The sequence below is a fragment of the Pocillopora damicornis genome, chromosome 5 (genome assembly GCF_964200805.1).
Source record: "Pocillopora damicornis chromosome 5, jaPocDami1.2, whole genome shotgun sequence".
In the NCBI taxonomy this organism is placed as follows: domain Eukaryota; kingdom Metazoa; phylum Cnidaria; class Anthozoa; order Scleractinia; family Pocilloporidae; genus Pocillopora; species Pocillopora damicornis.
The window spans coordinates 17,206,514-17,262,300 of NC_142674.1; the positions used below are offsets into that span (position 1 = coordinate 17,206,514).

A 55,787-nucleotide genomic window follows, 5' to 3' on the forward strand; every position below is an offset into this window, starting at 1 on the left:
AGTAACGGTAGATCTAATCCGGAGGTCGTGGGTTCGATTCCCACCGAGGTCAAAAGATTTTTTCTCTGCCTCGTGTGGTTCCCTGTTTCCCTTTATTAGGGCTAACGCCCTGTGGGTTATTCATGGGTTTAAATAGCACTTTAATTTACACTTCAGGGTTAATTCTCTGTTTCACCATTTATTTTAGAGTACTTTGCTTCTGTATGCTTTATCTCTGATAAAGTGCTTGTTAAATAAGCGTTGCTTTTATAGTTTTAGATCTAAGTGGTCGTTATAGCTGAATTATATTCGCACATTTACCTGTTTTCCTCTTGACAAAAAAAGGAAAAACTGCTGAAATATTTTGTCTTAAAATAGTACACTAAATAGGAAGAAAACAAGACAACATTGGAGGGAAAAAAAATCCGTGGGAGAGATCATGCAATTTTAAGGTAATCCACTTATTGTTATCAACGGACGGGAAACGAGTAACTATCTATTTTCTCGGGGGGTTTCTCTCTAAGACGCCTTGCATTGAAGGTAATTGCTTATTTGAAACGCGTTGAACTTTTGATGCTTAACAATGCTCTATCAAATTTCATATCAAGAAGTCTCAGTTTATGTCGAATTCAGTTTCTTTTACCTTGTTGGAACCAGTATCTGTAAGGAGCAGATTGGTGATAAAATTCTCGTTTAGCTTACCTATTCAGAGGTCACTTCAAGTGGCTTCAGGAATGCTGTGACGAACAAGTAACAGAGGTAATCAAAATGTATTTATGAATAATGAAATTTCTATTCTTTAGTTTTCTCAGTTTGATACGCACTCCAATTTCTTAATTGATTATGTTTTACTTTTTCAGATTGTACAAGTGTTTTGAGGCAGATCACTGCCAAGTGCAAGAAAGGTAAAGTGTTCCTTTTTTGGCTCCCTTACAAGTTTATTAGAAATGCCACAATATTATTATATAGGTGTAAGTGATCAGAAATTACAAGACAACAAAATAAAATACCAAAAAATAAATAAATAAATAAAAAGAACAGTCATATTTTTATTATAAGACAGACATATTCAACACGATAACTCTCATGGACGTTTCATAATTACTTTGCCCATTTCATGCTAGCAGCAGGCGCTTTTACAGTACCAGCTCTTTTTTTTCTATAACTCAATGCCACTCAAAGCACAGTAGAGCAATTAATAACAAAAGCCCATACGAGAAGGAAATATGCGTATTTATGCGAGTATGTCGACGTATGTCGCTTGATACGTGCGCATGGTACTTCTATACAGTGTCCCCTTATCTTTGAGCTGCACTGTGTATATCAGAACATTTCATTGTTGCTAATGTCAACATAAGATCTTCAATTCAAGTTCTAATGGTGAAATATCAAATTGCACAACAAGTTTTCAAACGCAATTTCGATCGTTTCCCAATAGCTTGTGACCATATTAGCATCATTATCATCATTATAATTATTATAATTACTACTTTATTTTATTTAATTTTTTTTGGTATTTATTTTTTCCTCCATTTCAACAGATTAGGGTCTAATGAATAATTACAAGTAAGATAGGAGGATGGAGAAGGGCACAATATAGCAAGCTAGTTAGATGCCCTTTACCTTGAATTACATTTTTTCATACAGTAAAAAGAAGCGATACAATAATATCAGATATAAGATACAAATATAAGATACAAATGTAATTACTACAACAACAACAACAAGTCTTTATTTCTCACAAAAATGGAATTACAATGAAATAAGAAAAATGATTATAATGAACAGGCAAAATAAACTTAGTTGTATCATTTTAGAGCCTAGAGGCTGGAGGAACCGTTAGGTTTTCGAGCTAGCCCTCTATGAATTATTATTAGTATTGCTATCATTGTTATTATTTATATGATTATTTCTTACCTTTGAATTATTGGTTGAAAGTCAATTGATCACTGTGCTATATTAGTAGCCACATGCAGTCTCAGACTTGACTCATTACATTCGATTTTGATTATTTTTTACCTTTTTTTGTTTCCACAAAGATTGTCATGAATCCCCAGGTTGTTCTACTGCTCATGCTGGTAGCCGTCCCCTGCACATCTGCGAGTATGTTGCTACTGCCATTTTGTAATGTTTATCTTCTAGTCAACCGAGTGACTCCCTATGAAACCTTATAACCAAAAGAAGTTTAGCATGATAGACACATTACAAAATTCCAACTCTATTCTGAACAAGCTTTTCTATATCTGAAGAAAACCTTGGAGGAATTAACCCGTTACACCAAATTTTGACTGAACTGATACGCTAAGTACTTGTAACAAACAGTCTAAACCATTCAACATCTCATGCTGGCGTTAAATTTAAAAAAAAATTATGGGAAAAGATTTAAATCTCAGGTAAGAAGCTCGCCGTGATTGAGGCGTGTTTAACTGGTATTTGCGACATTTCATCAAAAACTCACCATCTTGAAACGTTTCCATGAAAATTTCATCGGACAATAAATGTTTCTTTTTAATGATGGTAACAATAACATTGATTGTTAACGTAAATCTCATCACATACTGGCGAATCATAACGATAAACTTAAAAAATGTAAAGTGGAAGTTGACGGTTAACAAACTTTGTCTTTGATGAAAAGTCACTGCAAAATGTCAGTCACAAAAGGTCAATCACTAAAGGTAAGCTGCTTAAGTCGTGAGGAAGCCCTTAATATTCATTATATATTTTTGGTAAAAAATGTATAAGAAGTGCCAACGTTTTGTCACGGTTCATGTGTTCCTTTTAATTATCTGCTAGTAACCTGTCGAGACGATCAGTTTGCTTGTGCAAATCAACAAGAGTGTACCTACGCGTCTTTCCGCTGCGATGGGGACACTGACTGTAGTGATGGATCAGACGAACAATGCAGTAAGTACTGTGGTTGATAGGTAACTTCTACTTCTGTACATCTCCTTATTCTTTATATGGGCTTAGCGTAAAAATGCTACTCTCAAAAAGTAATATTAAATTGGAAGACTAACTCTCTTTTCAAAAATGTATAAAAAATGCTATATTTTCCAAGAACCCCTCATTTGCAAGAACACCTCTAAGACAGCCAAATAAAGCTGTGACGTAAATCATATGCAGAGGTAGTTTAACAAAACTGAAGTGGCTATTGGTTGAATGTCGTCACATTGCGCCATCTTTAGATTAAGAACTTTAATGGCATGAAGACGGTTCTTCTGATGGTCAAAGTCATTTTAAAATCGAATGAAATAAACTGAAACTAGTTGAATGAGATCGCGGCGATTTTATATACGAGATAACTCCTTTTGTATCCTACCGTTGGACAAAGTCAAATGCATTAATTGGGAGACCAGAAATAATGATTTTTACTTTGCAACGTAAAATGCTCTATATGATAAATTTTTAAAGCAACCATTATTACGCATGCGTGCAGTGAATGAACGCTTCGGGATTTCTTGAGTATATTGAGTTCCCCAAGCGTTTGCATATTAATTTGAAAAAAGCTTTTCTAGAAATATAGTCATGCACCCATCGGCATTGCCTTAATTGACTGTATTAATTGACCGCAAAAAGGCGAAAACGCGAACGGTCGCAACACAAGGGATGTTAAATGGCTAATGTAGAGCTTGTCAATAAATTTTTCTTTTACACGTAAACTTTTGTCGCCAGTGCGCCATAACCAAAATTTCATAGAGCTTAACGGTATTGTAATGATACTAGTATACCAATTGAGTAACTTTTCCTTTTCTTTCATGTTTTACCTGCGCCAATCAGCTGGCCGTAAGTATCATAAATCTAAATCTATCTTTGTGTCGTTTCCTTGTAATATTGCTCGGATAACCGCATTGAAGGAATGGCATATTTTGTACACGTCGCTTGTATTTATTTGATTTACACGTAACTATCAATAGAAAATCTTAGATGGAGGATCTTTGAAGTATTAAAAAATGATTTCAAGAGGCGGATTGAAACGACAAAAACGGAACAAAAACCAAAGTTAACTGGTCACCTCCTGCTTGAGTGATAGGGAGATTGTATGAGATATGGAGGAAAGAAACTAATCAAACATGTTTATCGATTTCCATATATATTTACAAAGCCTCTCTGTCAAGACAACTAAAATTTACGGATATTCATGTTATCAAAAAAAGGATAAAGTCGAGTCCTCGTCTCTTCCTTTTTTCAAAATTAGTCTAAAAGTCAAAAGAAGAAAAAATGACACAGAGAGACCAAGAGTCAGCGGCAACTTTCTACTTTCTGTAGACGACAGGGATGACAATTTAGAAAGGGAATCTGTGTTAGCAAGAGCTTGCGAGTTGCTTATTGGTCTGCTTATCGGTTCAAACATATTTAGCAGGGGAGAATTTTGCGGCAAAGGCATAACCTCGGAGATGAAAACTACTGTCCTATAGTTTTTGACTTCAGAGCTAAGAAGTATGTCTAAATTGTTAGGATTATTTTAGGTTTTTGTTTGTTCTTTTCCTTTTCTTAAATACATAGGCTCAATATTTTGTCTTTGAATTTAAGTTGTTTATATTATCATACAGGAAAGTGTGCAGACTACGAGTTCACTTGTGCTAATGGAAAGTGTCTTAGTAAATGGAGACGTTGCCATTTGGATGATGACTGTGGTGATGGTTCAGATGAACAGCAGTGTCGTAAGTTTGTTATCACTGTCACCGTTGTCCAAATAGTGCAGTCGCCTTTCCTATGGGCTGATGGCTAACTATTCAAGTTGTGCTGTGGTAATCAGGTCGAGATACAAACAAATATTGGGAGCTGTCTCTCCTCCTTCTCTCTTTTTCAGTGAATCGAATAATTAATAACTTTAACTATAATATGGACCGAGTAGGCAAAATTAAGCTTGTTCTTATTGTTGTTACTATCGACAATTTAGTATGTTTTTCTTCAGTTTCCATTTCATTTTTATTGTTTATTTAGTTGTTTGTTGTTCCAAGTTTTTTTCTTTCAACTGCAAATGCAATAAGCAAATCTTGGTCACTACATAATTTGAGATTGTTTTCTTGTCTCTCAATGTACGAAACATTTTCATGGAAATATTAGCTCAAAGTAAGTAATCTGTTTTTGTATAAAATGGATTTGTTTTATTTGCCCTGGCGAGCAGGATAACAATATGCTCACAGGTCACCAAGTTTTTGCGACACGACTTACAATAGCTCTTCCTTTTCAGGAGGAGAATGAAATATAAAACAGCACGCACCTTTGCTGTCAGGGTGTTGATATTGATTTTTAGGGAACTTTTAAAAAGTACAGGGGAGGATTAACTCAGCTGCATCATTCACTATGATAATAAAAAACTGCATGTCCAAAAGAAAATCATTTAAATATTTTGATTAAATTTCTGGCACTGTATAGGATATATTTCATTACTCTTCCCACTTTTCTATGCTTTGTTAACACGGGAATGTGATAGCCGGTCCGGTGATTTTCTTTTCTTTCCTTTCTCTATGTTTTTCATGGACTGCACTTCGGAAACATCAGGAAGTAAGTGCTACTTCAATTTCTTAATGTAGATGTTACTCCTAACCTGTCTCATGACCAAAAAGCTGCTAACCACTCCCATTCTGTACCCTTTCTACCAGCTGAAAACTAATAATAACAAAAGAAAAGATCAGGAGGCGTTGTACTTCATTCAGAAGTCGAGATTTGCGTTTCGGCCCGTAGAATAACCCAGGTTTCAAGGTCACACACTGAATCCTAAACCTTAACGAATAATTTTACTTTAGCCTCCCTTCAGGACTCGCTTAATTTTGCTTTTGCATTGTTTTGAACAACAAATTATTGTTAAAATTTAAAAAATAGCTTTATCTTGTGGCATCATATTTAACTTTGAATGCAAGTTAGCGTGGATTTGAGTCCATTCAATGTTGAAGATTTGGTTTTTTCTTTCCTTCCTATTCTCTGCAAAGGAGATATCAAAGCGTCACCATCTTAAACTCAACGAAACTTGCTTTCGGTAAAGGTCTTGAAGAAAGACTTCTCCTTACTTCTGTTCCACCGAAAGAAAATCAAAATAGTTTAAAAACAATGTACTTCCTTTTTCTTTTTTCAATTACACCACATTGCATGAAAAAAACGTTTCAATACTAACTGGCTTCGCTTTTCTTTCAGTTATTGATTAATGGGCCCATCAATTTAAGGCTTTAACATTCCCCCGTTGGGGAACGGTCGTTCGTGCCCAGGGTTAGGGAATGTGAGCCTCGCTTGGTTGGGGTGGGAATTTGAACCGGAAGTGTCGAATACAAGTGTTTTAACTTGTAATGTGGAGGTGTTTTAAGATAAAGAGTTCACTTTTGGGTACGAATGGCTCCGGAGAAAAGGTCTACCAGGTCTAGCTTATAGGGCTTGGCAATTCATAGAATATTAGGATCGCTCATTTTGCCTTTTCAAAAAAAATTGACCATCAAGTACAGCACTTGGGTAGAGTATTGAAACACAATTTTGGCCCCGGGGGCTGAAATTTGAACGGATCCACGGGTTCCCCATGGGGTATGTCGAGGCTTCAAATTTATTCGATGCATAATTCAGTTATTGGCCAACTCATTTTTCATCTAATCTCCCTAACTTAATTGTCATTCTGTGCTTTCTCCACTCATGTGCGGCCTTTGTGAAATACACCAGCGTGTAAGTGATTTTTGATTAGATTACTGAAGTTTATAATTTAGTTATAACATCTGTTTCTGCTCCACTTTCCATAACATTCCTAAATAATGCAAACGTGCTTGAGTAGCAAAACACAGGATGAGAGGATGAGGATGAGAATTTGATGTTCTTATACCATTCGTTGTAATAGCAAAATAAATGACACATCTCGAAAACAGTTAATGAAGAATAACCGAGGCCAGCTTTCAGTCCCATATGATGATTGATGGGAAGTGTGTTAGTATTGCCTACTTTAACTGTAAATGTTAGTTGAACTGAACAATGTTTTATAATATTTGAATTCTGCTTATCCCTATCGTTTTCTTTGCTCTCGATATCGCCTTCGGTGGATCAAATACATGTAAATACATCAGGCGGTAGGTGAAAGCTTAGAAGTAATTACTTTAAGGATAATGACACGTTGTCATCTCCTTTTGTTCGTTTTTGTTTCTTTGTTTGTTTGTTTGTTTGTTTAAGAATATTCTTATGATTAAAGCATGAATGACCAGCTGCATTGCGGGCACATCTGCGCCGCTGCCTTTCTTGCGTTTAGTGGACAACTAAGAACAACGAGTGCGGAAGATTTTCATAAGAGGGGGGGGGGGTGGGAAGAGAGGGAGAGAGGGGAACAGGGAGAGAGAGAGAGAGAGAGAGAGAGAGAGAGAGAGAGAGAGAGAGAGCATAATGTCAGCAGAAGATTATGCATTAAACACAACTTTCAGGGAACTGTGTTTAAGTAAACAGAGAGGGAAAACTGAGAAAATTGAAATATCGATGTAGAAAGGGATGATCAAAATACAACATCGACAGTACACCAGAATATTTTTTAAATTGGCATTTTTCTCCGCTCATGCTGACATTAAGGAAACTTCTAAGCAGACAAAGAGCAAATTAGATAAAAATCTGGCAATTACTGCAAGCTTCCTTCCCATTCAGCAAAAATGCCATTGTTGACAAGTCCGCTTATAAGATCGAAAACAACTTTGTCCCTCAGTGAACAAGCGGAAAGACACGTATCAAACAGTTGCCTATAAATATTATCATATCATTACCTTTAATTGTTGGTCATTCATCCTCTATGTCTGCAGCCCAATAAACCTTCAAAAGTGTGATACGAGTTCTTATCCTTTGTGTTTAACCTAGGTTCATTGATTAGTTTTTTAACATTACTGCATTCTTTTTCTTAAATGACTCTTTCCTCACTTAAACTAACATTTTTTGTTACTTTTCTGTCCCTGGTTACGGCTCAATACAGCATGTGAGTATGATTTTAATCGTCTATTCGAATTGTGAACTGTTGAACTAAAACGATTTTTAATTCAGACACAATTTTGCTGATTTATGATTTTACTGTCTTTTCTATTCTCTTTAATTATCTTACCTGACCTTGTGACAATAAGGCTGTAAGTAACCATTATTTTAATTAACCTACTTTAGCATTTTTGGTTTGACCGCTTACATAAGTCAACTAAAATTTTTATTCCCTTTTTTTCATTCATTCAATTTGATTTAATCGAATGCATATATCTTTGTTCATCGTCACCATTTAAACATAATAAAATATCGGCGATTTTTTGTTGAAAGGAAAACCTAATGTAACTAAAGTGCAGATTAAATTTTGTAGTGTGTGAGTCTTTGGTTGTGAGTTTTATTGGTATATTGGCAAACAGCATAACTTCGAAAGAGGAAAAAATTACGTAAAATGTACTTATCGACTGGATGGGAGAGCCGGATAGGTAAACTTTTGGCTCGAAGGTCATCCCAGTGCTTATTATCCGGTCCGGCCCGACCAAACTCGGTCAATGAACATTTTACCACTTAGTGTTGAAGATTTCGAAATTTCTGTCTCAACCTAGTTAGGATGTACCTGCATATAAAAGAAGGGCGCGCGGGTCCATACGGGTCACATGATGATTAAAATTACAATACATGCCTCCAGATGAGTTTCGTGTGTAATTCAGGCAAAGCGTCCGCTTTGAAGGGTCTCAATGGATTTAACTGTCAGCCATCAAACATCCCAAAGTTTAATCATCAACCGTTGAAAAAACAGTTCAGTTTTAACCTTCAAGCGTTCAAAGACCTTTTAAATATTTCGACCTCAGCTGCTTGCCACGAACAGTTCTAAATGTCGAAGTATTTTGCGAATGGTAGTCTTCAGGTTTCCAAACACATTCACTTCATGACAAGAGATTATATCCTCGTGCTTCGTAATCATTTTCATTTTTAACTTGGTAGTTCAATATTTAAAAATATCTTTCTAATCGATAACCTGTTGCCGACTTTTTCACACCACGCCTTGTCTTGCTTGCAGAACCGGCGTAATTTTTTTGCGTCCCATTGGCGAACGGAGACAAGCGTTAGGTGAGCGTGAGGGAAGAGCGCAAAAATTAAATACTTCCCACACTTCCACCGTTCCTATCAAATTGATCAATGAGTATCATGTGATAATCGAATGTCTTTCAACAAAAGCGTAGCGTATCATGTTCTATGGACGAAGCTATTCGAGAAGCCCTTCGTTTAATTCCGAACAAGCCAACTGTAAAGGATAGGCAAAGGAAATGCATCGCTGATGTATTTACAAGCACATAAAGAAGTAAATTGGGAATACGAACAGAACTGATCTTAAAGAAAATAACAACAACAACTGTAAACAATGGGATGGGATAAATGTCATTTATGACATTTGTCCTCCGAAGGTAGCAGACGCACTAGGTTTACAAAACTTGTTCGCATACGCATTTGAAAACACCAAAATAATTGTAAAGATTTATTTACGTTCAAATATATCACCTTCTTATAGCTTCGCTCGCATAGAAGCATATGTTTACTTGTAACCGTCATTTCTTTGGAGAAAATGTTGCCTCGACATAAAATCATGTTTGTTGTAGTCTCCGCCGGTGTTTAGGGAAAAATTAGCTTGAATAATTGGCGTAGGTACAGGGTACAGCTGGTTTTGCCTTTCTGTTTTGGTACTCCTCCTTCCGTGCGTGACTCAATCTTCGTGCTTGCTTCCTACTTGCCTCTGTTTGTTGGAAAAACGCAATAAATTGCACCTGTTCTGCGGGGCACAGGTGTTTTTTTTTTCCACTCCTCCTCTCAAGCGTGACTCGCACCTCACGGTCGCTTCCTGCTTGCCTCCGTTTGACCGAAAAACGCTGAAAAATTGCGCCTGTTCTGCAGATCCAGGCCTCCGCAATGAAACTAAGGGTTCATGGTTTCCTCTTTCTTGTCTTTCTTCATATCAAAACGGATGGTAAAAACAGCCTTTTTGTTATAACCATATCAACATTGAGATAAGGTAGTTTTTCTCGGAGTTAGTCGCGAGTAAAAGCTGTGGAAAATATTGCCTGATAATAATCCGAATTGGAACGAACACAGCTTTACTGTCCTTTTCCCTGGGTATGTAAGTTAATGATTACTAAGCTAAAACTATTAACAACACTTCACTGAAGAGTTGTTGTTTTCTTTCTTTCATGTCAACTGATGCTCAACAGACGGTAAGTGTCTACTTATTGTGCTACGTATGTTTATCCATTCCCTGATCTTTTTGTTTAAGATCAATCCTATTTCTTTTAAAATAGGCTTTTGACTAGTATTTGCATAAAATTCAATTTGAATACTTATCATTTTTTTTAAAACTAATATGTAACTAAAATTAAATTAATCTTATGTTGTGTTTGTGACTTGTCATATAAATTTCTGGCCGCTGAGTAATTTTGTTCAGGAGCTAGCTTGGAAGTTACAAGAACAATAAGCAACAATAAGCTACATTTTACACGAGAGTGTTCCATTTTATTAAAAAGGGAAAAGGGCCCTGAGACCGGATTCCTTTTTTTTTTTTTTAATGATTCTGACATTTTTTAAAAGTATTTTAATTCTAACCATAACCTCCCTTGCTATTCACTATTCTCAAAATGTTGTTCGTGGTTTTTATATCTTGGTGTGCATAGGGGTACAGGTGTTTTTTTGTGACTTTTTAAATTTTTTACTCCTCCTCTCGCGCTCGCCTCGCGCTTGCCTCCGTTTGACCGAAAAACGCTGAAAAATTGCGCCTGTTCTGCAGATCCAGGCCTCCTCAATGAAACTTAGGGTTCATTGTTTTTTCTTTCTTGTCTTTCTTCATATACAAACGGATGGTAAGAACAAACTTTTTTTCTATAACCACATCAACATTCAGATAAGGAGGTTTTTCTCGGAGTTAGTCGAGAGTAATAGCCTTGGAAAATATAGCCTAATAATGATCTGAATTGGAATGAACACAGCTTTACTGGCCTTTTCTCGATCCTTGGGAATGTAAGTTAATGATTACTAAACTAAAATTATTACAACACTTGACTGAACAATTGTTGTTTTCTTTCTTTCATGTCGACTGATGCGAGACAGGGCGTAAGTATCTACTTATTGTGCTACGTATGTTTATCCATTCCCTGATCTTGTTGTTTAAGATCAATCCTATCTCTTTTAAAATATACCTTTGACAAGAATTTGCATCAAATCCAATTTAAATACTCATCATTTTTTTTAAAACTGATATGTAACTAAAATTAAATTAATCTTACGTTGTGTTTGTGACTTGTCACATAAATTTCTGGCCGCTGAGTAATTTTGTTGGAGCTAGCTTGGAAGTTACAAGAATATTAAGCAACAATAAGCTATATTTTACATGAAGGTGTTCCCGCCCTGAGGGCCCTGAGACCGGATTTTTTTTTTTTCCCAATGATTCCGACATATTTTTAAGTATTTTAATTCTAATCATAACCTCCCTAGCTATTCACTCAGGTGTGTTTTAGTGGTTTTATTTTTCACTCCTCCTCTCGCGCGTGACTCGCTCTCGCGCTCGCCTCGCGCTTGCCTCCGTTTGACCGAAAAACGCTGAAAAATTGCGCCTGTTCTGCAGATCCAGGCCTCCTCAATGAAACTGAAGGTTAACAGTTTCCTCTTTCTTATCTTTCTTCACATCATGACGAATGGTAAAAACTAGACCGTAACGCAGCTTTCCTGGTTCCCTCACGAAAAGTGATATGTTCACTCATTTAGATATGGAGTTTATTTAGACAACTCATTTGAGGATCAAAATTGTAAAAAAAAAATTATCCATTCGTCGGTCTTGCTGTTCAGCTCAATTCAAGGTTTTAATGGGGAAAGTTAGAGGGAAAACTTTTTTTCCGATGTGAAATGCCTTAGACCGCTCTTTAAGAGATCGCCACTTAAATGTTTCCTCTCTCTCCCCCCTTTCTCCCCCCTCCCCCCCCCCCCCCATAGAAACCATACAAACAAACAAACAAACCTATAGGTCCTTTATCACTTTAGAAATAAGAAAATAGCCAACGGTTTATTTCATAATTTTTATCTTTTAAGGAGCAGGTGTATTACAACTTAGTACCAAATGAAGGAGATAATTAATCGAGAGTAAACACTGTAAAATCAAAAAACAAAAAAAAAACTGCAGCCTGAGTGTAATCCAACTAAACTGTAAAAACTAAAACGAAATTAATGAATAAATAAACAAATGTCATGAAAGCGATCCAATTAAACCAGGTTAGCCCAGGACATCCTCAGTGACAATTATGATCAATGATTTCTTCGCTTGTATCGTCGAAAAAGGGAAAAAAAATTACCTGATAGTAATCTAATTAGGGCAGATCGTAGCATACCACGCTAAAATCATAAGGCAAGAGAGCGTTAATTTACTTTTGTATCTTTTCTTTCATTTCACCTGATTCTCAACAGTTTGTAAGTATCTATTCATTGTGTTCTGTACGTTTATCCACTCGTTGATCTTGCTTTCAGCTTCAACTCAATTTTATCTAAAATAGGCATTTTGTTAGTATTTGCGTAGAGATCAACTTGGATATGTATACATTTTAATTACCTGAATTGAAAAACCTTACGCTACACAAACTTATCAGTGCGAAAGAACCCATCTACTACACTACTCAATTTTATTTCGTACTTAGTCTTGCTGTAAGTTGAGCTCAATTTAACTAAATTTATTTTCCTCCGAGTCGTGTTTTCAGATATTTGAATTTATAGATATAAAGTTTAATTTCATTGTCTTTCTGTAACGTTTTTCACTTGTGATATTATATTTAGTGAAGCAAAAGAATGTTTCTGAACAAATCATGGAATTATTTGCAATTAAGTCTTTAAATAATGGTTTTAGTACATCACTATGCAATGTTTGACTGATAAGTCACTGAGCTGTTATGATTAATAATAGAGTAGTAATACTTACAATGGTTCTTATCACTTAAATTTGTATCATTAATGAATCATTTTAAAGTTTTCCCAGTCAATGAAACCATTGGCAGCTTTATTAAAGCAACATAGCGAATTTCTGAAATGCAGAAAATTAGGTAACACTAAGAATAGACCAAATGGTGCGCATGGAACTTTCATACCTTAAAATTTAGATAAAGCGGTAGTTAGAAATATATGTTAGTTCATAAGTTTTTGCATTCAATACTAACAATATTTTCTTTTATCATTATTTCTCTCTATTTTCCAAAATGAAATTAATCTCCAGGCTGTAAGTACCCACCATTTTATTTATTTACACGAATCACAGACATTCTAACATTTGTACATGCCAAAAATGTTTTGAAGTTAGCTGTAATTTTAAAACACTAATTCTGCTTCTTTATTTCCTTTTTCTCCCTCAATCTTACCGGATATATCAAGTGGGTAAGCGGTTTTTACGTTAATCATCAAAACGAACTTTGATCTGTAACACGTTTTACTTAGGCGCTCCGTAGTGGGGTCGATTCATTTTCAAATCGCTGTCAAGAATGTAAGGAAGAAGTGTGAGTGCAAGTATTTCACATCAAGCGTTCAAGAACTATTAGAAAAATATGTGAAGTTACTCTGCTGTGTGGAAGTGATAACTCTTCCACATACATTCCACATACCTTCCACACGTTTTTAACTTGCCTTATGTAATTCATACACGGGCAATAAATTATGGTAATAGGACTGAGTGGAGTCCAATTCGGTCTGTAACCATACGAGTGATTATCAGAATCGGAAGACCGCGCAGCGGGAGTCGGATTTGTTAATTACGACTATGATCACAGAATTGGTCGACTTGAATTCCTGTTTACAATTCGTCAAAACGATGACAAAATTTGAGAGGAAAAATAGACATCAGTTGTACGTTTTCATTAAAAAACAACAATTAACTCGGCGAAATGCGCGACAACATCGCTTACTGTCCACTTACACAGGCATGACGTGTCCACTGTCCTGTTAGTGCTTAGATCGGGCTGGTGACAACCAATCACGTTCGAGAATTTTGTTATGGTTTTGATTAGAGTGAAAATTGTGTGTAGATAGTGATCAGAACTCCCCGTTACGAGCGCCTGAGTACACGCCCAAATGCGTCTAGTGGAGTAACTCCCTTTTAGCGGTTGAGGGAATGGGATTGATAAGAACTGTGTCACTTGAATTGGGAAAACACTGGGTGGAGATGGTATTAAGATAAACTTTTTGGAAATGGGATCAGTATATCCCCCATCTTGACACTAAATTAATTGTAAATTACTATCAGTCTTTATTTCTGGTATTCCACAAATGGTAGCTCGTCGTTCCTAAGACCTCTAAAAACGTTATTTAAATTTATTATTCTAGATACACTTTCGACTCCCTGGACATCAGGGAATAATACAATTTTCAATGCGAGCACTTTGATTCCTTAAAAGTTCGTAGGCATACAATAGGACGCTACGAGTAGTTAGATTATCCTTTAGGTCAGTTTCATCAAACTATTCACTTAGTGGAGTCCTTCGCTTAGTTTAGTACCTCTTTCGCATTAATTAGCCTCCTTGGGAAATACTTCTTCTTACAGCTCCCCTGAATGCTAGTCGTGTTGATAAATACATGTTAGATTCTTCTTTAAGAACTACTCGATAATGATATCTTTTCTCTTCATGGTTTTAAGCGTACTCAGCATGTCATAAAATATTAAAATTGTTTTAGTTTGCACAATGACTAATCCAAAAAGTGTCCTTTGGCAGCTGACTATGTTTCGGTGGGCAATCAAATGACCACATTTTTTTTTTGCTTTGGCTTTTTTGTTAACGGTTGAATTAAGGATTCGTTTTATCAAGCGACAGTGACAATTGACGATCTGCTCGTGCACCTCGTTGCGTGTCATTGCTAGTGTCTTTGTTATTGTTATGGTTCCGAATCAGGCGAAAATATTAAGCAAGCAATAATACAAAATGTATTCTTAAGCAAAGAGTAACTTGTCAAAATATTTCTCCTCATCTTTTCACCCTTTGAAATCTGCGTTGGACTACAGAACGTAAGTAAATAAAGTATTTCTCTTTTTTCCCTACTTTTGAGTCTCACTGTCTAAGAAGTCCAGCGTACTATTCGACCACAAGCGTTCTTTTATAAGCAGCACAATTTGAATCCAGGCCTGGTGTGGGAGAAGGACCAGTTTGGACAGAATTGATTCATTTGATCTTTATGATCAATATCCGTTTGACTAACTCAAACGCATTTCAGCCTTCTCCGCGATAAAATTATGTTGAGCCCTTTGGGATGAATCCAATGAGTTGGATTAAATGTCAAGGCGTTTTATTTCATTTTGTGCATGAAAAGTTTGTAAAACTTGATATTCGTCACTTTTTTTTTCTCGAAGTGGGTGGTAATGTCTAAGCATCCATGACGATTTCATTCTCCTTTTCCTCGTAATTCGAATATATATTAGAAGGAATTATTTCTGCCTTAGTTTGTTTGTTTTTAGGGTTGTTTTGTTTATTTATTAATTATTTTTATTTTCTTTCCTGTATTTTCATGTACACGATGGAGTCATTAGAAAGGCGTAAGTGCCAGTTTTCTTTTATATGTCTTTTATCAGTGTTTGTATAATTTCGAAGTCAAGCTGATGTCCAGTCTTAAGATGCTTTGTACAAAATAAGCTATCTAAACTCGACGGTTCGTCATGTTTGTCCTTTATTTCTCGAGATGGGTGGTACAGTCTAATGCGTTCAAGAAGATTTCACTCTCGCTTTTTCTCGGATTTTGAAAAAATTGGTAGGAATCCCGTTTCAGTTAGTTTGCTGTTTTCTATTTATCTATTATTTTTTTTCTCATTTCTGTGCCACCATGAATATGATGGACACACCAGCCGGAGGTAAGTTCCAACTTTCTTGTCTTTGCTTTTGACATAGTGTCACTATAAATTCAAAGTCGAGTTTAGGTCCAGTCTTTAGATGCTTTGTACATCTTCCTTTTTTTTTTTTTACTGATTTGTATATCTCTTTTCTGTTTCGTGTGTACGAAGAAACTCAAACTGGACGGTTCGTAATGTTTCTCTTTTAATTCTCGAAGAGTAAGGCGTGATTACAATTTTTTTTCTCTTTAGTTTGTTTTATATCATTTTCTAATTCCCTTATTTTTTTTCTATTTCTTTTCCCTTTCATTTGGGCAACTTTTAAAAATTAGGCTGTATGTAACATTTCTGTTACAGTTTGAATCGTTATTGGGGATAAGTTTTATCTACTTTGTAGATATCAAAATAGCCGATGGGACTTTCCAATGAAATAAAAAAAAGAATGCTTCCCATATGGTACTAGTACACTTCGCTTTAAAGGGCCGAAATTCAAATCACTATTTTTCATCGATATCTGGGTTTTACTAATTAAATTTAGTCTTTCTTTCGCTTTTTTACCTTCCACCTTCTGTTTCTTTTTCCTTTTTATTTAATTGAGGGTACCACGCCCCGATTATTAAAGAGCACTTTGCGATACAAAACGCATAAATAGTGAGATATATCTTTTTCGTGTTGCATTTGATAATTATTTGTTATAAACTAATTGTAGTTTTTGCCCTAAAGCGTTTACTTTCTTGATTGGTTTTCTTGTTTTTCCTTTTAATCTGGTGCATTGGCCCCCACTTGTCAAATCAGATTGTAAGTAACGTTTTCGTTGTCTAATAGTTTTATCTTGTCATTGATAAAGATAATGGTAAACGTCTAAGTAAATTGGTATAAATTAAATGGTTTCTCTTACATTTAAATTACGCGAGACAAATGGAATATCCAGATTGACACTGCTCAACAAGTGAAACGAGGCACGAGAGTTGCCTGCCTGTTCGTGATTGATAATCGAGTTTTATTGACTGTTTGTAGTTTTTGGTTGATACATACTTTAGTGCCTTTACTTTCTTTAATATTTTTTCTTCACTTTCGTTTTAATCTGGTGCATTATCCCCCATTTGACAAATCAGAAAGAAAGTAATGTTTGGGTTGCTTAAGTGCCGCTTTCGCTAGGAGTGGTCCTCTCGACTACCCTTCGGGAAAAAGTCTTCTTTCCTTTTTTTGCCCATGGAAAGTGTTTAAGACAAATGTCTCAAAAATAGTTTAGTTGTTCTCCAATTCTCGTTTTTTGGGTCGCAAGAAGCCAAAAATGATTTTTGGCCAGTACACCCGTGTGCACAGCGATCGAAAGTGTAAATTTCACAGATTTTGTCCAGCACGCAGCGACTGCAATAATATAGCTCACGCAATTCTATCTTGCTACAAGTTACAAGGTGCCTTTAATCAGTTCAATGAGAAAACATGGGAACTTCAGCAGAAATATTTTTCATACAAGCGTGATCAGAGGAGATCCTTCGCTTCGACCTTTATTTGCATGTCAAAATTCACCAATTTGTACGAAAGAGTTCTCAAAATGCAGGCGTTAATCGGGCTAAAAGATTGCCACAAACCCATGGGTATAACTGTAGCTTTCATCCACCAACATCTTAAAGACAACGCAAATCCATGTGTTTGCTTAATTGCGCTCTTGTGAATGATCGTTTGCATAATTCTGAAACTCGACCAAGATCTCCTTTTGACCGATCAAACTTCATTTGTTTATCCTCTACGTTGAGGATTTCAGGTTTTCATAACTACTGAATGAAGAATAGATGCCGAGTTGTCCTAAAACGTTGCGTAAACGTGATCGGTCGTAACGCTTGCGCGCTTGCGTGACTTACAAAATAGACAAAGGTGATCGGGAAGGCGCCTTCGAGATAATTTTCGTTGAAATATCTGGTCATGAACTACGCGCAGTGTGGAGAAGATCAAAATTAAAGAATAAAGTTTGGCACTCTAGTCACAAGAGACATATCGCGTTATTTAAAAAGGCCCACAAACAAGTTGAGATACGTTACAGTTTTATTTACCAAAACAACACGCATACACTCAGAGAGAATTCTTGCAGTTTCTCCCGAGATTTTGCAAACGGAACGCGATGAACTAGCCCCCCTTTATACAAATGTATTGCGTGACGTGATGGTGCAATTTTTCCCTTGATAAACGACTAACATCGCGGAACCAAAATTAGTTAATGTAACGCATTGGAATCGAAGGTTATTAAAATGGACTGAAGAATTTTACATTTTACTGAAAATCTTATCTTTTAATGTTTACTTGATTCATGAAAAGCAAAGATTGTTGTGGCCGCGGGTATTTCAGCCCTGATTTCTGTCCCGGAATTCCGAGACGTCGTATCGATTCATTTGAAGTACTACCAGCTATCCAGCCAAATCCTCGAGTACAAGTTAAGTTTGTTTTGGTCCGGTCATTTTGGTCCCGATATGGAAAAAATAAAACAGTTATCGAAATGTTTTACACATCGGAACACTTTCGGAAACATTGGAAATGCGGTGAAAGTACTTGTTGGCACCCAGAGCAAAAGGGAAAATGTGAAGCCGTGAAAGAAAGCCAGACTGACTAGAGATGTTTTCGAAGTTTTCGGAATTATAGTTGTAGTCGGATCACACGAGTAATATATTTTCAATTTCTCGAATGCTAGCTAAAAATTGATTCGTAAGGGCCTCTCTGGGCTATCTGCACGTGTTGACAAAACCAGAATTCTCCTAACAAAATCAAAGGAAAAATTGTCATGACAAATTGTTGTCTCGATTTTTGCATTTTTTAAAAATTTCAATGCTGTCAATTTTTTTCGTCAAGGCTTGCTTTGCTCATGAGACCAGCCAGCATATTTTGCTAATGGACTCAAATTCTAGTTGCCAGGATTTATCGTACGTCGTTTGAAAGTTCTAAAACCCACGAGTTTTGCAACAAAAGAAAGTAAAAGCCTTCTTGATAAATTTTAGTCAATTCAATAACAAGCTGGTGGTAGTTTTTACGACAAATGGCGTGGAACACTCAGTCCCCTTACACTACCTCACTTTTTCCATTGTGCTCTGGATGCTCAAAAGTACTTTTACTACATTTCCAGTGTTTTCCAGCTGTTCCCATGCTTAGAACATATAAATATCTGTTTTGTTTTCCGTTTCGAGGCCAAAATGACCGGACCAAAACAAGCTTAGCTTGTACTCATAGAAATCAGGGCTGAAATACCCGCAGCCACAACAATCTTTGCTTTCTATGAATCAAGCAAATATTTTAAAAGATAAGATACTCAGTAAAAAATTTGAAATTCGTAAGTCCATTTTAATAGCTTTTGATTCTAATTCATTACATTATCAAATTTTGGTTCTTCGATGTTGGTCATCTGACAAGGGAAAAATTGCACGATCACGTCACGCAATACATCATGCTGGGTTTGTCCAGTTGATTTTGATGGTCGTAGAGAAACGTCGAGTTTGTTGGTCAAAACCGTTGTGGTCCATAATACCGTAAAATCATTAATGATGGAAAAAGATTTTTAGAAAGGAGGGCTAGTTCATCGCGTTCCGTGTGCACAATCTCGGGCGAAAATGCGAAAATTCTTTCCGAGTGTATGCATGTTGTTTTGGTAAATAAAACTGTAACGTATTTCGACTTGTTTGTGGGCCCTTTTAAGCGACGCGATATGTCTCTAATGACTAGAGTGACAAATTTTATTCTTTAATTTTGATCTTCTCCACACTGTGCGTAGTTCACGACCAGATATTTCAATGAAAACTATCTCGAAGGCGCCTTCCGATCACCTTTGTCTACTTTGTAAGTCACGCAAGCGCGCAAGCGTTACGACCGATCACGTTTACGCAACGTTTTAGGACAACTCGGCATCTATTCTTCATTCAGTTGTTATGAAAACCTGAAATCCTCAACGTAGAGGATAAACAAACGAAGTTTGATCGGTCAAAAGGAGATCTTGGTCGAGTTTCAGAATTATGCAAACGATCATTCACAAGAGCGCAATTAAGCAAACACGTGGATTTGCGTTGTCTTTAAGATGTTGGTGGATGAAAGCTACCGATATACCCATGGTTCTGTGGCAATCTTTTAGCCCGATTAACGCCTGCATTTTGAGAATTCTTTGGTACAAATTGGTGAATTTTGACATGCAAATAAAGGTCGAATGAAGCACAGGCGGCCCAAGCTCACGTCTCGAGAAAAAGCCAACGATGAATTCATGAACGCGTCACGCGTTGTGTGACTCGGTGTTAAGTTACGGGAGGAACCGTTGAAAATTTGAACACGTTATAAGGCATAGTATGGGGAACGACATATGGTCGATTTACAACGATAAATATTTCGAAATCTGAATATTTTACACGTAAAATCAATAAAAACTTACTCATGCCCTGTGTATCCGTCGTAGTTTCTAGCGATTTCTGCTGTTTTAAGCTTGCTTTACCATCATTGTTAACCATGTCAAAAGACGAAGTCAAGGCTGCACACTCCGATTTCGACCTTGGTCCACGCGGAGGTGATTTGCGCCCCGAAAATCCTCCCGATCGGCATTTTTCTCAGCCACACTTTACGATCTAAGATCGCTGCACCCTGGGACATGTCTCAATACCAAAACTTCACGCGCATTTCGCTGGAAACGAGTGTTTTCTACCTGAATTTCCAAGTTCGCTTCTTTCTGGTTATGCTTTGAACACGAAGACTGGACACGGCCGCGTAAAAGACTTGGGTACGAGGTCAATTTTCTCTCTACCGCGAGTGGTACGGTCGATTAATGTACAATACTTACCCCATCCCCACAGAGGCACCTCGCCTTAACCTATTGTGCTAATCAACCAATCAGACAGCGAGTCCAAAGTAAAACGGATAAACAACGTACAAAATTTGAATATTCTGCGGGGTTTTCTGTGAGCATCTAAGCTTCGATTATTTTCGCGAAAATGCTATCGAAGAGGAAGAGATGCGGTGAAATTAACGGCGAAGCGAATCAGAAGAGAGTAAAGAGTGGCAAAGTTTCAAGTTTGCACTATTGGAAATTTTGGTGAGTCGAAATCCGAACGCTTTCTTTGGTATACAAATTGAATGTCCGCATGTGTAGTTTATTTCAGTATCCATTCAATTCAGTTTAAAATATATAATTTTCCTTCGTTGCAGGTTCATTTCAAATTATGAATATGCTGAAGGTAGCCTTACCTTTGCTAGGGACGTGATCAGCCACAGTGTGGCTGACAAAGAGAATAGCGAATCGTTAACTTCGTTTTCGAAAATTACGTTAGGCGAAATCATAAAAGATCTCTGGGGTGAAAGAGTCAAGCACGTGAAACGTGGACCACGAAGCGATCGCAAGGCTGCGTACTTAAATATTAGAAGGTCCGAAGGTGGTATCGGAAAATCGTTGGGTTTCACTCTGGAAGAAATTTCAATTCCCCAAACCTGGACAAGGGAATGTGTCGCCCCAGGACATTACATTTTTTCTAGACGTGAAAAAATGGACTACAATTCTCAGCGTCTGACCCTGGACTTGTCGGTGAAGTTGTCTCAATCTTTTCAGGCAAGCTACACCATTAGATCTCATGGTTCTTTTGTTGATTTGGAGTCTGTTTTGAGAAATTATGGAAGCACAACTCCAGCATTTCCTGGGCAAATCCCCTGCCTATTGCAATGGTTGGAAAACCTACCCATCTGCCTTGGATTTGTTCTGGAAAAGGGTGAAGCAGTTGTTACCCTATCCCCATACACAACAGGCCAGCTTCAGGACCTTGCAGATTGTTCCAAGGAGCCAGAAACGAGAGTGTTTTCTGACCTTTGTCTAGTGGTCTGCAAGTCTGGGGCCACCAGTCAATGCCTTAATTGTCGCACGCTCTTTAGTCTCAACAGACGGCGTCAAAAACGAATTTCTAACAGGCAGGTCATTCCTCCCAAATGCAACAAACGGTTCCTGTCTAGAGAGGAATTGGTGGACCAAGTCGCTCAGGAACAAGCGAGAAGAAAACATGCAGAGGAGAGGGAGAGATATTGGCGCAGCAAATATGACAGCGAAGCTTTGGTGGTTGATGAAGAGGATAATGCAGACCTCGATTCAATGTTCTGGGCCACAAAAAAAGAAAATATTCCCAAAGAAATGGAATGCCTCTGGGAACAACAGAAAAAAAATATTCAGACTGCTGGCAAGAATGGTCACAGGTGGCATCCTAAGTAAGTTCCCTCACCTCTTTACTTTTGATGCATCCTCAAAGGGTGAGGAATAATTTAGAGTTACATGGACCTATGCTTCAAGTTATCAACAATCCAAAGGGAATAAGAAACCCAAAACTGTCCCTTGAAGCAGGAATTAAAGCAACCAAAAAAAAAAAAAAGGGGAATACTGATTAACATCCAATGTATACCTTTTTTAACATCTAAAGTTGCTTTACCAAAAAATGAAAGATCATTGATAGTGATATAAAGTAATATTATTCAATGTTTTTTCTTTTCATTTAAATTCTTTTTGGCTTTATTATAGGATTATCCGCTTGTGTATAGATTTATATACCAAGAACCCACATGTTCTTGACCCATTAAGGCAGTTCATCAAGTTGCCAAGTAACAAGACAATCAGGCAAGTGTCAATGTCTATGTCTAGGTTTCATTAAAAAAAAAAAAAAAATTTACATCTGAAAACTAAGTCTAACACATTTTTCCATGTTTTCATTATAAGGATGTATAAAAACAGAGTCCAACAACAAGATGGGTGGAATACTGAGATATTGGAATGGTGCTTGATGGAGGCAAAAGCAAGAAACCTCAAAGAGGAAGACTACTGGGGAGGATTTGTAATCGATGAGATGAAAATTCAGGTGCATTATTAGGCTGATAGATTTTTGAAAATGCTCTGTTTTATAGAAGGCAAATCTAAAAAAAAAAACAGTTGTGATGATTTTTTGATTATACCTTGGGAAAAATGCACTCTGAATTGCAAGATTCATAAACCCATTTTGTTGTTGTGCTAGTTATAAGTTCTAACATACATTTCTATATAAATTTTCAGGAAAATCTTGAAATGGTAATGAGAAACGGAAAACACAAACTTGTTGGGTTTGTGGAATTGGGAGAAGCCCATGATCACATGGAGAAAATACTAGGTGAGATTTGTATACTGATATGACCACAAAATCTTTTCAGCATTATCCAAGTAAACAAAATATCTTTTTGTCCTAACTTTGTAACTGCAGAGTGTAAAATGTACCTGTTAACCTTACAGGTAATGCCAAGCCCTCACTCGCCACACATGTGCTGCAGTTCATTTTCCTGAGTGATTGTGGATTTCGATTCCCAATTGCCCAATTTCCTTCAGGGCACTGCTCCCCAACAGACCTCTATTTACAGTTTTGGAAGGGAGTACAGAAGATGACAGAAACAGGATTCAGGTAATTAACTATTTATACAATATGCCCTTTCCTAAGTTAATGACTACCAGCTAATTGAGCAGATGTGAGAAAAGAAAAATTATATGGCAAGCTTTACTATTGCTAATATGTATTACTTTGACATGGATACCCAAAGAATTTCCTCTAAAATGTTTCATAAAAGTAGTGGATTGTATTGATAAATAGTAGTGTATCTAAATTTCCAACTTAAAACCTATTCTACTAGAGCCTACTTAACTTTCATCAACAAGTACAAGTTGAGTAAAAAAAAGATAATAATAATAATAGATGTCAACAGATGTCTAGCAGGCATAACAATTCATACCATTTGAAGTGTATTTCATAATGAAGATCACACATGTAGTGGCAGTTTGTGAATTGGCTACAACTGATGCAGCATTCACAACCTAAAAAAGGAATACAGAAGCATAATATAAGACTCAGTCAAAATAAAAATAGATAAAATGCAACTGATTAACTTCAAAGTCTTCTTTTAATAGTATATATTGGTGTATCCTTGATGGTGCTGATTGCAATCGCCAGTTTATCAAACTGCATTTTGAGGAAGACCCTGCAGCCAGCAACTTCGCCACAAGAAATCTACACACAGGAGATCCTATGGTGTTTATCATGGATTGCAAGGTAAAATGCTACTCTTCACTTGCCAATAACTTACATAAATCCATAAATTTATCCAATTGGGTGTCTCCTCTGTGATTGATCTTAAGTTTGTAAATGTACATGTACTTTTCCCTGTCTGATGTTATGTCATTCAACCACTACTTAAAGATAAATTTCTTGAATTTTATAGCATAATTTCAAGAAAATTCGCAACAACATCGAGAAAAGCAACCAATCAAAGAAACCAAGGTGCTTGAAGATTGGAGGCAAAAGTATAGTCTGGAGGCAGTGGAAAGATGCTTTCCATTGGGATCAATCCCGTTTTTCCCTTCCACTGCACGAAAGGCTTACACTCAGCCACATTGAGTTGGATCCTGCTTCAAGGATGAGAAATCACTTGGCAGAAGATGTTCTTGACAAAAAAATGCTTTTCATGATGCAGGTTAGCATTATAAAGATAAATGATGGTTTCCTACAAGTAAACTATTTACTGGTCAAATGCTTGTTTTTTTCATTCCCCATTTCCTGAAACAAGGCCACAGTCAAAATACTGGTAATAAATCCTAACCAATTTTCAGCCACATATCTTATTTCCTCGCATTCTTAATAATTCTTAGTAATTTAGGTTGCGGTAATTTTTTGTTTTGTTTTGTTTTTTTTTAATAGAGTTATCGAGATCACATTATAGCCTCCATGGAAGGCCAAGAGCTCGACAATGGAACCCCCATTGACTCTGCACTTCGGCTCCTGCAGCACACTGCAGAAATAGTTGACTTGTTCAACTCGAAACGTCCAATAAGAAACATCAGGGACATCAGGCTGAAAAAGTTGAACAGTTTTTATTCTTTTATGTTGGATTGGAGAGAGAAGAGCTCAGATGACAATTCATCCTTTATCTCTAGTAAATTGTGGTTCGATATACAATCAATGTGCCTTGGCTTCCATGCCCTGGTAAAAGTAAAACTCCAGTATTTCCCACATTCATGCATTAAGCCAGCCATTGTTAATCAGGATTGTGTGGAAAACCACTTTTGTCAAGTAAGATCTTGCAATGGTCAAAACAATAATCCAACATACAATCAGCAACAATCAACACAGAATTCAATTCGATTTGGACAAACAGTTATCAGCAGAAAAAGCAATGTTGGAGTACACTCAATAACTGACTCTGCTTGTTGCTTGTACATACCCCAAAAATCTTCGTAATTTAGTAATTTAATGAACAGTAATTGAATGAATAATTTACACTAATTGTTTGGTTTTGTAAATGAATGTCTTGTGGCCAGTTAATGTGTTCTCATGTTTTGGTAGTCACTTTCATTGCTTGTAGTAAGGTAGATGCACTTGTATTTATTTATTTATTTATATTTATAATAACTTCATTTGCCTAAATAATTAGTATTAGAGAGGCATTGATCAGTTTGTTTGCGATTTCACAAATTTCATCTTAAAATAACTTTACTTTTCTTTGTTAATACCTATTAACTTAATTTAGAAGAGTATTTGTTCCAGTACTTTCAAATTTGATGTGAAAAGCTAGCTTAATGGAGCCAAACCTTCATATATTTGGCAATGACACATGTCCTTTTTGAAATAAACTCTTGTTTTAAAATTCTCCACACTTAAATAAACATGAACATAATAACTGTGCTCAACAATGACTAGAAAAAACTCTGAAACAACACTACTCACCTTTTTAAGAATATATTTTCCACTACTACACTAGACAGTTGGTTCCTCTGTGAAAAAAAAAAATTGTGGAATGGGAGTTATTACTTGATTAGACTGTACTACATGGATCCCCTTGATCTGTTTTCAGGAAATATTTCATGTTATCAGTCATCACATTATCTCCAGCCACATTTGTTAAAAATTTTTCGGAGTGCACCACTGCACACCTCTTGAAACCTATGCCCTTTGGGCATTCAAGCAAGCACCAGCTACTTTCAAATGTACACACATTATCCTCCTTGCTGAGCTCAAGTTTTAAGCAGAGGAAAGGACTGATAAGAAAAAGACAAGATTTTCTATAAGCCGAGTATGTGTACCTGATATTTGGGAACACTGTCTGGACACTGAAGATAACCTCAAACAAACTCTTCCCGTTGCTGCATCCATTTCGCTACTAACAACAGTGTACTGTCGGGAGTCTACTGCAGAGGGGACTAACATGCCTCTTCTGGAAGTAATGGCTAGCGCCAGCCTTTGGCCGATGGTAGTCTTGTTCAGTCGGCTAACATGGGGAACTCCATATGCTTCACAAAGCTGGATTAACTGGAGCCTCGTAAAAGTGGCAGTCAGACCATTGTGATTATGTTTTTCTGCAAATCCAATAAGTCTACCATTGGAAATAGCTTTTGCAGGAGAAGGGTCCCTTTGTATATCCTGCAATATGAGTATATGTTGGAACTAGGTAGCATATTCGACAGTATCCCTGTTAAGAGTCAGTACTTGTTCTTATCTCTGTGAACCTTAGGAATATATGGAAAACACGGAGAGAGATTTGCTAACCTTGGATAACTGTATGTAAATCATGATTAAAATTACAAATATTTCTGTTGGAACAGTGCTTCATGTATTAAAATTTGAGCTTTCTAATGATTTCCTTCAAGGTTTATCGGAGTTTTTAAATGCTAACGTAGCATTCACTTAAAAGCAATAAATAATCAAATTTCACACACGAGGCCTGATAATTGCCCCATTTTTGTCCCTTATTCAACGTAATTACCAGCAAGAACGAAGCAGTTGTGATGAATCACTTTCTTTCGATCCAACAGATCAATGTTCTCCAAAACAGAACTAACATTGCCCACAGAATCCGACACATACAGAATCACCACCTGCGAAATCTTAAAGAGAGAGCATATCTGCTGTTTATTCGCAGGCGCAAGTGGTATGGTACGTTGCCAACTGCGAGTATTTATGCATTATTTACCTGAAATGGAATTCTGTCATTTTTCTGGGAGTGCCTCTTGTTTCGCTCCATTACTCTTTTCCTCAGCTCTGCAGTTTTTTGAAGGCGTCGTGCCATTCTGTAGTCGCGGAGATATTGGCACCCGCCCATTTTGACGTAACGCTGAATGACTTTTTTTCTTATGTTTTCGACAATTTCCTGAAAATCAAATGGGAAAAGTGTTCCAGATGCTATTACCAAGGATCTTCAAGCAGGTTTCGTATTTAAGTTTCAAATGTGGCCTATAATCTTAACTCCTAAATTAATACGAGCTTTGAGGAATGATAGAACCGTTAGAAAAAGTATTATTTCATGTCATAGCTACCTTTCTTTTACAAGCATCATCTGAGGGGAAACAAGTTATCCAGAGGTTTTCTAATTCCTTGTTATTCACCATCTCTTCGTAGGCATTCGTTATAAGATGTTCTTTGAATTGTTGAAGTTTCTTGGAATTCATCAAATCCACTCGAAGCTGTTCCATGCGCATGAAAAACATGTAACACTCATCAGAAATATGGACAAGTCCTCTTTCTCTAAACTGTCGAGCTTCTGTGACTGCTAATGTTTCCAGATGCTTTGATTTTTCCTTGAGTTCTTCATAGGGCACGAGAAGAACTTCCTCGATTAGGTCACAGCTTGATACGTGTTCTTGAACTTTGCTTAGTGTTCGTGCATCTTTGGTGTGCATGTTATCTCTGGCATACCGCCTTTCAGCTTCAAGGGTCATCCTGATTGCCCACCCACCAACATGTCTGATTTTGGCCTTTCCCGGATCGGTCATTTCAGAAACATCTAATCTGATCGGCTCTTGCCTTTCTTCATCGATAGAGTGGGAAATGACGTTTACCAACTGGCCAAGGAACTTTTCAAACAACGTCGTTCCGATCTCTGTGGCAGTGGTCCTTTCTGGGCGGCTCACATGTGTGCTGTTAAAAAGACCTCTGACATATTCATGGAAGAGAGGTGAAATGAGGAACTTGTGAAGTTTAGTAGTGCAGCCCGTGAAACCTGCGCGTGAGATGTTTACAATGACCTCATCAGGGTTTTCGATAATGTGTTCTTTAAAAATTTCATGGAAATGAAACCATAAAAGATTGACAAAAGCTGCTGTCTTGTCTCGAAGATCTTCTTCCAACAACTTGATACAACTGTTTTTGTCCCCTGCAAACTCATTCAACGGCTTTGCAATTTTCATTGACGCAAGAATTTTTTTAATGTCAACAGAGGATGGAGGGCTCCATAGTTCCGAATTGGGCTTCAACAATGCGTCATAAACCTGGACAATGTCCGTTACGGGTGCATCATCGTCTCTCTCGAAATAAGAAGCAACAGGCCCATCGCTAAGTTCCTCTGGAAAAGTGCACGTCTCATCGCAATCATTTTCCTCCAGGGAAAATCTGTCGTGAACTTCAAATAACTCTTGTGATAGATCTTGATTACGACAACATTTTAGATCTTCTTCTAGCTGTCCGAGGTCAGTTGAACATTCACGTAAAACTCGAGAGCTAGGCGGGAGCAAGCTTTTTGATCTGAAGTTTAAAACTTGGAGATTCTGTGGATCCTTTACTCGTGATAGTGCCACGTATGTTAGTCCTGGTACAAATTCCTTGGAGCAGTGGACGACGGCTGCAGATAGAGTCAACCCCTGCGACTTGTGACAAGTCACAGCGTAAGCCAACACAATCGGAAACTGGCAAATACTGCCTAATACATTTCCTTGCTTGTTCCTTTGAAACCACGTTTGCCTTTCGATCGTAATAGAACCAACGCCCGAAAATGAAACTTGCAGCCTATCTCCAACACACTCCTCAAAGATTCCTCGACTACCGTTTCTTAATTTTTCGTTTAAATTCCACACTAGCATAACCGGACAGCCGGGCCTTAGGTGCAACACTGAAGAACCCGGCCAGTCCATGCCTTGAGTTTGATCGGTGTGCTCAGCCTCGAAGGTGTACTCAGGGAAAGGGAGATCCTGTAAGGCCAGGCGATTATGTAATGCTACCGGTAACCTTTTGAAATAGATGTGGCTCATCTCGTCTTTTGATATCTCGAGGGATCTTGAAAGGGAGTTGATATATTCAAAGTTCTTTTCGCTACACTGACCAACCCTGATTTCTTTCAGTGCATCGAGAAACTCTTTGTTTTCTTGTCGAAGAACAGTAGTCAGTTCGTAGCGGTGCGTTATGGCACTTTGATAGATCGGCGAATGGAACATGAACATACCCTCATCATAAACATTTGGAACTGGGCGTAATTGGAGGAACTCTCCAACTAAAATGACTTGCCTACCCCCAAAAGGTCGATTACAATGAAAGTCGCTCAGACGATGGTGTATCGCATTGACCAATTCGAGCATTCGCTGGCTTGACAAACTGGCTTCGTCCCAAATCAATACATCTGCCTTTTTGACACGTTCAATGACAGCGCAATTTTTTGTGGATCGTTCTACCAGCTGTTCCCATGATAGGTCTGCAATTCCCAATCCATAATAGGAATGCACGGTAGAAGCGACACCAGGATCGTACACTGTGCATGCTATACCACTGGAACATACCACAGAAACCTTTTTTCCAGCCGCTTGAAGATTGCTTATGATTTCCCTTACAACAGTAGACTTACCAGTTCCCCCTTGGCCAGTCACCAAAAAGTTATGACCCTTACAAGCCAAGCGTACTACCTCCGCCTGTCCGTGCGATAAGCGAACGCTCATATCGACGAAATGCCAGTAACCACCAAACTACTCTACTGAATATTACAAAGAACGAGTTTTCACAGGAAGGAAAATTATGAACGCTAACACAATGAACTTCATTTGACAATCTGCGAGCTAATCGAAATTTTTATTGTCCTTTACAATGGATTTCCGGTGACTAAATAGACATTTACTCCAACGTAAATTAGGAGGGTAGATCATGAGTAATTCATGAGTGAGTCGAATCTTGAGGGTTTTTCCATTTTTCCAGAAGTCTAGTGACATCAACTGGCAAAACATTGTAGTTTGATAGGCCATGCATGGAAGGGTAGATGCAATCGACGTTAGGACATCATGTGGACAATGGTATTTACATTGCGGTATGTAAGACTTCACGTACAACGTTCGCTTTAATTACAGTCAATTTCAGGTGGCGAAATATTTCACCTCTCCATGAATTTCACAAGAAATCTACGTGTAGGAAAAACTAATATTCGTATCGGATTCCGACGTCAAACTTGCGAAAAGTTATGATACCTAAATATTTATCCTAGGTTCGCACTAGGAAATTTGTTCTCTATTAATATAAGCTTTTCACCCGTGATTTTATCAGTAAAGTTCCCAAAATGAAATATTAGGATTTTCATCTTGAAACTTTGCCACTCTTAACCTTCTGATTCGCTTCGCCGTTAATTTCACCGCATCTCTTCCTCTTCGATAGCATTTTCGCGAAAATAATCGAAGCTTAGATGCTCACAGAAAACCCCGCAGAATATTCAAATTTTGTACGTTGTTTATCCGTTTTACTTTGGACTCGCTGTCTGATTGGTTGATTAGCACAATAGGTTAAGGCGAGGTGCCTCTGTGGGGATGGGGTAAGTATTGTACATTAATCGACCGTACCACTCGCGGTAGAGAGAAAATTGACCTCGTACCCAAGTCTTTTACGCGGCCGTGTCCAGTCTTCGTGTTCAAAGCATAACCAGAAAGAAGCGAACTTGGAAATTCAGGTAGAAAACACTCGTTTCCAGCGAAATGCGCGTGAAGTTTTGGTATTGAGACATGTCCCAGGGTGCAGCGATCTTAGATCGTAAAGTGTGGCTGAGAAAAATGCCGATCGGGAGGATTTTCGGGGCGCAAATCACCTCCGCGTGGACCAAGGTCGAAATCGGAGTGTGCAGCCTTGACTTCGTCTTTTGACATGGTTAACAGTGATGGTAAAGCAAGCTTAAAACAGCAGAAATCGCTAGAAACTACGACGGATACACAGGGCATGAGTAAGTTTTTATTGATTTTACGTGTAAAATATTCAGATTTCGAAATATTTATCGTTGTAAATCGACTATATGTCGTTCCCCATACTATGCCTTATAACGTGTTCAAATTTTCAACGGTTCCTCCCGTAACTTAACACCGAGTCACACAACGCGTGACGCGTTCATGAATTCATCGTTGGCTTTTTCTCGAGACGTGAGCTTGGGCCGCCTATGAATGAAGAAGAGTTGTATGAAAAATACTTCTGCTGAAGTTTCCATATTTTCTCACTGAACTGATTTAAGGCACCTTGTAACTTGTAGTAAGATAGAATTGCGTGAGCTATATTATTGCAGTCGCTGCGCGCTGGACAAAATCTGTGAAATTTACACTTTCGCTCGCTGTCCACACGGGTGTACTAGCCAAAAATCATTTTTGGCTTCTAGGGACCCAAATAAAGAGAATTGGAGAACAACTAAACTATTTTTGAGACATGTGTCCTAAACCCTTTCCATGGGCAAAAAATAAAAGAAAACTTTTTCCCGACGGGAAGTTGAGAGGACCGTTCTTAGCGAGAGCGGCACTTAATAGTTATTAGCGTAATGATTGTCACTGACTTAATAAAATTGCTACAAACAAGTCGAGTCGAGTAATTGTTTTTCGAGAAGAGTAAATATTTCAAGGTTTTTACCATACATTACATTAAGAAACAATTCAAATTGTGTTTACTTTGTTGCTCCCAGAATAGCACAGACAGTGTTAAACATTACGCGAAAAAGTATAAGTTTTGATTGCTATCAAGCAATTAACTTCACAAAACATCTGAAGATTAAAATGTCCTTTTTGGGGGGTTGTATTTAATGATTATAGGTATTCATCAAATTGCGTTTGTACTCTAGTGTACTTACTTCCTTTTCTTTCTTTCTGTATTTTCCTTTAAATCTTGCGCATTGACCCAAATTTGGGAAATTAGACAGTAAGTAACATTTTCATTCCTTCTAAGTAGCTATTAGTTAAGATAATGTTTTCTATAGGATTGGAATTGCTTGAGGCAAGTTGAATATCTATTTTGATTTTAAATGTAGTTAACAAGTGAAATGTAGTGCAAAATTTGTTTTCTGCCTGTTCGTAACCTCTAATTGAGTTTCATTGACTAATTGTAATACTTGTTCTAGTTTGTTTACTGTCTCTATAATTTTCGCGAAAAAATTTGTGCAACATTTTCTGACCAGTTCAGATCTTCTTTTCAGTAAGTTGAAATTTCGGGTGCTTAAGACGCATAGTGTAGCGGCCGACACAAGCGAAGCAAATTTCAACGACAACTATGAGTTTCGCCGGTGAAGACGCACTATGAAGCGAGGATATATTTTTCGGAAAAGACTTGAATCGTTTTATCAGCGTAGTCGAGGTATCCAAGTACTTATCGTAAACTGAAATATGAAATTATAAGGAAGAAGCAAAGCTAAATTCTAACATACGGACCAACATTCCAATCATTCCGATATAAAAGCAAGATCCCAAAAGACTAGCTAAAACTTTAAAACAAACTCACAAAAGACTATCTTCAAGGATAAAGGAGAACCGCTTGCAAACGAATTCTAACAAAACTATTAACCGAGTGAGAAAAAACGAGCGGCTTACTAACAAAGCATGAACAACGTAAGCCACGTGTTACAAAGTTGCAAAGAAACTGGTATAAAAAACTGGGCGAAACTACCGAAAGACTAGATGTTTAAACAAGTACGAAGAGAAGGAACATAAGCATAACATAACAGTCCCGCTTGTAAAGGTTTGACCAAAACGAACTTCGAGATAAGGTGGGCAAAAGGGCGCTTTTTGATAAACACGTCTTATCGTTAGCCCAACACAAGATAACTAACTAAAATGCGGTTCTGGGTGGAACTTAAAGATCACGTCCCTAATGGACAAACAGTAACGTAACTATTGCGGTTTAACACGTTTAACACGAAACAAACTTATAACAAATCAATGTCCGGTAGCAAAGGCGTGGCAGCCGTTACACATAGTTTCTTCTCGTGATCAGTAAAAGCGCAGTTCGAACCGTTACTGAATTTTTTTAATTTGAAACTTGAGTGTTAAATTCTGCTCGCGCAGAAAATTTCAGTTAGATGATCGCTTAGTATGTGAAAATCCAGTTACAATTCATCTTGTCTAGAATTTATATTTTGCGTAGCATATCTTTGCTTAGAGCACTTCAGGGTGAGTTAAACAACCTACGCACGGCATGTTCAATCTTTTAGTTAGAAAAGTAGAAAATCACTCACGTAGGAAAGTTTCATTGTGTAGTGGTATTTGCCTTTTTCCTTTTGCGATCATTGGCCTTTCGGTACGTTTAAACTCTAAGCAACTCATAAACTAAGTTATACAATACGGTGAAAGAAAACAAAACTCTATATTTTAATAGAATTTTGTTTTCTTACACCATATCAAGTATTTAAAAGCATCAATTTGTTGCCTTAGTATTATTATTTTGTATGAAACACTCAAATTCAGCTAACAGTTTATTTCTGTTGCTCTTTCCTCTGTGAAATCATGGTTTGTGGACAATTTAGCGGGTAAGAAATGATTTTAGTTCATACATAGGTCATGTTATTGAGCAAAACGTCAAAAAAAAGAGAAAATTAAACAACCGAAGCCCTTTGCTTTTATTTTGTTCAATTAAAAATGCTTTGACTCTCTTACCTTTGCGAGGTATATCAAACATAATTATAAGTTATTTTTCCTTTAAAAGTCAGTTAGTATCAATTGTTATCTTTTGCTTTTTTTTTGGCAGCGAAAGCAGTGTCGCTTTATTATTTTATTATAGAACATCAATCGTTTTTGCAGACGTCAAAGTGGTTCATTTATCGCTGTCCACAAGAGATTGTATACTAATTACTATCTCTTGTGTCCAGCTTATAACCTCTTGTGTCTGCAAGATATTATAATCTCTTGGTGCCTGAAAATATGCTCAAAGGCATAAATTAATCGATTTTATCATATAGCCCGTCTGGCCCAGCTCGCACAATTCCATAGAAAAGCTGATGTGTGTAGGGCCGGACGGGTTGTTGTGAGCCGGCGCCAGTTTCTCGAAATGCCCAGTAACTTAACGGGCTCGAGGCAATATTTTAAAATCAAAATTTTAGGAAGAGAGAAGCGGCCTGACAACCTTAGCATTCCATTTTGCTTCTTTAGCTAATAGTTTTATTTTAGAATTTTTAAGCTTTTGAAACCTCTTAAAGGAAAGTAGAACAGCTTCACGTTTTTCGATGAAATGTGAGTTTCCTGTTCTAGGACAGAAAGGAAAAGTATTAATTGTAGAATCGTTTTTGTGGTTATTCCGCGCGCGCCGGTCTATCGCGTAGTATTTAAGAAAAAAAAAATTCGAATTTTTCTAACACAAAATTCATACGATAAAATGCGTAATGACTGTGTTAGGTCGGGCTGGATGGGAAATATTTGGCTCTCGGTCATGGCACTCGAACCTCTGTGCTGTGCTCGGTCCGTACGTCATAACCTCGAGCTAAATATTTTCCCGTCCTGCCCTCTTACTGATCAGTCAATTAGTTCACAGTATCTCACAACGGCTTTAAACTGATAGTGGATTTGAGTTGATTCGTTTTCTCTTCTTTTCCATCGGGTTCACAAACGTCTCATTGACATAACAGGTCGTAAGTAGCTTTTTCTTTACTTTTCGTCATTCATTTTCACATTTCTAACAAACCAGGTACTATTCGACAGTCATCATGTGTTAGACTCTCTTCAGAATTATCATCATTTTTGCGAAAGAGTAGATTTGTAAAAGAAAAACGCTTTACTTACAATGAAGCGGTATAGTTTTCGCCCCAATTAATATTTTTGATTTCGGCCAAGAGTTATACTTTGGCAAAATGTCCTTTTTACTATTGGTGGCTGACAGCATGTTGAAGACTCTTATCTGGTCAGACTTCCCCACTGACTGCCAACATGGCAACCATTGAAATACCCAACAGTTGTGGCAAGTGTAATAGGATGCGTAGTCATACTATTGGCTGTTCCATTAACAAGACTCTTTTACTTAACGATACCAAACTGAAGAACAATGTAGGCAATAACAAATGTGCATCACTAAAATATCTCTTTTTCTTATTTCCTACCTTAACGGGCAAATAGATCGTAAGTATGTCTTCTTTTTATAGTTATTTGGCGGATTTCACATGTCTTTTCACTACTGCAGTAACAGTCATGTAACATATATGTGTCACTGTCGCTTACTTTTGTAATAATGAAAGCTACAATTTCGTTTTATTGATATTATTATGGATGAGAAATCATGATCATCAATAAACATGGCATTCTGATATTCGCCTTGCATCCTAACTTATGGTTGGAAACTTGTTGAAGTCGTTTTGAACTAGGCTCTTGTGAAAATACATATTCAGTGTGAACCATAAGTAGATAAGGATCAGATTTTGATTCAGTGGCTCAGTTTACGAAAAGATTTAATGTCGTCTGTGGTAGACTGTGAAATTGAGGTGTTAGTTACTTGAAACTAATTAAATTAAAATTAAAGCCATAATCATGAAAATGGTTTCATATCAGAATTATTTGTAGAGCAGAGGTCTTAGCCGACTGATTAATGAATATCAACTCTCTTAGCAGTTAATTACTTTTATTTTATTTATTTTTCTGTCCTTGATGTATTTTTTTCTTATTCCTTGGCCTTGGCAACTGTGAAAAACGATTAGGACGTAAGTACATGTTTCGCTGTGATTTAAAGCATATCTATTTGCGTGGCACTTTTACAGTACGTTTACGTTAACATATTTAACTAAAGTACAGGTGATAAACGAAAGAAAAAGTGCATAGCATTTCTCAATAAACAAATCAATGTTTTGAGCAACAGATGCACGTTTTAATTTTACTTTTTTTAATAAATTTTATTTACATGCCACTTCTGCAATCACTTAGCTGGTAAGTTGAATTTAGTTTATCTCGCGCAATTCTTATTCTTGATAATCATGCTCAAGACAATTAAATTTTCCTTTAGTACCTAAGATCCTATTTACAACCGGACTGCGTATGAATTGTTTACTCTTTTCGGAGTGCATGTCGATTAAGTGTTGTAAAAACAAAGCCAGGTTATTATCACGGCGAATCAGAACAACGAAAAATCACTGGAGCCTCAAGAATCTCATATTCAAAGCAAACATTGGCATTCAGGACTGGAAAACGCACGTGATCATGTAAAATCAAATTTGCTGAGAAGCTGAAGTGCAGGACAAGGCGTAGCAAAACTCCGATGTTACCAAGGATTACTTCTGAAACTCCCATTGAAAATCGCTTTCGCTTACAATAATACAGTTTTAACCAATGAAATTTATGCTGACGTCCATCAATGTGTTTAAGTTTACTTTTATGCTTTATTTTGAATTTTGAGGTCAACTCGTGCTTACGGTATATTTTTATTGGTAAAGACTTCCATGCATAACTGGCCTCTCATCCTGTGATCGGCTGGTGACAGCTGATGAGGAACATTCGATTCAGCGACTGAATCTCGTCCAAGACTGCAAACAAAAAAGTTCGCGGTGTCTACCTTAGGATCATTATAAGGTCTGACCAAAGCAGAACAGAATTAAAACAAATTTTAACATAAGTAATTCAAGAGCTGGTCATACTACACATAAAATCGGCGTGAACGAGGTTAAACAGAAATTTAGAAATGCAATCCATCCTTGATAATTTTCTCTTCAGTTCTGAAGAATCTTTTTCCAACATCAAATCCTTCTCTGGGAAATGTAAATTTAGGCGCTAATGCTCGCTTTTCATGTGCTGAGAAAGTACTGGAACCTTATTCCTTTCCTAAAAAAAAGGGGGGGGGGTAGAATTTATGATGAATTGTCATTTCATAACTTAAGCTATGTTATTAGATCATTAACTGCTCCTCCTTTCTTATCTCGTCTTTTCTGTCTAGCCAAATTGGAAGGTAATTATCAATATCATCCGTTCCTATAAATAAAGAACTCTCCTGTGGCTTAATATACACTATTGACTCTCTGCACCGGCTGATTACTGATCAGCAAATTGCAATCGTAAATAGCAAGGAAATATCTGCGTGTGTATCAGTGACAGTTAGTGATAGCTGTTAATGTTATAATGTTATTATCCAAACGATTTTACTGAAGTGGAAAGTATTAGTATAAAATCAATACCTAAGTTCTGTATTAAACGATATTTGTATTATTATCATCAGATATAAGTCATACTTGGCTGATTTTTTGTTTGATTGACAAATTCTTTTACATAATTATTGATTTCAATGTAAAATAATAGCCGTATCAAATTCAACAAACTGGATGGTTCAAATATACACATGAATAGTTAATGGATTAACATCTTTTCAAAATTGTTTTCCTCTTTCACGACGTTCTTTCCGGATTCATAAGCGGGTGAGTGCGACGAGTTCAGTTTGTTTGTTAAGCTAATAATGTGTGTAGTCAAGTATTCCAAGGCTATATTAAGCCACTTATTTACTCACCGAATGTGAATCTTTCTTTTCATGTTCACCTAACATCCTCATCCGAACTGATTTAACAGATTGTGAGTAACTATGCTTAAACTATCATTTATCAGTACGCGGGATAAAGGGTCGATGGTTGAACAAACGAATGGATCTTAATAGGGGAATTCAGACAGGATACTCTTCTCTGAGTATCATTAGATTTATGAACAAGGATGTTGCATAGAAATAAAACTTTTAATTGTTATAAAAAGTGAATTTCAACGTTTCAGGCTTCGGCCATCAACTGGTAAAACTTTTACAATAAAGTTGAAAATCAAAAATCGAAAACGTTAAAATCCTAGTTTGTTTCTTTTAACATTTTTGCACAGTCATCCATTTGAGCAACCCAAAACAGTGCCATTTTACCTGGCTTTATAACATAATAAATCCGTGACTGATGTTGAGAAAACACGAATGAGGCTTATAAATAGAGTGCTGTAGGTTGGGTGATTTATAAGCTTCAAGCCATCAATCCTTTTTAACCTGGAGATGTTAGTTCGAAGTCTCCATGGAAATTAGAAACTGGGGATATAGACACTAACAATTACGTATTTTGGTATCCTTTGACAAGCAGCAGATTAATGCAGCAAAGGAAGTAAAGAGCATAGGTAGAGTGATATTATGACATATGACCCTGTGCGCACAACTTATTGTTTTCAAAGGTTGTATGGCGTGGTCATCTTGGAGTGGCGTCTGCGAAGAATGCAACGAGTACCGGGAAAGAGTCGGTAAGTGACAAGAGGGAGTTTTGGTGAATTTGTGACTCACAAGTGCAATGTCGGGTTTTCGCCATTGTTTTACAACTTCAAAAAACTATACAGCATTTATAAACTTTTATTCAAATGGATAAACTCTTGTGTATAGATTGTAATGATAACTAGGCAGGAACCTTCAGCAGTTATTTTCAAGGGATGTTTTCTTTAATAGAAATAAGATGACTTTATCTCCAACCCTTTATTACCTTTAAAAGATTATCTGGATAACCTTACTTCTAGAATTTGACTGCTCAAGAACTCGGGAATCACGGCCTTGTAAATGTGAGTAGTTTTTTGAATGAGGGGAAAGTAAAAGACCCATCTTTTGGTCGAAAATGCTGTACAGATATCCCTCAACTGTCCTTTTATTAACTTCTAAACTCTGTAAAATACACTTTGTTTTTACCAAACGAGTTAGTAATGTAGATTGGCCACCGTAAGTAGTTCCCAAGCTGATGTCTCGAGTGTTAGCTCTGACGAAGGGCTAACGGTCGAAACGTCAGCTGAGAAAATCTTTATGGTGACCAATTTAAATTTAAATTAACCCTTAGCTCAAAACTCAGTCGGTTACCTCTAAATCATCGCCTTAGTTTAAATGCTCTTTAAGCGGCCTCCCTACACCTGAGATACTCTGGACTAAGGCTGGGTTGAATCTTGGTAACAACAACATTCTCACGATTGATCAAGTGAGTTATGGAAATCCTGGTCAATAACATGCAGCGCTAAAAAAGTGAAGGGAAAAATGAATCAGCTTTTCATATTACGGTGACAGGTAAATGTTGATTTACTTCGTGGATAAATTTAAATCTCTAGTTAGATGAGAAAAAAAATCGATTCTCTGGCACCAAATCAGATTTAAGGACTTAAAACCGCAAAGTTCAAAATTGATTAAGAATAATAAAAAAAGTACTCAAATGATGATAACCAGCTAAAGAGCGAGAACATGCCAACTTATATATGAAATGTAAACGAATTTTGTGTTCAGACAGACGTAATTAATTTTTAGGAAGCTTAAACCGATTGTATTTTGGGAGCGTCGAGCAATTTTGACTTTAGAGATATCAACAGACCATAGTTTGTCACGGCATTCGTTATAAAAATTCGAATTGACCTTTATTTCTGCTTCTTAAATACCAATGGCAGACGAGTCATGATTTCATGTACGTTTTTAGAAGTGGTAAAAGTATACGTGTCTCAGTATGTCAAAGCGGCTATCAGTGCATCATTATTTAGTTATTCTATTCCTATATCAAAAGTGAAGAAAACCAATTGCAAAATAAACTTGGATTGAAAAAAAGGCTTGGCAATAACGTTGTTGGCTTTTATTTTGAAACTAGTTAATTTAGGGTTGGATAAGGGAGGAGGGAGAGGGGGTTAAAATGGACGATGCGACCCTTTGTTTAGCTTGGTGATCTTTTTGCTTCAAGGCTCTCCCAAGATCACTGAGCCTCCGAAAAGCCAATTTCTTACGGAAGGATACCCTGCAAACCTTAAATGCGTAGCCTCAGGCATTCCAACACCAACCTTGGTCTGGACTTTTAATAATGGTGACCTGCCATCTGGTATGAATCAAATCGGTGACGAAGGAGAATCATTGCTAGTTTCGCCAAGTGTTACGAAATGGATGAATGGGACTTACAAGTGTACAGCAAAAAACAAAGCAAACACAACCAGTTCCTCAGCAAGTCTGCGTGTTTATGGTAAGTTCGGTTATAATGATATTGATGATGATGATGATGATGATGACGACGTTGATAATGACGATGATAATGTTGAAGATGAAGAAGAGAAATAGGGAGAGAAGAAATTAAGACAGAAAAATGAACTTGTAAATCCATGGGCAATAGCGACGGAGGAAAGGAATAGCGCGAAGAGAATTTAGGCAAACTCGGCCCAGTTGTATAAAGGACAGATAACGCTATCTAACTGTTAAATATTTATCCGGTGAATGTGTGAAAGTAAAACATAAAGCGTTATCCACCAGATAGAGTTTTATCTTGTGGATGGTGTTATCTAGCCTTCGATCGACCGGGGCGTGACCTTAAAAAAACGGGTGATACCAATGCTTAACACTAATGTCCTTGGATCGTTATGATTACAAACGCAAAGAACTGCGTAGATCTGAGTAGGAAAGAAACGCCAAGGAAAAAGGACAGGTGATGGCGCTATAGAGAGTTGATTGATTCGAAATACTTAGCAATATGCAATGTTCTCCCACGCTGGAAAAATCTGAAGAAGAGACTTCCGAGACGGAGAGATCCAGAATCTCAGAAGAAAGAAAAAACGAAGCAAGACGCAAAAGCCAAAGTTACATACGACACATAATTGGTACTCTCTATATTTAACAACAAAACTAAAACAGAGGAAACTAATTAATTAAAGCGAATACGCTTCTATCCGTGACCGAAATCGGAGGTCGAATAGCGATTAAACATTCGAAAGAATTCCCTCGCACCCTCAATTCTCTTAGATCTCTCCACAAAGTTGAATTATGGCTTTGTAACTCATAATGTGACTCAGCAAATGAGGATGGAGAATATCACAGAGTCAAGATTTACAGAGTTACAAGCTGAAAAAGAAAGAAATAAAACTTCCTTCTCAAGCTGGTCCAAGAAGCCGAGAGCCGATCAAATGGTGCATATCGCTTTTTTTACGTGTGAGGAACCACTTATCGTGCTTTTTAACCCGTAAAGCGTGTTATTCTTATTAATCCTTCACTGGCATTGTAGAATTATAAAAATCGGCTCACAGGACTGTCTATTAGATCAAATTAATTACAAAAGATGACTGAGGAACCTCTGTGGAGAGTTTTGCGAAATGGAAAGTATGCAGAGCAAAAAGAGAAAGAGAAAACAACGATTCGGTTTGTACCAGAAATCTCATTGGTTCGCTGCGCACACCTGTTCGATTTCCAATACTACCAACTTGTGCGTAAAATATCATACGGACAGACTTTCCATGAAGTATTCTCTATCGATTGAATTGTCATAACAGCTCTTGATTCTAGTTCCGTCGATGATATCCACAATTTTCCATGGAAATTTAACAGTGTCAGCTTGAGAAAATATTGTGAGTCCACTCGACAAAATGTAGTAAGTCCACTCTCCTAAGGAAGTGATAGAAAACCACCTAATGAAGTTGTTGTAGTAATTTAGAATTTAGACGGACGCAGAGCTGGAAAAGAACGAAACTTCGTGTTGCATGACTCACTTGTTGTGTCCTTTTGACACAAGGGTGCAGAAGAAAGAACAAGAGAAGATGGAACATTATCAAGACCTTAACTTGAAGTTCAGCGGAGGATCTGGGGCGGTTGAAAGTATAACCAGGAAATTTAAAACATATGGGCTTCAAGCCTGTTCTGAAACTCTTTTGAAACCTCACGAAACTAACAAGGAAACACTTTTCTTTTTTTTTTTTCATTTAAAGCAACCTGTTCGAAGCATTCCTATAAAAGAACGCATTTGACTCGTTTCGTTTCCATGTTTTTTTTTGGAGTGTTTTAATGCAGTTGAGGTTTTAATGTGACACTAGCATTCTATCGAATTGCCCTTTTTCAACGCAGGAAAAGCCTCTTCTCAAGTTGTTACAAACACAAACCCAACACTTACCAAAGGAGATGCCCTGGAGTTGACCTGCAAAGTCAACAAAGAAACAATAAGTATAAAGTGGAAGAAAGATGGAGACCCAATAACAGAAAGAGCAATTATAGGTACCCGATTAGATGAGAAAAAGAGTAAACTGGCTCTTACTAGTGTTGTGGAAGAGGACAGTGGTAAGTATTCTTGTGAAGCACGTAACAAGCCAGGAACTGTGGCTCGCTCTTTTGTGACAGTAAATGTCAAAGGTAAGTTGTTTAAGGAACTACATATTATATCAGTTATTAACCATGTAAGGTCGTTATTATAAAGTACACGTCCGCCTTTTATGTTCCTCACAAACTTTTCCAGTGGTTTTTTGGTCTTCTGGGAACTAGAAATTTGAAAGGAATTAAATTTGAAAGAAATTTAAAAAAACTGTTTCAAAGCGAATTTGAAACAGTAGCAGCATGTTATACATATTCTATAATTCTTTCACCAATCTTTCTCTTTCTGTCTACCTGTTTTTGTAAATCAACACATCTGCGTCTGTTTTCCCAAAGGTTATTCCCGGCCACCCAACGCGAGAAATGAACACCGTAAATTGTTGCAACAAAAAAAAAAAATAGCTCTCTATCTGGATAGTTGGTGACATTAATTTTTGTTTTTAATGCCGACCAGCAAATGACTTTCCTACCAAACTTCTTCTATTATTGTATTTCAGGAAATTCAGAGGCTCCCTCCAGCAGCTCACCTCCCTCCAGCAGCTCACCTCCCTCCAGCAGCTCACCTCCCTCCAGCAGCTCACCTCCCTCCAGCAGCTCACCTCCCTCCAGCAGCTCACCTCCCTCCAGCAGCTCACCTCCCTCCAGCAGCTCACCTCCCTCCAGCAGCTCACTGGAGTGGTACTACATTGCGGGACCTTTGGCTGCTGTCGTTTTTCTACAGGCGTTCATTTCATACATTAAAAAACGCCGTGCGACAGGTAAAATGTTACCATACGAAAATAAATTGTCTTCATATGGCAGATTGTGGCTTTTAATACGTCAGTGTCTTGGAGCACGAAGGAGCTATTTTAAGCAGGTCATATTCTGCATTTCCAGCACTGATTTTGAAGGTACCTCTACAGTCTCGGTAAAGCCCATTACTAATCAAATTACGAAAACGTTACAAATTATATGAAACTAATTACCATGATAACCCACCTTATTCCTTCTCCCGTTGTTTGACAACAGAGTCAAATATAAGTTACACGTGGTTTCTGAGTCGCAAGCTTTAACTTAGTTAATAACGTCATTCTTACTCACAACAAAGCGATTTCTTTCACCTCTTTCCACATATCCTTTGATAATAGCCCCACCTGAGGTGCCACCTAGGCTGCAGTAAGTGAATTGTCTCTTTTTTTTTCTAATGCTCAGTTTGAGCGTGTGGTTATTTCCGAAGTTTCTAACTCTTGAATAAGTCTCAGTAGAGTAATGACAAGCGCCACTGCTGAGCAAAAACCACCTAGAACACATGGTCCAAAATAAAAGATTTTTCCTTTCGAAGCAGCGGCAAATTTCGAAGCCGTTCTCATCAAATGGCAGTCAAATGTTTCTTAACATTCTTTCTATTTTGGATTCGTCCGACCTTCACTTGTTTTGACAGCTTGTTTAGTATCTTTTTTTTTTTTGTAACCAGTATGCTGAGTTGTGGGTGGCATACCTGTAAAGAAGAAGAGAAGCTTTGACCCTTCGTCACTCTTTGTTACAGAAACTACAGTTGAAATACACTTGGAGTCTTGTAGACAAATTTAAAATACCACTCGATATATCGATTGTAGACAATACTTCGGATGGTTTTGGTTAGTATTTCATTTCTCGCGTAGGGACACGATATTTATATGACGTAAAATGCCGAAAAACACAGTCGGCGCTAGGTTATCTTCATGAGAGGTTTATTCAATCCTTTTTTTTTTCAATAAAATCTCCTCTCTGGGTCGATGAGTCGGAACAACAGGTTCAGTAAATTGGTATCCAAATGTCACAAGTGATAATTTTCTGAAGCACCCGGAAATGAAATGAAAAATGAAATGAAAAGAAAAAAAAATTAAAGTGGAGATATAGAAGATATCTTTATCACGTTACGCTAAACCAGATTCAAAGAAGGAAAAGATAGATAGGTAACACGGATAGTTAAAGTCTTGTTTTCATCTGCAATTATTCAGTAAAGGGGAAGATGAATTTGAGATGGATCAGCTGAACGTAAACACAGATGGATGGGAGATTGCAGCTGACCGCCTGAACCTTCGTGAGCATATTGGCAAAGGGGCATTTGGTTCAGTGTGGCGAGCGCTACTGGGTCGTTCCCGTGGCAGACCTGGAAATCGCACAGTTGCTGTCAAGTGCTACTTACGTAAGTACTTTTTAGATCTTTTTTCCACTCAAAGCTTAATTCAACTATCCTTTATCAATTTTCAGTGTTTTTCATCTTCATAGAGAGCATTTCTCTTAGAACTCGCTTAATTAACCTATATGATATATAAAATTGATAGTTTAAAAGCTATGCGCTGTTAAAATGATTTACCAGCTGGCATGTCAAATAAGTAGCGAAGCGTTCCCCGAGGGACCAGTCGTCAGGTAATTTGTCACATAACGCAACGAACATATAACAGAACACGATTATCATTTAGAGTATAAGCAGCTGTGGAGACAAATGGAAATTTATTGATCAAATTGCATTAAGGCGTATAAAAGCGGAAAATACTACAATACTAAAAATTTCACTACTTTCGCGCCACCTCCAATCACCCGCTGTTCACCTGTAACCTTCTGACGTCGAATATTTTGCAAAGGTGCCCGCTTAGAAACTTGTAATGGGAAATCAAAGAAACTTAGAGAGGGTGAGCCTTTGGCGCAAAAATTCGTGCCATATGCCCGTCTAGTGGTGGTAGTATGATCTTCTTTCGTTGGAAAAAGCTGAAAATCATAATGTAGTCGAACAATGTATTAAGCGGTCACCCTGTAAGAAGCGGTCGGTTTTCAAAGTCCCGAAATTTTCCTCCTTTAGTTGTAGTAATTTTTATACCAAGCGGCTGTGGTCACCCTTTACAGCCTATTTGTCATGCTCCCCACCTGTCCTGAACGGTTACTAAAGCGGAATTACTCGAATAAAATTAAGAATAACCTTTCAAGTGAATTTCGATCCATGTTTATCTCCCGAAATCAATGTTGGTTGTATTTTTGAGCAAGGTTGTGTACGTTAAGTGGTCCGTGATGGCATAGAATGACGTTTTTTTAACCTTTATCGATAACACCCCTATTCAGTGGAACCTATATTAAACGGTCAACCATCCCCACGCGTGACCGCTAAATACAGGTTCCACTTTAACAAGCTTACAGAGTCAAATGAATTTACAATAACTCTGGAAATGCTTATGAATTTATATAACATTTAATAAGATAAAAGCAAGGATTAGGTAGCATGTGAACGGAAAGAAACAAGAAGGCACAAACAGAGCGTATCTTAAAAAATTGTCTCAAATATCTATTCGACCGATTAAGTATTATAACAGGTGCGATTTCTAGGCTTAATCGCGTCTGTACTTTTGTGAGTTGTCTGTAAACAATTGCGAAGTTCAACGAGCTTAACTTGTTAATAACATCTCTTCCTTGGGAAATAATTTTTTCAACGAAGATGAATCTATTTTGGAAATTTCATGTTCAATACAATTAAACAGGATCACCAACTTACATTTTTTTTTGACAAGTATGGATTTTATGGGGTTTAGAAAACGAAATTTATCTTTTTATGCAAACCAAATGCAATTTGCACTGATAGTTTAACACCAAATATACATATCTATATACATATATACAACACATATATATACAACACCTCTAGATGTGGATGTTTATATAATTAATTGTGTCTCTCTTGATATGCAATGTTTGTTTGTTTATTTAATTTTTTTGTGGTTTCTTAGCAATCTCTGGAGAGAAAGGAAGGAAGGCCCTGCTGAGAGAGATCGAGTTATTAAAACTCTTTGGAAGGGAGGGCCATGAAAATGTTGTTAAGTTCATTGGTTGTGTTACAGTTGGAGGTAATCAGCTGTTGTTATGATTATAATCAGCTAATTCACAATAACGATAAAAACATCTCTGAGGTCAACCACTGGTACAATTACTTCTATCAGTATTGCTACGATGGTGTACTAACTCGATGGTTATTTCATTTTTTTGACTGTTTTAAAGAAATTTACTTCGCACTGCATGTAGGGAATTTTACTTGGAAGATTTTAGCTTTAAAATCTACATGCTAATTGTGATAAAAGCTTTAACTTACGATGGCAAGTCTTTGTCTATTTATCAGTCATCTCTGTTTTTCTGTCTCTCCGTTTATCTGTCTGTCTGTCTGTCTGTAGATTTCTATCTGCCGTATGTGTCCGTCTATTTTCTATCTGCGTGTTTTCTTCTTTTACTTACCATCTCTGTCTGTACTTTGATTCATTACAGATATAACCTAATGTATAAATAGATAAAGCATGTACATTTCAAACACATTTTGGAACTTCTAAACTGCTTGCCATGTAATAATTTTCTTGTTTTCCCTCTTAGCTCAGCCAATACTTATCATGGAGTACCTGAGGCGAGGTGACTTGCTGGGCTATCTCAGAAAATCCAGGGGGGTTTTCGACCAATATCATCATGGGGTCGGAGGGGTCGACCACTTGACAACGTATGACATGGTGCTGTTTGCTAAACAGATCGCACATGGTATGACTTTCCTTGCGTCCAGAGGGGTAAGTGCTCAAACTCTTCCGGGTTATGGTCCTGCATGTGTTAAAATTGCATGACTTGCAAATCGTGAGAAGAATACTCTGGACGGCTAAAAAATATCCAGCACATTAAAATCACTATTCCACAGAGAAATGGTCTGAAATAAGCATGATGTTAAACTTTCTACCTATACCTTATTTTTTTATTTTATGTAGTTTATCAACGTTCCTTTTTAGCAGATTATATCATTATTTTTTTTGATTTCAGGTAATTCATCGCGATCTTGCAGCTCGTAACATCCTTCTTGATGAGCATCGTGTCTGCAAGTTGACTGACTTTGGGCTCTGTTATCAGGATTTCAAATACGGCCCAGGAAATGCCAAGAAGGTAATTTTCAGAATTTTTTCATCATTTAGTCAATTGGTTTTGGGGCTGCTGGTATGGAAGATAAAAACGTGAAGAATTAAAATATTACTGTCCTTACAAACCTTTCTTTTCAGTTATACAGTCTTACTGCAAAATGTATTTCCCTTCAATGGGGAGCCATTCTAAGCGTATCGAAACTTTCACAGAAAAAAAAAAATTGTACCTAAGGAGTGAACACAGGAAATAAGAAAGCCGGAAGAGATATCGTTCTCTGAATAACAAAGATACAAACTCGAAGGGCAAAGTAACACAGGAAATTTAAAGCAAAAGGAGTGTGTGAATCGTTTTCATAGAATTTATACAAAGGTGTCTACTGCTGTTGACTTTATCGTGAATCCTCACATCACGGTTTTAATCTTATATACAAATTATTTTAGAAGTTGTATACAAGCCTCGTTAGATTTCAGATGTTTATAATATTTTGTTTACTCATCCAGGGATGTATCCCAATCAAATGGACTGCACCCGAGATTCTCTTTGGACATGTGGAACAGCTGTCAACCAAAAGCGATGTGTACGTACTGTATTGATTATTATCTACATATATTCCAAGAGTGAACATTTTTTGCGATTCTACCTTAACGTAGCCAGGGAGACTAGAATATTCAGTGCTCTATCGCTTAGAGAGTCATTTGGAAACGTCAAGCTGGGGAACAGCCGAGGTTACAGCGGTAGTATGAGACTTTACATGAATATTAAGTTTAACGAACAGTATCCAAAATCTGATTAGGACAAGAAAAGACGGATAAGAGGATGAGTGGATAATTAAACTAATAAATATGGCGTTTTCTCTTAGGGAGGTTGCTTATATCTTGATGGCATGTTTTTAAATATCCCAAGTATCTGAGTAATTATTATCTTTCTAACCCAGTTGAGATATATCGTCATCCTTCCATTTCTTTGACAGGTGGTCCTACGGCATCGTCTTGTATGAAATCTTCACTGTCGGTACTTAACTTATTTGTTACTTTATATTCAGGAAATATACCTGCCGAAATTGCACGCATAATTACTAACTGATGAGTGATACCGAGCGGACAAAAGAACATTGTACAATAGAGAAGTAGAAGCAATACTTAATGTCGCTGATAAATAAAATTATGACGATGGATAACAACTTGACATAAAGCTTAAGTTTAAGTAGAACTGTATTTAGTACATTATTGAAAAACCTTAAATCCATTGCTACACTTAAATTTGTTTTTTTTACAATACTCTTTCATCTGATAAAAAAACGAAATGTATTCAGCAATTAATTGTCGTTTTGACAGAAGAATCATTTCGATCGCGCTGAGAGGAATGAAAGTGATTACAACAAAAAAAAGTGTGGTTTTTGGCCAACAGGAAAAAAACATCATTTTTCCACAGGAGGCATTCCTTACGATGGATGGTCTCAATCCACGACAATGAAAAAAATCGAAGAAGGTTATCGTCTGCCAAAGCCTGAACATATCGACGACAGTTTGTAGGTGTTGCTTCCTCTGTGTGGAATGTTATATAAGTCAAAAGCAACATCGATTGCTGCTGTGGTCAGGTGTTTTTGATACACTCGCTCTGAATAAGTAGCCTTCCTAAGAAATTAATTTTATCTTGTCACTACAAAAATTAAAATGAAAAGTTATTGAGTCAAATAAAGAATACGATGGGTTTTTCATCACAGAATTCGTTTGAGCTGCAATGTAATGAGATAAACTTAGCATTTCAGTTATTTTTGTAACAAGTTGTGGTTTCTCAACTTTGCTACTCGCAATATTAATGCCTATCGCAGAATTACTGTGATCATATGTCCCTGTGTTTTTCTATAGATACGCGGTGATGTTAAACTGCTGGAAATACGAAAGCGCCAGCCGGCCACACTTTGTGAAGCTCTACCAAACAATGGATACATATATTAAAACAAAGGTTTGCCATACAGGGTATAATTCAGGATATACTTCAGAAATTGAAATTGGTATCCTACCAAGTCAATTGCGAATTTCTTTTCTCGTCAATAATGTGATGTCATTGTAGGCGCAAGAATTTGTATTATCATTGTTTGTTAGTGTTGGTGTTTCATAGTTTCGTGTTAGGTGTTTATTTTCTCGTCTTCATTAGTGTCCTTTGTCAGTTACCAGTTTTGTACATGTTATATTTATTTGCATATTATATATATATTGGTTGCGCGTAATTTATTTGGTTAGTTGTCTAGTTTGCGAAAATTATCGTTACATATCTAGCTCTGGGTTTCATGTTTTCGTCTTTGGTTTGGTCACATTCGTCTTTTAGCGTATTCAACAATGTGTCAAGTTTGTTCTAGTAAAGTTTGAAATACGAGTGATTAGCGTTTGGGGCTATAGTCAGAACGCATTAACCACCCAGCCGCTAACAATTTGTGAATTCAGTTTCATCATGAACCAATGTTACTTTTAATTATACGCAAGTGTGGTTACGTCATGTCAGTCTGGATCATCCTTATTTTCCCTCTGTTGTCTATGCACAAGAAAGAACGGAACAGATCGTAAAATAACACTTTTGGAAAACTTTGACAGAAAGGAAGACCTTACCTGACTTTTATTCTTATCAATTCATGCAAGTATTAATTGTTCTTGTCTTTGTGACTGATATCTGATCTGCTCTTTTTTTTTCTTTTTAGTGACTCATTTTTGGAATTTCTTTGTTGAATTTTTGAAATTCATTCGTTCAAGATTTTTTAACTCATGCAGTTTCTGATTACCTTCTAATCTTTTTCATAGACATATGTAGATATCTTTGACGATGACAAGTATGATCAGGATAAGTACAACTCTGTCGATGACCGTGGAGCTGTTGCAAACCCAGAAGATGCAGGACCGGACGAGCTTGGAGCAGCTGCAGCAAATCCCATCGGTGAAGTGGGTGAACACGGTGCTACAGCACATCCCTTTCTGGTTGCAGTGGGCGATGATGCTATAACTTTCCCTCTTGGAATTAACGTAGGAGACGAAGGGGTACCTGAAACAGATCCCGACCGTGAAGTGGGTGAACACGGTGCTACGGCACATCCCTTTGTGATTGCAATAAACGATGGAGCTCAAGCTTTCCCTTTCGCTATTAAAGTACCAGAGAAAGGGGCAGCTGCAGCAAATCTCTCCCATGAAGTGGGTAAGCACGGTGCTGCTGCACATCCCTTTGTGGTTGCAATTGACGATGGTGCTACAGCTTTCCCCTTCGCTATTAACTTACAAGACAAAGGGGCAGCTGCAGGAAATCTCGCCCGTGAAGTGGGTAGGCACGGTGCTACGGCACATCCCTCTATGGTTGGAATTGACGATGGTGCTACAGCTTTCCCTCTCGGAATCAAAGTAGAAGAAGAAAGTTGCGCAGCATACCCTTTTGAGAGTGATAAGAAAGATATGGATGCCCAAGCGTACCCTTTGGAGAGTGATACTTTACCATACCTTAGCGAGAACGAGGAAGAAGATGTTGATGACTCCGAGTGCCCTCTTGCGATTGAGGAAGAAGAAATTGATGACTCCGAGTGCCCTCTTGCGATTGAGGAAAAAGAAATTGATCCTTTACCATCCTCCCGGGTGATGGACGAAGACGGTCTAGCTGCTTCAGCACGTCCCCTTGTGACTGACGAAGAAAATTCTGATTCTTTAGCATGCCCCCTTGTGGTTGAGGAAGAAGATTCCAATAACTCAACATGCTCCCCTGTACCTAGGGAAGAAGATTTGGAAACCACAGAATGCCTTTCTGCTACTGAAAAAGAAGATCCTACCTCTCTCGCACGCTCTGCAAATGAGGTGAACAAACCCGATGCCTCACCATTCCCTTGTGTGATCGAAGATCTTGATTCTTTAGAATACAATCCTTTGATCGAAAAAGAAGGCTTCAGTGATTCCGTCTTCCCTCCAGAAATTCAAACTGGTGACGAAGATGGTGTAACAAGTGAACCTGAAAATACCGTTGGTTATGAAGGTGCTGTAGCAGTTCAATCTGAAAAGGAGGCAGTAGAAGAAGAACCGAAGACTTGCCAACTACAGTACACGAAGGATGAACAAGACGATCTTGGAAACTATATGGACGACCAAAGTGATGCTGTAGACCTTTTTGACGGAGACGCTGGCGTACAAGAGTATGATGGTAATCAACTTACTGCTGCGGGTATAGACGAAACTGGAAGTGACGAAGACGAGGAGTCATCTGAAGCAACTCCTCTTGTGCAGGACTAAGGCATAATAGCAGAATTGCTGAACCTTTAAGTTTGTAGTCTTATAACACTCTGTGGTTATTTGTAGTTTATATTTCGAGAAGTTCAGCCTCAATATTTCATAGTTTTTTTTTTATTTTAAGACGTAGGTTTTTCCGTATTTTTATTTTAGTAATGCTTCGGTAGTGATGATAACCATTTTCATAGTTTATAAGTGGAGGTTAAGTGGAATTTCCTTCAAAAAGAAAAACTTGTTTATTTACTTCACTTTTGCATTTCTTAGTTTATCGTTTATTCACTTGGTGCACTTGTCAGTGCTTTGTTGATGTTATTGACTGTAGGCTGATAGAGACAAAAAAAAACAAAAAAAAAAGAAATTGCTGTCAAGATAATTTTTATAACTGATCAAGTCAGAAATGCTGCGTAAGTTTGTGAGTGTTGTTCCTAGTATGAGCAATATTTCCTAATCTAATTAAGAATAATTTATTTGTTGTAAAGCACTCCCTAAATGCTTCAATAAACTTATGTAAGCTAAACTCGTTTCGTTTACTCCATTCATTGCAGCAAAATTGCTGGTCTGGATCTAACTGTAGATTTGAAGGATACCATAAACTAAAATGACATCTGGCCTCCTTCAAAGAGTAAGATTGACGAAAATCCAGTAGCGCTGCGTTAGTTCTGATAAGTGTGTATATCTTTCAATTCCCAGCTTACGCTCGCTTAGCAACCAGGAGTAGCATATTTTCAAAACATTATTAACCAAATACGTTTTATCTTTTTTGTAGACAGCTACTGACTCACCGGCCTTTTCAATCGAGTTCTCTATTCCAATTTGTTGATTAGATAGGCGGTATTAAGCTGATTAGTCTTGAATGTTGTTATTTCACATCACTGCTTCTAATCATTGTCTGAGAAAAGTGTTTTAGAAGTTTGAAACATAAATGACCCCATTGTGATGATTCTTAGTGCAGAAGTTGGCCTAAGGCAGATATTCCAAGTGCCAAAGAAGCATTATTTTTCACTTTTTATCTCCACAGTTTCAGGCATTTTGGCGTCTCGGGATATTGTGTTTGAATACTGTTGACACTAATCGTGCCTTCCTGGTGCACTATGTCAGCAAATATGTCGAGTTTAATCAAGCAATAGATGGCGTTTTCGAGAAACACAGACGAGCTAATATAATAATGGATTCTCACTCAGTCATTTTTCAATTTTGTTTTTTTCACGAGCACTTACATATAACGCTGACATTGCCTAACCCATTACTTCAACTTTCATCTTGAGAAGTACTGTGCTATGATTTTTAGAGAAATAGGCAACGGCAGCTATTTTCTTACTGTCTGTCGCTGTGTTTTTTGACATGAGCAGGGCCTTTGACAAAATAAACGAGGGAATTTCGGCGTGGCTTAGTTCATCATTAATCTATCTGATAGAAAACAAGTAGCGCTCATAAATTCCGAGTCCCTGACTCTCTGGTCTTTGAATCCAGAGTGCCACAAGCGTTTGTTCCATGACTTGTTTTGTTCAGAATTTATGTAAATGACTTTGCATATGCCCCTCAGTCTTGTTTTACTGAATATTATTGGATGATACTAAACTTCACATTTCTCTCCCAGTTCAAGGTTGGGCTAAGACAACAATTTTTTTCTGAGACAGGGAGTGTCCTTTAAATTAAAATGAAATAAAACCACGATCGTCGATCAAAAGATCGGTGGGGACTCTGATGTCAATCTCAAAAATTTTGGTTTTTGCCTTTTTTTCAGTATATATCTATTTGACTGTTCAATATGCTTATAAGGAAGTATTTATCGTTTAGATAGGGTTTTGAAATTTCTGCACGCGAAATTAAATTTAAATTTCTTTTTTATTTGAATCTCCCGAAAATCTGACATATGTCGATCCATATATAGATATAAGGAACCCGAAAGTAGTCACTAAAACGTTACTCCGCACATCCTTCTCCATTCACCTCCAGGGGATTTGCGCCCAAAAATGTTGTGATTATTACAGAAATAAATCATTCAAAATCATCTTTTTGTATTATTTTATCTCACAATATTAAATTATATACAAAAACAAATATTCACTTAAGTGCCGGTGGCTAGGGGTAGATATTTACATCTCCGCTTGGCAGCTTGGTAAATATCCACCACTAGTTAACTCTACCTTGGTGAAGAGTTAAGAAATAATCATTTGATAAACTTTCAATAAGGCGATTGGCATCGCAACTTATCGTAATAATGCAAACATTTCCGAGAAGACAATATTGGAAAGTGGATCATTTTTCTATCCATATCTTGTAAAATTAATGTCAAAGAAGAAAATATAAATAAACTTGAAAGGTCTTGGCTGCTATAATACTAAAATATAAGCCATTTAATTACCAATCAGCCATTTTTGTGGCGTCCTCAATTTGTGAGATGTTTAGTGTGGTCTTATTTGATATTCAAGCATGACGCATTTTAAAATAAAGGTTACACGTATTCATCTTGAGGTTTTTCCTCCTGATTGTGGGGAAAAGTCAGTTGAAAGAGGCCAAAAATGCAAAAGAAAGCAGTGGTTCACTGTGACTGTATAAATGGAGAAGTCAGCAATAACTGAGGCGGCGAAAAAGGAAAAGAAAATAACAACCTTCCTTGTTTAAAAGCGCCGCCAGCAAGAGGACTAAAGGGGCCGCACAAATGTACGGGGTAGACTCTTTTAAGGTTTTATTAGACAAAGTTGCTTCGCACTTCGCTGAAAACTGTTTGTTCAGTCAAAATGCGAGATATTAGATTTACGTATGAGAGAACAGGGCATATCGAGCAAAGACAAGTCCACAATTAACGTTTATTATTAATTTTGTTACTACATGGGCGATCTTTAAATAAATATTAGAAACCCGTCCAAAATAGATAGAAGAAATCAATTCTCAATCAATATCTCATTGTATTTCATGACAAAAAAAGAGACTAATTGATGTAACTTATGTCTTCCTCTTCTTATTCTCCTTCCTTTAGAGAGAACATGGAAAAGAAAAAGAAATTTGTATTCCTCCTCATATTGCAATAGAGTTTTCGACTCTGTAAGTGCAATTACTTGTCAGTATTTAATGATTCGTTATTGATTAATATGAAAATTCGCAAAAATTATTCTTTAAGGACACGGAAGTTTTTCCACTTAAATAAAGGCGACCTTGAATCACGAACAACAACAAAACGCCCTGGCTGTGTCCTTTACTGCCTCTCTCACTTCTGTGATTTTCCAACAGTAAAGAAAGGGATTCAGAGATGAATTCAGATAAACTAAAGTTTTCGTAAAGAGCCACAGAGCATGAACTGCTGATCCACTAAGTACTGTATGTCTCAATATCGACACAATTATGACAGGGATGTAGCATGCCACTAAAGCCAACTGCACCCAAAATATACTGGAAACTGTTTTCTGATATTGTTTGATGTTTAGTTGAACTCTCCCGTTTAATCTTTGTTTTGATGAACCTTTTGCTGTCCATGCACGTACTCTTCCCCTTCCTGTACCTTTTACTCCTGCTCCTTCTTCTGTGGCTGTTCTTGTCCCCGTTATTGCGCCTGCTTCATCTTTTCCTACTCCTATATCTTCTCCTGCGTTTGACCGTCCTTCTCCAGGGTTGTTTTCTACTTCAGCCTGGTACCGCTGTAATCTAAGGTGGATCTTTACGTACCAAACACGGAAGTAACCAGAGATACCACAACGGCCACAAAAGCAACGATCCGCATAAAACAGCAATTATCCAGCATAAAAGTATAACAGCTTGAGTTCGCTTTGGTGTCACAACTTGTCTGTATCTCAGCCTCAATAACAGAACAAGAAGTCTGTCAACACTGATGGCTGTTGATATCAGTACAGTCACTCCAAACAAAACATAGTTGGATATACAAACAACCTCTTCGACGTAATACAAAATATCTATATCGGTGTTACCGAGATCAATGTAAAGAAATAAAAAAGTCACGAACAGAGGTTGTGAAAAAAGACCCACACAAATATCGGTAGCGGCTAGACATTCAAACAAGACCTTTGCAGCGGGACAACTGAGTTGATAAAGTAAACTGGCTACCGTATGCCAGTTCCCTATTATTCGTAGCAGAAAAATTAATTACTTTGGCGCGAGTGTGTTCCCTAAATTCAAAACTCATTAGCCAGAGCCAATTTGCCGGCACGTCAAAATATGTTAGTGAGTAGTGGTACTCTTTAACTTGGCGAAAAACATTCGTGAAAATCCTAGCTCGATATCACTTTTTCCTCTGAATTAATTCGATTAGGAGCTGAAGAGAAAACACAACTGTAAAATTAATGAAATTTGCTTTGAAACGAGTAGGCTGTAGTGTGCGGAAAACAGTTTTACCACCGCAAATAGCCAGCTGAAAAGAAACAATTACCTCCATGCTTCTTTTGAAGTAAAAATGAAAAAATAAGCCACAGGAAATATTGGAAAATCACCATAGGAAAAGAAAACAAAATGATATCGACCGAAAACACTTCAACTGTGTTTTTCTTGAATATAGAAAACCCCCCTTCTGCAGTTGACAGTCTTAAATGGCTAGAGAGACTTAAATATCACCACCTGCTCATTTCGGAAACTAGATTCATTCTTTGGATGTTCAGTGTGGTGTTCAAGAGGAGAGTTCTAAACGCCTTTACTAGTGAAAGAGTGGTAACTGCTATAAAATAACATGGAAAACCTGACGGAAAATACAAACCAAACAAGAATCGATCAATTTCGTTGCTTCACGGGCGTATGTGATCGAAGTCTTATTATGTTTGTTTCGTCATTGATCTCATAATTTTCATTGAAGCCATTGTGTGAAATGGTCTCATTCTTTTCCCTCTCTCCTTC

At 37.3% G+C, this 55,787-nt stretch overlaps 2 protein-coding genes and 1 long non-coding RNA gene across 4 annotated transcripts; 2 read left to right on the top strand and 1 right to left on the bottom strand.

Annotated features, from left to right (window-relative positions):
* The first annotated feature begins 19,949 nt into the window (after positions 1-19,949).
* Positions 19,950-25,892, top strand: LOC113665030 (uncharacterized). Its single transcript, XM_089207412.1, has 9 exons — positions 19,950-20,819; positions 20,933-21,973; positions 22,281-22,376; positions 22,476-22,614; positions 22,806-22,899; positions 23,019-23,184; positions 23,685-23,826; positions 23,996-24,247; positions 24,472-25,892. The coding sequence occupies exons 1-9, from the start codon at positions 20,719-20,721 to the stop codon at positions 25,009-25,011; spliced, it is 2,571 nt and encodes an 856-aa protein (XP_089063538.1). The 5' UTR covers positions 19,950-20,718; the 3' UTR covers positions 25,012-25,892.
* LOC149045697 (uncharacterized) lies at positions 22,209-29,468 on the bottom strand. 2 transcript variants are annotated; one of them, XR_016186903.1, is made up of 4 exons: positions 26,534-26,676; positions 25,854-26,190; positions 25,498-25,544; positions 22,209-23,591 (listed from the first exon to the last, which is right to left on the bottom strand). XR_016186903.1 is itself a non-coding variant. In XM_089207413.1 (4 exons), exon 1 carries the CDS (start codon positions 29,466-29,468, stop codon positions 27,069-27,071), a length of 2,400 nt encoding a protein of 799 aa, XP_089063539.1. In that variant the 3' UTR covers positions 22,209-23,591; positions 25,498-25,544; positions 25,854-26,190; positions 26,741-27,068. The 2 variants fall into 2 exon arrangements, 1 of the variants encoding a protein (XP_089063539.1); XM_089207413.1 differs by lacking the exon at positions 26,534-26,676 and adding an exon at positions 26,741-29,468.
* LOC149045698 (uncharacterized) lies at positions 26,605-30,087 on the top strand. Its single transcript, XR_016186906.1, has 2 exons — positions 26,605-26,703; positions 27,166-30,087. It is a non-coding gene; the product is annotated as an uncharacterized LOC149045698 (long non-coding RNA).
* The last annotated feature ends 25,700 nt before the right edge of the window (positions 30,088-55,787 follow it).

What these genes read in the sequence shown, in the direction of transcription:
- LOC113665030 (XM_089207412.1), top strand. Translation starts at nt 20,719, where the DNA reads ATGCTATCGAAGAGGAAGAGATGCGGTGAAATTAACGGCGAAGCGAAT. An exon ending in TTGCACTATTGGAAATTTTG is followed by an intron (nt 20,820 to 20,932) that starts GTGAGTCGAAAT and finishes CCTTCGTTGCAG; the next exon opens with GTTCATTTCAAATTATGAAT. An exon ending in GGTCACAGGTGGCATCCTAA is followed by an intron (nt 21,974 to 22,280) that starts GTAAGTTCCCTC and finishes GCTTTATTATAG; the next exon opens with GATTATCCGCTTGTGTATAG.
- LOC149045697 (XM_089207413.1), bottom strand. Translation starts at nt 29,468, where the DNA reads ATGAGCGTTCGCTTATCGCACGGACAGGCGGAGGTAGTACGCTTGGCT.